The sequence below is a fragment of the Hypanus sabinus genome, unplaced genomic scaffold (genome assembly GCF_030144855.1).
Source record: "Hypanus sabinus isolate sHypSab1 unplaced genomic scaffold, sHypSab1.hap1 scaffold_162, whole genome shotgun sequence".
NCBI lineage: Eukaryota > Metazoa > Chordata > Chondrichthyes > Myliobatiformes > Dasyatidae > Hypanus > Hypanus sabinus.
In genome coordinates, this window is record NW_026779700.1 from 151,435 (window position 1) to 223,523 (window position 72,089).

Consider the following 72,089-nt stretch of genomic DNA (forward strand, 5'->3'; position numbering starts at 1 on the left):
GTAGAGGAACACTTTTCAGCTGGTGATTAGAGTACTATGCGTTTCAAGATAACTATGAAGCAGAGGTCCCTGGGGTTGCGATTTTAAATTGAAGAAATCTTGATGGTATCCGAAAAGATCGACCAAGTGTGGACGGTGACAGGCTGTTTTCCGAGCAAAGTTATGCTTGCCAAGTGCGAGGCCTTCAAAGCTGGAATTTTGAGAGTAGAATGTATGCATGTTCCTGTCAGCATAAAAGGCAAATATAACAGGTTTAGGGATCCTTGGTGTTTGAGAGATATTCAAACCCTGGGTAAAAAGAAGGGGGAGGTGTCAAAGCAAGGAGGGTCAGGAAGGAACAAATCAGGTGCTTGAGGAGTACAAGAGATGCAAGAGAACACTCAAGAAAAATATCAGGAGAGCTATAAGAAAGCCTGAGGTTGATCTAGCATAACATTGAACAGGGATAGGAGCACTCAACATAGGAAAGCGTTCATTTGGAGTAAGGGGGAAACATGCGTTTTCTTATTCCGTACATTGAGGTCGAAGTGAGAGAGAGAGAGAGTACAGTATTTCATCGGATCTTGCGGAATGCGACAGGACAGCAGATAAAAGTTTGTGTAGGGGAACACTTTGTATCTGCTGATCACAATGCCATTAGTTGCAAGATAATTTTGGAGCAGGAGAGGTCTGGTCCTCAGGTTGGGATTTTAAGCTGGAGAAATGTTGATGGTATAGAAAGGATCTGGAAAGTGCGGATTGGGACAAGTTGTTTTCTAGCAAAGGTTTGCTTGGTAAGTGGGAGGCCTTCAAAGGTGGAATTTTGAGAGTACAATGTATGTATGTTCCTGTCAGAATAAAATGCCAGGATAGCAGTTTTAGGAATCCTTGGTTTTTGAAAGATATTCAGGTCCTGGGTAAGAAGAAGGAGGAAGAGGTACATAGCAAGGGGGTGGGGGGACAGGACGGAACAAATGAGGCACTTGAGAAGTATAAGAAATGCTGGAGAACACTCAAGGAAGAAATCAGGAGAGCTGAAAGAAACCATGAGGTTCCTCTAGCACAGAAAGTGAAGGCCTATCTCAAGGGATTCTACAGATGTATTAAATGCGAAAAGATAGCAAGGGATAAAATTGGTCCTCTTGAAGATCTTCGATGCATGGAACCAAAAAGGATGCGGAAGATCTTAAATGCATAATTTGCATCTGTATTAGTTGGGAGCCGGATATAGAGTCTATAGAAGGGAAGCAAAGTGGGGAGATCAGGGACGGTATAAGGGGTACTGATTGTGGATGATCAGTCATGATCACAGTGAATGGCGGTGCTGACTACACGGGCCGAATGGCCTGCTCCTGCACCTATTGTCTATTGTCTATTACAGAGTTAAAGTGGTTACCTGACTCTAAGCAAATTAGGGTGCATAAATCCCCAGTGACTGACAAGCTGTTCCTTCGGATCTTGTGAGATGCTACGGAAGTAATTGCAGGGGCCGAACCAGAGGCATTTGAAACATACTTAGCAACAGGTCCGATGACAACAAAATGGCGGATATCAGATGCTGTTCCGTTCATTAAGAAACTTTTTAAAAATAAACCAGGAATTTATAAGCCGGTGAGCCTGACATCAGTGTCGGGTAAGTTATTGGAAGTTTCTCTAAGCAACCAGATATGAAAGTATTTGGATGGGCAGGGACTGATGGGGATAGTCAACATGGCTTGCTCTGTTCTGCAATGTCTAACAAATTATACAGAATTTCCTGGTGACAGTGCTCTATCCATCACTTTTAACAGGCTTCTCCGTTCCTGCGCACTGGTGGAGGACGGGTCAACTGAACCAGTGAGTGGCGGACCAGGTCTGAGGGTCAGTAGTCGGTCCTCTTCCTCCTATTGTGTTGTCTTACTTCATCATGGGATGCAAGGGAACTCAGGGGGTAACTCTGGAGCAGGGTTTCCTGGTTTCACTCCACACACTGACCAGTAGGTTGCATGATCAGAGAAAACTACCTCTGGGGGAATGTGGAAAGAGTAACGTGGGATTAGCGTAGGATCAGTGTCGATTGTCTTTGATGGTCAGCACGTACTCAGTGGGCCAAAGTGCCTGTTTCTGCGATGTATGACGAACACTCTTTTTCCTTTCCTCTCTCACCTCTGCTGTCTTTCAGTTTTTCACACTCCGCATTCCCGCCCCCGAGCAGCTGAATGCATTACACGGGTCTCTGATGTGAAACCCCCTGCATCCAGTAATCAACAGTAGAACAGGACAGGTTAGACGTAACCTGAGGGATGTTTGCATTGGAATTGTAATGGCAACAGAAGCACGAGTGACTATTAGACAGATTTTGTAGAGGAGCAGAATATTCAACCACACACATTGCATGGCATCTCTCTGACCCTCCCGCGCACAACCCCCTCCCTCCCCCGTTCTGTATCAGGTCACCACCCTATTCCAGGAAAGCTACTCATTTCTGTCTGTGGGTGAATTTGCATCTGTGGTTTTCATCACGTGATACCTGCGTGACTGAAATGAACAGCCCTTTGTTCTGAATATAATTTCCTGTTTTTGTCTGCATCCCTTCTTAAACAGGGAGTGACATTTGCAATGTTCCACTCTGCCGAAGCCATCCCGGAATGTTCTGATTATTGAACGATCACGACTAATGCCTCCACAATCATTTCAGCCCCTCTTTCAGAACCCTGGGGTGTCGTCCATCTGGTTCAGGTGACTTATCGACTTTCAGACCTTTCAGCCACCCAAGCACTTTCTTTTCAGTTTGCAGAAGTCATTTCGTATTCCTGACCCGGTGACTGAGTGTCTGGTTTGACTGGTTCGCTAATTTGATTGTGGTAATATTTTATGTGTTATGTGTGTGAGTTACCTGCACTGCATGGTTTTGCTTGGCGGGGTAGGTGTATACGTTTGAATGACAATTCGCAGTATTTGAATAATGTAGATCTGCATTGCTTATCGGTTCAGTGAACGAGAGATGCTCTCTGTGAAATTTATGCTGTAAAAAGGGCAAAGCAGGGAGATCTCGAGATATTCCCAGAAATGAGAAAATCTCACACAAAGATAAATAGTTACGGGGGGAGGGGGCATTATTAACACGTCAACCTCACCTCATGGCTTCTGTATTGAAACTCTGCAATTCTCTCCATCGGTAGGCGGATGGTTTGATTGAGGGATTCCCAGAGAAAGTTGACAAGTTGGTGGAAGGTGGGCGAATGAGGGAGATGTGATGAACCGTCACTGAAAACAGAATTTGTCATGGAGTAGATTGAATGGACGGACGCGTTTGAGAGGCCTGGTGGGCTCCTGCGGCTCCGATGTTGCTGGGTTCAGCGGAGCCGGCAGAAAGCTTCGCGCTTGGCTCCACGAAGTGAAGGCGGAGTCGTTCATAATGTTGGAACGGATTATCATTATGGGAAAAAGAACATCCCTGATGAACAGAAGGAGAACGCTTCACCCCTCCCGCTCCGTCAGTCAATACAACCCTGACTGACATGAGGGACAAAAGGAGAACGCTTCACCCCTCCCGTTCCGTCATTCAATACAACCCTGACTGACATGAGGGAGAAAAGGAGAACGCTTCACCCCTCCCTCTCCGTCATTCAATACACCCCTGACTGACATGAGGGACAAAAGGTGAACGCTTCACCCCTCCCGCTCCGTCATTCAATACAACCCTGACTGACATGAGGGACAAATGGAGAACGCTTCACCCCTCCCCCCCGCTCCGTCATTCAATACAACCCTGACTGACATGAGGGACAAAAGGAGAACGCTTCACCCCTCCCGCTCCGTCATTCAATACAACCCTGACTGACATGAGGAACAAAAGGAGAACGCTTCACCCCTCCCGCTCCGTCATTCAATACAACCCTGACTGACATGAGGGACAAAAGCAGAACGCTTCACCCCTCCTCCCCCCGCTCCGTCATTCAATACAACCCTGACTGACATGAGGGACAAAAGGAGAACGCTTCACCCCTCCCCCCACCCCGCTCCGTCATTCAATACAACCCTGGCTGACATGAGGGACAAAAGCAGAACGCTTCACCCCTCCCCACCCGCTCCGTCATTCAATACAACCCTGACTGACATGAGGGACAAAAGGTGAACGCTTCACCCCTCCCTCTCCGTCATTCAATACAACCCTGACTGACATGAGGGACAAAAGGTGAACGCTTCACCCCTCCCGCTCCGTCATTCAATACAACCCTGACTGACATGAGGGACAAAAGGAGAGCGCTTCACCCCTCTTGACAACAAGCAAAGACAATAGGTTAGAGTGTGATAAAGGGAAAACCTCTGACAGAATCTCCTTCAAGGCTTCAGTAACTCTTGCAAACAGTGTTCAATAGTAAACGTATAACAACGGCGATGAACACTTCTGCTGTACTCGTATTAAAGTATTCTTTTGGCATAACACTTTGCTCCGAAACGATTTAGAAAACTTACAAAGAAAATAGTCACTTTCATCGTTACACAGGAATGTCACCAAACTATTTAGACTGAGTATCTTCAGCACAATTTCATTGTATTAGTTGTTTAGATATGTAGTAAGGACTCTACCCGAAAGAATGTCACGAAAAATCTCATTTTAAAAACATCCACATCCTTGGGACAATAGATTACAGACAACACGTCTGCATGACTACCAGCACAATCAGTAAGTTACATCAGTTTGTTATTTTATTTTCCAGGGCGTTGTTGTAATCCCTGTGTCCCGGTGGGGATCGCCTCTTGTTTAAATTGAGGGCGGGACAGGTGTCGCTCTCGGAAATTTTATTCAGAGTGATTGCACGTGAGGGGCAGCGACTGAGCGTCCCTCACAGAAAGTGATCGAGGAATTTTATCCAATCAGGAGAATTCGCTCTTCTTATCATTGTTGCTATTGGCGTTCATGGTGAGCTTCTGTGAGCAAACGGAAACATACAAATGTGTGTGTGAGATCCTTTCAATCGTTATGCAGCAAAGCCACGTCGCTTGTCCAGAACGTGTTCTCAATTACTCGGTCGGTGCAATTGCCGCCACTGTCCACAAACATTCGCTCTCTGTGTGGCTGCCAGGTCATTTTTCAATTTGTTTGCTCTGGAGAAATGCGGTGCAGGTTGAAATCTATGCAAAATAATTTCCAACATATCAAGTAGTCAAATAATGTCGCTGCAGGGCAATTCTAAGAAATAGCATGAGTCTACACTGCGGTTTCATAAGATAACACGACCACAGGAGCAGAATTAGACTCTTCAGCCCATCGACTCTTTCCTATCCGGTAACTGCAGTAGATTCGTTAATGTGCGGCACTGAACTCGCCGGTGTAACACGGTAACACATGAAATCAAAATGCTTGGCACGTCTGACTTCGCTTTTTCCTGTTTGTCTGATTTCTTTAATTTGCCGATTCGTTCAATTTATTTTGCACAATATTCCAGACTGGCAATATTCCGATGACATGCACAAACATCTCAACATTTACAAACTGAAATATGCCAATGGAGTTAGTTATTAATGAAAGGCAGAGGCGATCCAATAAAATTCAGAGAGAGAAAGCAGGAATTGGAAAATGCAGAAACAGTCAACCAATTTCAATTTTGTCTGAAAGGCGTTTCAAACTGCAAATATGCAAAGTCCTTTGCATAAAAACGTAGTTGTTTCATTTCATTACTTCCGAATCGTAAATATATTTTAACTCCTGCTTCCTCTCGCTAAATTGTGTTAGAGTTATTGTAGATGAAGGTTTGCCTTTGATTTATGGCGGTTTTGTAAATAAATAGCACGGGCATGTTCGGGATATTTTTGTAATGCTTGACCATATCTGGACAGACCCGCATCCTTACAGCTCGTAGCATCCGCTTGAGGATTTTACCCGGGTTATACAGTTGACAATGGCGATAGTGTTTAGAAATACCAGAAGTCAGTGTAATTCTTATTGTCACGGACAGATACGCTTGAACATCACCGAGCAAAGTGTGCCGATTCTGGTCATAGAAGCGCGAAGGAAAGCGAGATTTCTAACAAGTTCTGGGATTTCCATGAACCTCGTTGTCTGAGAATGGAAAAGGAAATGCTGTGAACTGTCAACAGTCCGGGAAATATTTGTGGAAAGGGAAATGCATTTAATGTTCCGGGTCTGTCTGATGAAGACTCTCAGACCTCAGTCAGTAGTTCTGTGTCCCATTCTCCACTGCTGTCTGACCTATTGAGTGCATCTATCATAATCTGTTTTATTGTAAGCTCCAATTTCCCGCACCAGTACAGACATTTCTATTTCACTATTTTGTTACTCTGCCGTTGTTTAGCTAAAACATGAAAGCCTTACGTTTCCGCGGAAGTGACACAATTGGTAAGTAATTGTGTTTTGTCACTGTATTAAACCGTATTACATCTCAATCAGAGAAAGTACAGATTAATGAAGCATGTTTCAGCAATCTACATTAATTTAGGAAGTGAAGACAGACAACTCAGATTACCGAGAAAGTTTCCACCCGGACTTTGCTTCTTTTTTTCCTGATCTCACATTGGGTCTCGATATTAATCGACATTGCACCGAAACCACCGGCGAACTCCCGTGTCTAGAATTCAGCGAGATCTCAACATTTGCACCGGGCAGTTTTAAACGGGACTAAATAACCGGGAGCTGACGGTTCGTTTAAAGCGAAGAGGGGTTTGTTTTCCTTCTGTGAGAAGCAAGAGGCGCATTCTTAAACTCAAAATAATTCCGATTTTACCGTCAGCCGGCAGCAAGGATGTTGACAAAATAGTATCGGTAAGTTGTTCTCAGAGCAAATTATACAAATAATTTGCTGGAAATTGCATATCGATAGGAAGAGGAGTGTGATCAGAATTCCCGAGTTGCAGAAATGCGAGCTGACACACATTCCCCTTCTTCAGCTTGGTGCTGGTGTCTCGGCCTCCAACGTGGACTCTTCATTCGTTCCACAGACGCTGCCTCTCCTGCTGAGGATTTGTGTGTGTCTCTCCGGTACCTGTCGAACATTTTGGGAAATTGGACTAACAGTACAGATCGTCCGTATGCTTCACTACACTTTATTGTGGCTATCATCAATAATCTGGATTACTCATTTAATAGAAAACACAAGTTGGTTTGAGCAGAAGTGGCTTAATCTATGGCAGTGCATGCTGTCTACCTAAACCTTTCTCATTCTCATTGATCACGGCGAGGGAAGAGGCCACGTGAGCGGAGGGAGTTTATTTAACTTCCCAGAATTCAGAGTGGCAAGCCTTCTATTGGGAAAACAAACTCAGTGCCTCTGGTGTGTGACGTGCCATGGGGCTGAGGGGTGAGCAAGAGAAGAACATTAAATTCGCAGTGTCTCCAAGGGCAGATCAAACACTAGGAATTATTCCGTCTCCTGACAAGTGAATAGGTAAAATTGAGAGACAGGAGGCAGCAATCACGGGTAATAGTATATGGGTTGTAACTAATCGCATTCGAGCATTGACAGTCCAAGCGAGAGTGGACATGGAGAGGATGATTCCTATTGTGACGGAAATCTGGGACCAGAGGTCACTGGTGAGGAGGACGCACCTTTGGAACAGTGATGAGGAGCGACTTCTGAAGCCGGAGAGAGATGTATGTCTGGAATTCTTTGCCACACACGGTGGGGGGGGGGGGGGGGGGGTTAGGTCAATGGGTGCAATTTGAGCGGAGGTTAATAGTTTCTTGATTATTAAGGACCTGAAAGATTACAAGGATAAGACCGGAGAACGGGTTTGAGAGGGAAAATAAATCACCACGGTGGAATGGCGGAGCAGACACGGAGACTCGAATGGCCTAATTCTGCTTATCCCTCTGAAAACCTCGCTTCCCCATCCGAGAGAGGCGCCCCTTCCGCACTCACCCTGCAGCATCAAGAGCCGCCTTTGACTCCTACCCAGTTCTGACGAACTGCTCCGAATTAAAATTTTAACTGCTCTTCTCTTCCTACAGATCAGAACTGAGAGCCGAGTCTATCTAGAACTTTCGTTTTGGGTCACGAATTTCACATATATATATATTGTGTCTGACCGTAGTCCTTTCAGTCCTAATGTCTTATGTCCTAAATTTAAGTTCAAACTAAATTTATTATCAGGTATGTTTCTATCACCGTATACCACCTTGAGATTCGATTTTCTTGCAGGCTTTTACAGGAGTATTAAGAAATTAAATATAATTCATAACAGAATAAGACAAAGCTCAGATTCCATACTTGTCTTCTCTTTTCTGATGCCCAGTGAATATAGTGGCGATTGCAATCCTGTCCCGGGGGAAGTGCGGCCTCTCCACGTGCACCACACGCTACCTGGTTGCCATGGCAGCGGCGGATCTGACGGCTGTCGTCACTGCGCTCTTCACACGGGCCAAGTACTATTTCCCGAGATCCTTCCTGGAGACGTATCCCTTGTGTAGCATTATCTTTGTACTGCAATGTGCTTCCAGAGGCTGTTCGGTCTGGCTCACCGTCACCTTCACCTTCGATCGGTTTGTCGCCATTTGTTGTCAGAAGTTAAAAGCCAGCTATTGCACAGGAAGGACCTCGGCCTTGGTTCTGGTGATCACCTGCACTATTATGTGTTTAAAAAATATCCCCTTCTACTTCATTCATAACCCAAGAGAGATAATCAATGGTGTTTTATGGTTTTGTAAGCTAAACCCAGCTTATTACACTGAACACCAATGGATGAGCTTTGACCGATTCGACAAGAGTTTAACCCCACTGATTCCATTCGCACTAATTCTGATCCTCAACGCCCTGACGGTCCGGCACATTTTAGCTGCCAGTCGGATTCGTAAGGGACTAAGGGGTCAGAGAAAGGGGGAGAACTGCAGTGACCCGGAAATGGAAAGCAGGCGGCGCTCTGCCATCCTCCTCTTCACCATATCCGGCAGCTTTATCATTTTGTGGTTGGCGACTGTTGTCAACTTCTTCAAGTATAACGTCGGAGGGACAGATCCCAATAATTACACCTATTCTGAATTCATTTTACAGGCACTTGGATACATGTTGCAGAATCTGAGTCTGTGCACGAACACATTTATATATGGAGTAACACAGTCTAAGTTCAGAGAGTAGTTCATAGCCGCAGTTAAATGGCCAGTGATCACAATTGTACGCTTAATCAGGAAACAAAACAACTGACAGCAGGCACGGTTTATTCCCAATGGTTCCAGACTGCGATGTGATACTTAACCCCGTATATTGTGATCATTCGCTGAAAATAATAGCAATAGTCGGTCCGAACATAAATCCGAAAGAGGCCATAATGTTAAATCGACAATTTCCTTGTTTATTTTTTTGGAAAAATCACACCCCAAGATACACGATTCAGGTTTCAAGCCAGAGTAATGCCATTTCCTGTAGACAAGTGAAATGAGAAAAAAACTTGTTATGCTAGTTCCAATGAAGCACAGAAAAGATTAAAAAATACAAAACTACTACGACCAGTTCTACTACTACTACTACAGTAATAATGATACTAACAACAACAACAACAATATTAGTATTAATAATAATAATAATAATAATAATAATAATAATAATAATAATAATAATAATAATAATAATAATAATAATAATAATAATAATAATAATAATAATAATAATAATAATAATAATAATAATAATAATAATAATAATAATAATAATAATACTTTAGTTACTATAGTTAGAACAATCCATAATAACCTTCGGGATATAATGATACTGGATAAACAAGCAGGAACAACAGACTGAATAGATACGGCCATTTCAAACACAATGCTTGGCCAACGGGAAATGCCATTTTTGGCGATGTAGTGGAGATGCTTTCTATCCATGTGGGGTTACGTGCCAGGGAACAGCTGGTGTTAGAGTACTATGCGTTTCAAGGTAACTATGGAGCAGGAGAGGTCTGTCCCAAGGGTTGCGATTTTAAATTGAAGAAATCTTGATGGTATCCGAAAGGATCGAGCAAGTGTGGACGGTGACGGGCTGTTTTCCGAGCAAAGTTATGCTTGCCAAGTGCGAGGCCTTCAAAGCTGGAATTTTGAGAGTAGAATGTATGCATGTTCCTGTCAGCATAAAAGGCAAATATAACAGGTTTAGGGATCCTTGGTGTTTGAGAGATATTCAAGCCCTGGGTAAAAAGAAGGGGGAGGTGTCAAAGCAAGTAGGGTCAGGAAGGAACAAATCAGGTGCTTGAGGAGTACAAGAGGTGCTAGAGAACACTCAAGAAAAATATCAGGAGAGCTATAAGAAAGCCTGAGGTTTATCTAGCATAACATTGAAGAGGGATAGGAACACTCAACATAGGAAAGCGTACATTTGGAGTAAGGGGGAAACATGCGTTTTCTTATTCCGTACATTGAGGTCGAAGTGAGAGAGAGAGAGTAGAGTACTTCATCCGATCTTGCAGAATGCGACACGACAGCAGATAAAAGTTTGTGTAGGGGAACACTTTGTATCTGCTGATCACAATGCCATTAGTTTCAAGATAATTTTGGAGCAGGAGAGGTCTGGTCCTCAGGTTGGGATTTTAAGCTGGATAAATTTTGATGGTATAGAAAGGATCTGGCAAGTGCGGATTGGGACAAGTTGTTCTCTAGCAAAGGTTTGCTTGGTAAGTGGGAGGCCTTCAAAGGTGGAATTTTGAGAGTACACTGTATGTATGTATGTTCCTGTCAGAATAAAATGCCAGGATAGCAGTTATAGGGATCCTTGGTTTTTGAAAGATATTCAGGTCCTGGATAAGAAGAAGGAAGAGGAGGTACATAGCAAGGGGTTGGGGGACAGGAAGGAAAAAAAATGAGGAACTTGAGAAGTATAAGAAATGCTGGAGAACACTCAAGGAAGAAATCAGGAGAGCTGAAAGAAACCATGAGGTTCCTCTAGCACAGAAAGTGAAGGCCTATCTCAAGGGATTCTACAGATATATTAAATGCGAAAAGATAGCAAGGGATAAAATTGGTCCTCTTGAAGATCTTCGATGCATGGAACCAAAAGAGATGGGGAAGATCTTAAATGGATAATTTGCATTTGTATTAGTTGGGAGCCGGATATAAAGTCTATAGAAGTGAGGCAAAGTGGGGAGAGCAGGGACGGTATAAGGGGTACTGATTGTGGATGATCAGCCATGATCACAGTGAATGGCAGTGCTGGCTATACGGGCCGAATGGCCTGCTCCTGCACCAATTGTCTATTTCAGATTAAAGTGATTACCTGACTTTAAGCAAATGAGGGTGCATAAATCCCCAGAGCCTGACAAGCTGTTCCTTCGGATCTTGTGAGATGCTCCAGAAGTAATTGCAGGGGCTGAACCAGAGACATTTGAAACATACTTAGCAACAGGTCAGACGCCAACAAATTGGCGGATATCAAATGCTCTTCTGGTCATTAAGAAACTTTCTAAAAATAAACCAGGAATTTATAAGCCGGCGAGCCTGACATCACTGTTGGGTAAGTTATTGGAATTTTCTCTAAGCAACCAGATATGAAAGTATTTGGATGGGCAGGGACTGATAGGGATAGTCAACATGGCTTTCTCTGGAGGTAATTCAGGAGGTAACTCTAGAGCAGGGTTTCCTGGTTTCGTTGTGCACACTGACCAGCAGATCGCATGATCAGAGAAAACTGTCTCTGGGGGAATGTGGAAAGAGTAACGTGGGATTAGCGTAGGATCAGTGTCAATGGTGTTTGATGGTCAGCACGTACCCAGTGGGCCAAAGGGCCTGTTTCTGCTATGATTGACTGGAACACTCTTTTTCCTTTCCTCTCTCACCTCTGCTGTCTTTCACTTTTTCACTCCGCATTCCCTCCCCCGAACAGCTGAATGTATTATACGGGACTCTGATGTGAAACCCACTGTTCTCAGTCTGTCTGCATCCGATGATCAACAGGAGAACAGAACCGGGCAGAATTAACCAGAGGGATGTTTGAATTGGAATTGTAATGGCAACAGAAACACGAGTGAATAATTGACAGATTTTGTAGAGGAGCAGAATATTCAGCCACACACATTGCATGGCATCTCTCTGACCCTCCCGCGCACGACCCCCTCCCTCCCCCGTTCTGTATCAGGTCACCACCCTATTCCAGGAAAGCTACTCATTTCTGTCTGTAGGTGAATTTGCATCTGTGGTTTTCATCACGTGATACCTGCGTGAGTGAAATGAAACAGCCCTTTGTTCTGAATATAATTTCCTGTTTTTGTCTCCATCCCTTCTTAAAGAGGGAGTGACATTTGCAATGTTCCACTCTGCCGAAGCCATCCCGGAATGTTGTGATTATTGAACGATCACGACTGATGCCTCCACAATCATTTCAACCCCCTCTTTCAGAACACTGGGGTGTCGTCCATCTGGTTCAGGTGATTTATCGACTTTCAGACCTTTCAGCTACCCAAGCACTTTCTTTTCAGCTTGCAGAAGTCATTTCGTATTCCTGACCCGGTGTCTGAGTGTCTGGTTTGACTGGTTCGCTAAATTGATTGTGCTAATATTTTATGTGTTATGTGTGTGAGTTACCTGCACTGCATGGTTTTGCTTGGCGGGGTAGGTGTATACGTTTGAATGACAATTCGCACAATTTGAATAATGTAGATCTGCATTGCTTATCGGTTCAGTGAACGAGAGATGCTCTCTGTGAAATTTATGCTGTGAAAAGGGCAAAGCAGGGAGATCCCGAGATATTCCCAGAAATGAGAAAATCTCACACAATGATAAATAGTTACGGGGGCAGGGGGCGTTATTAACACGTCAACTTCACCTCATGGCTTCTGGATTGAAACTCTGCAATTCTCTCCATCGGTAGGCGGATGGTTTGATTGAGGGATTCCCAGAGAAAGTTGATAAGTTGGTGGAAGGTGGGCGAATGAGGCAGATGTGATGATCCGTCACTGAAAACAGAATTTGTCATGGACTAGATTGAATGGACGGACGCGTTTGAGAGGCCTGGTGGGCTCCTGCTACTCCGATGTTGCTGGGTTCAGCGGAGCCGGCAGAAAGCCTCGCGCTTGGCTGCACGAAGTGAAGGTGGAGTCGGTCATAATGTTGGAACGGATTAACATTATGGTAAAAAGAACATCCCTGATGAACAGAAGCAGAACGCTTCACCCCTCCCGCTCCGTCATTCAATACAACCCTGACTGACATGAGGGACAAAAGGAGAACGCTTCACCCCTCCCGCTCCGTCATTCAATACAACCCTGACTGACATGAGGGACAAAAGGAGAACGCTTCACCCCTCCCGCTCCGTCATTCAATACAACCCTGACTGACATGAGGGACAAAAGGAGAACGCTCCACCCCTCCCCCCCCTCTCCGTCATTCAATACAACCCTGACTGACATGAGGGACAAAAGGAGAACGCTTCACCCCTCCCCCCCCCCGCTCCGTCATTCAATACAACCCTGACTGATATGAGGACAAAAGGAGAATGCTTCACCCCTCCCGCTCCGTCATTCAATACAACCCTGACTGACATGAGGGACAAAAGGAGAACGCTTCACCCCTCCCTCTCCGTCATTCAATACAACCCTGACTGACATGAGGGACAAAAGGAGAACGCTTCACCCCTCCCTCTCCGTCATTCAATACAACCCTGACTGACATGAGGGACAAAAGGAGAACGCTTCACCCCTCCCTCTCCGTCATTCAATACACCCCTGACTGACATGAGGGACAAAAGGAGAACGCTTCACCCCTCCCGCTCCGTCATTCAATACAACCCTGACTGACATGAGGGACAAAAGGAGAACGCTTCACCCCTCCCGCTCCGTCATTCAATACAACCCTGACTGACATGAGGGACAAAAGGAGAACGCTTCACCCCTCCCGCTCCGTCATTCAATACAACCCTGACTGACATGAGGGACAAAAGGAGAACGCTTCACCCCTCCCGCTCCGTCATTCAATACAACCCTGACTGACATGAGGGACAAAAGGAGAACGCTTCACCCCTCCCGCTCCGTCATTCAATACAACCCTGACTGACATGAGGGACAAAAGGAGAACGCTTCACCCCTCCCGCTCCGTCATTCAATACAACCCTGACTGACATGAGGGACAAAAGGAGAACGCTTCACCCCTCTTGACAACAAGCAAAGACAATAGGTTAGAGTGTGATAAAGGGAAAACCTCTGACAGAATTTCCTTCAAGGCTTCAGTAACTCTTGCAAACAGTGTTCAATAGTAAACGTATAACAACGGCGATGAACACTTCTGCTGTACTCGTATTATAGTATTCTTTTGGCATAACACTTTGCTCCGAAACGATTTAGTAAACTTACAAAGAAAATAGTCACTTTCATCGTTACACAGGAATGTCACCAAACTATTTAGACTGAGTATCTTCAGCACAATTTCATTGTATTAGTTGTTTAGATATGTAGTAAGGACTCTACCCGAAAGAATGTCACGAAAAATCTCATTTTAAAAACATCCACATCCTTGGGACAATAGATTACAGACAGCAAGTCTTCATGACTACCAGCACAATCAGTAAGTTACATCAGTTTGTTATTTTATTTTCCAGGGCGTTGTTGTAATCCCTGTGTCCCGGTGGGGATCGCCTCTTGCTTAAATTGAGGGCTGGACAAGTGTCGCTCTCGGAAATTTCATTCAGAGTGATTGCACGTGAGGGGCAGCGACTGATCGTCCCTCACAGAAAGTGATCGAGGAATTTTATCCAATCAGGAGAATTCGCTCTTCTTATCATTGTTGCTATTGGCGTTCCTGGTGAGCTTCTGTGAGCAAACGGAAACATACAAACGTGTGTGTGAGTTCCTTTCAATCGTTGTGCAGCAAAGCCACGTCGCTTGATCAGAACGTGTTCTCTATTACTCGGTCGGTGCAATTGCCGCCACTGTCCACAAACATTCGCTCTCTGTGTGGCTGCCAGGTCATTTTTCAATTTGTTTGCTCTGGAGAAATGCGGTGCAGGTTGAAATCTATGCAAAATAATTTCCAACATATCAACTAGTCAAATAATGTCGCTGCAGGGCAATTCTAAGAAATAGCATGAGTCTACACTGCGGTTTCATAAGATTACACGACCACAGGAGCAGAATTAGACTCTTCAGCCCATCGACTCTTTCCTATCCGGTAACTGCAGTAGATTCGTTAATGTGCGGCACTGAACTCGCCGGTGTCACACGGTAACACATGAAATCAAAATGCTTGGCACGTCTGACTTCGCTTTTACCTGTTTGTCTGATTTCTTTATTTTGTCGATTCGTTCAATTTATTTTGCACAATATTCCAGACTGGCAATATTCCGATGACATGCACAAACATCTCAACATTTACAATCTGAAATATGCCAATGGAGTTAGTTATTAATGAAAGGCAGAGGCGATCCAATAAAATTTAGAGAGAGAAAGCAGAAATTGGAAAATGCATTAACAGTCAACCAATTTCAATTTTGTCTGAAAGGCGTTTCAAACTGCAAATATGCAAAGTCCTTTGCATAACAACGTATTTGTTTCATTTCATTACTTGCCAGTCGTTAATATATTTTAACTCCTGCTTCCTCTCGCTAAGTTTTATTGCAGAGTTATTTCAGATGAAATTTTGCCATTGATTTATGGCGGTTTTGTAAATAAATAGCACGGGCATGTTCGGGATATTTCTGGAATGCTTGACCATATCTGGACAGACCAGCATCGTTACAGCTCGTAGCATCCGCTTGAGGATTTTACCCGGGTTATACAGTTGACAATGGCGATAGTGTTTAGAAATACCAGAAGTCAGTGTAATTCTTATTGTCATGGACAGATACGCTTGAACATCACCGAGCAAAGTGTGCCGATTCTGGTCATAGAAGCGCGAAGGAAAGCTAGATTTCTGACAACTTCTGGGATTTCCATGAACCTCGTTGTCTGAGAATGGAAAAGGAAATGCTGTGAAATGTCAACAGTCCGGGAAATATTTGTGGAGAGCGAAATGCATTTAATGTTCCGGGTCTGTCTGATGAAGACTCGCAGACCTCAGTCAGTAGTTCTGTGTCCCATTCTCCACTGCTGTCTGACCTATTGAGTGCATCTATCATAATCTGTTTTATTGTAAGCTCCAATTTCCCGCACCAGTACAGACATTTCTATTTCACTATTTTGTTACTCTGCCGTTGTTTAGCTAAAACATGGAAGCCTTACGTTTCCGCGGAAGTGACACAATTGGTAAGTAATTGTGTTTTGTCACTGTATTAAACCGTATTACATCTCAATCAGAGAAAGTACAGATTAATGAAGCATGTTTCAGCAATCTACATTAATTCAGGCAGTGAAGACAGACAACTCAGATTACCGAGAAAGTTTCCACCCGGACTTTGTTTCTTTTTTTGCTGTTCTCACATTGGGTCTCGATATTAATCGACATTGCACCGAAACCACCGGCGAACTCCCGTGTCTAGAATTCAGCGAGATCTCAACATTTGCACCGGGCAGTTTTAAACGGGAGTAAATAACCGGGAGCTGACGGTTCGTTTAAAGCGAAGAGGGGTTTGTTTCCCTTCTGTGAGAAGCAAGAGGCGCATTCTTAAACTCAAAATAATTCCGATTTTACCGTCAGCCGGCAGCAAGGATGTTGACAAAATAGTATCGGTCTGTTGTTCTCAGAGCAAATTATACAAATAATTTGCTGGAAATTGCATATTGATAGGAAGAGGAGTGTGATCAGAATCACCGAGTTGCAGAAATGCGAGCTGACACACATTCCCCTTCCTCAGCTTGGTGCTGGTGTCTCGGCCTCCAACGTGGACTCTTCATTCGTTCCACAGACGCTGCCTCTCCTGCTGAGGATTTGTGTGTGTCTCTCCGGTACCTGTCGAACATTTTGGGAAATTGGACTAACAGTACAGATCGTCCGTATGCTTCACTACACTTTATAGTGGCTATCACCAATAATCTGGATTACTCATTTAATAGAAAACACACGTTGGTTTGAGCAGAAGTGGCTTAATCTATGGCAGTGCATGCTGTCTACCTAAACCTTTCTCATTCTCATTGATCACGGCGAGGGAAGAGGCCGCGTGAGCGGAGAGAGTTTATTTAACTTCCCAGAATTCAGAGTGGCAAGCCTTCCATTGGGGAAACAAAACTCAGTGCCTCTGGTGTGTGACGTGCCATGGGGCTGAGGGGTGAGCAAGAGAAGAACATTAAATTCGCAGTGTCTCCAAGGGCAGATCAAACACTAGGAATTATTCCGTCTCCTGACAAGTGAATAGGTGAAATTGAGAGACAGGAGGCAGCAATCACGGGTAATAGTATATGGGTTGTAACTAATCGCATTCGAGCATTGACAGTCCAAGCGAGAGTGGACATGGAGAGGATGTTTCCTATTGTGACGGAAATCTGGGACCAGAGGTCACTGGTGAGGAGGACGCACCTTTAGAACTGAGATGAGGAGCAACTTCTGAAGCCAGAGAGAGATGGATGTCTGGAATTCTTTGCCACACACGGCTGTGGGGGGGGGGGTCTAGGTCAATTGGCACATTTTGAGGAGAGGTCAATAGTTTCTTGGTTATTAAGGATGTCAAAGGTTAAGAGGATAAGGCCAGAGAACGGATCTGAGAGGGAAAATAAATCACCACGGTGGAATGGCGGAGCAGACACGGTTACTCGAATGGCCTAATTCTGCTTATCCCTCTGAAAACCTCGCTTCCCCTCAGAGAGGCGCCCCTTCCGCACTCACCCTGCAGCATCAAGAACCGCCTTTGACTCCTACCCAGTTCTGACGAACTACTCCGAATTAAAATTTTAACTGCTCTTCTCTTCCTACAGATCAGAACTGACAGCCTAATATATCTAGAATTTTCTAGATTTTAGACCAAAATCTAGAAATTTGGTCACGAATTTCACTTTTATATTCTTTATGACTTTAGTCCTTTCAGTCCTAATGTCTTACGTCTTAATTTTAAGTTCAAAGTCAATTTATAATCAGGTATGTTTCTATCACCGGGTACAAACTTGTGATTCGATTTTCTTGCAGGCTGTTAAAGGAATATTAAGAAATGCAGTATAATTCATAGCAGAATAAGACAAAGCTCTGATTCCATACTTGCTTTCTTTTTTCAGATGTCCAGTGAATATAGTGGCGGTTGCAATCCTGTCCCGGGGGAAGTGCGGCCTCTCCACGTGCACCACAAGCTACCTGGTTGCTATGGCAGCGACGGATCTGACGGCTGTCGTCACTGCATTCTTTACCCGGATCAAGTACTATTTCCCGGGATCCTTCCTGGAGACGTATCCCTTGTGCAGCATCATCTTTGTACTGCAATGTGCTTCCAGAGACTGTTCGGTTTGGCTCACCGTCACCTTTACCTTCGATCGGTTTGTCGGCATTTGTTGTCAGAAGTTAAAAGCCAGCTATTGCACAGGAAGGACCGCGGCCTTGGTTCTGGTGATCACCTGCTCTATTATGTGTTTAAAAAATATCCCCTTCTATTTCGTTTATAAGCCAAGAGAGATAATCGATGGAGATGTATGGCTTTGTAAGTTAAACCCAGCTTACCTCACTGAACACCAGTGGGTGAGCTTTGACCGATTCAACAGGAGTTTAACCCCACTGATTCCATTCGCACTAATTCTGATCCTCAACGCCCTGACGGTCCGGCACATTTTAGCGGCCAGTCGGGTTCGTAAGGCACCCAGGGGTCAGAGAAAGGGGGAGAACTGCAGTGACCCGGAAATGGAAAGCAGGCGGCGCTCTGCCATCCTCCTCTTCACCATATCCGGCAGCTTTATCATTTTGTGGTTGGCGACTGTTGTCAATTTCTTCAAGTATAACGTCGGAGGGACAGATCCCAATAATTACACCGATTCTGAATTTATCTTACAGTCACTTGGATACATGTTGCAGAACCTGAGTCTGTGCACGAACACGTTTATATATGGAGTAACACAGTCTTAAGTTCAGAGAGCAGTTCATAGCCGCAGTTAAATGGCCAGTGATCACAATTGTACGCTTAATCAGGAGACAAAACAACTGACGGTAGACAGTGTTTATTCCTAATGGCTCCAAACTAGACATTGTGATCTCTTGCTGATAATAATTCCGACCTCCTTCCGGCAGCCTAGCTGTGACTACCTCCCTGTAGCTCTCATCTCTGACTGCCTCATTCTCCCTTATGAGTCGAAGGTCATCCAGCTGCTGCTCCAGATTCCTCACACGGTCTTCCAGATCGCCCAGCCGCAAGCACTTCTGGCAGATGTGACTCTGTGGGAGAGGGGAGTTCCCCCAAGACTGCCACATCTCACAGGAGATGCACATCACCGTCTCAGGAGGCATTGTAAAGACTAACTGGGAACAAGATCGTCCTCCGCCTCTTCTCGTCGAAGCCTCTCGAGTCAAACCCTCAAATCTCCACTCCTTCACTGGCCCACACACTCACTGGCCGCTTTCCACAGGCCGCTCCGTTTGAGGTAAATCTCTATTTATTTGTTTGAGCTTTTCAAACTGCTTGGTCACGTGACCTCAATTGCCCAATCAGCTGCTTTCTGCTGAGTCTGATCTATTCAAATCTTGATTGTCCAATCAACGGCTTTCTGCTGAGCTATTCATATCTTGACTGACTTGATTGCACAGTCCAACTGCCAAAACTGCCAGAATCTCTCGAGTCAAAGCCTCAAATCTCTGCTCCTTCACTGGCCAACACACACTCACTGGCCGCTTTCCACAGGACGCTCCGCTTGAGGTAAATCTCTATTTATTTGTTTGAGCTTTTCAAACTGCTCCGTCACGTGACCTCAATTGCCCAATCAACTGCTTTCTGCTGAGTCTGAGCTATTCAAATCTTGATTGTCTAATCAACGGCTTTCTGCTGAGCTATTCAAATCTTGACTGACTTGATTGCACAGTCCAACTGCCAAAACTGCCAGAATCTCTCCAGGCAAAGCCTCAAATCTCCACTCCTTCACTGGCCGCTTTCGACAATACAATATAATTCATCAATATCACAGCAGAGTAAAGCGAAGTTCTGATTCCATATCTGCTTTCTCTTCTCTGCCGCCCAGTGAACAGTTTCTTCAAGTATATCGCCGGAGGAACAGATCCCAATAATTACACGGATTCTGAATTTATCTTACAGTCACTTGGATACATGTTACAGAACCTGAGTCTGTGCACGAACACTTTTATATATGAAGTAATACAGTCTAAGTTCAGAGAGCAGTTCATAGCCGCAGTTAAATGGCCAGTGATCACAATTGTACGCTTAATCAGGAGACAAAACAAATGACAGTGTTTATTTTCAACGGCCCCGGACTGTGCTGTGATACTGAAATCCAGATATTGTGATCACTCGCTGAAAATAATACCGATAGCGACCAGAATGTTAATTCAACAGATCGACAATTTCGCTGTTTGTGCTTTGGAGCAGTCACATATCAAGATTTATGATTCAGGTTTAAAGATCGAATAATGTCATTCTCTGTAGAGAAGTGTAAGGAGAACGAAGTGTTTGTGACTACAGATTTAATGCGGCACAAAAAAAGAAAACAAAATATAGAATACACATCAGGATATAAAGATTTACTTCTCAGGAATTACTTTCACCAAAGAAAACAGGAATCAGCAATCCATGCAAGCAGATACAATTCTGATAAGAAGTATACACCAGTAAACTTAAATGAGAGAGCGACCAAGAAAAACGGAGACGTCACCACTATTGAGGAAACAGTTAACCAATGGAAGAGTCTGACTCTCCATGGAAGACATCCTCACAGTCTGAGCAGACTAGACGTCAACAAGGAGGCGTCGAACGCCTCGCTCAGGGATGGAGATCTCTTCCCAGAAACAGAAGTGTTCCTTGTAGGAATACAGAGCCAGGTGGTTAACACAGAAAATATCAAAAATACATCATTAAAGTCCAACAAATTCAGAGATGATAAATGTAGAAAATGTCAAGAATACCCAGAAATAATCCAACACATTACAAAATCTTGTACTAGTTTATTTTTATCTGATTACCTCCACTGGCAAAATCAGGTGGTAAACATCAATCATGAAATCTTGCTTTAAAATGCAAACTCATAAAATAAACGACTGCTCATTATAAATACAAGCCTGATCCAGGTCTAGAGTCAGAATAACACAAATTATATGATGACGGATCAGTTATTACAGGTCAGACAGTCCGTAACAACCGTCCGGATATAATAATCCGGAGTAAACAGGAAAGCACCATTTATTGAGCAGATGCAATCATTTCAAAGATAGATAACTTACAGAAATCAATAAGCAAAAATCCTAGGAGTATTCTGAATTAAAATAAGAAATTGAAAGTCTTTGGAACATGTCCAGGGTAAAAATTGTCCCGATATTAATATCTACATCTGCTATCACGCCAAAGTCACTACACAATGGCATTAAACAATTACAGAGCCACGATACTAAGCACCACTGGAATGGCTGGAAAGTTTGCAGCAATTGGGAAATGACTGTGCTTGTCGATGTTGGCATGGTGGGCCGAATAGCCTATATACTATATAAACATCTGGATCTGTGATCATGTTCACTGCTGTCTTTGGTATCATCGCCAGGTTGATATTCAGTCAATAGGATTTTTAATCCCAGTAATATCAAATACAGTATATAGCCATCCAGAGTTACAAGCCAATCCTATAGAGTCATGTGACTAGGCACTGTACCACTGCTTCAGAGCAAAACAGCCCTTCATCAAGAAGATGCGAAATTAAAGCGGGTCTATACCCTCGGCCCTACCAACCCGTTCCGTCCTTCATCAAAACCACGACAGATCTTTCATCCCGGCAACATTTGTTCTGTACATTCACTCTCCGATCATGTACACCTTATGTAACAGGTGCGTCAAACATCCATATTCTCCCATTACTGGCAGGTGAATAAAGACATTCACCCTGTTTGCTTCACCCCTGATTTATTCAATGCGGAAGGATCTGACATTCGAGTAACACGAGATTCATGGCCTGTCAGACCCAGTACTGTGCACAGTGACATTAATTGAGTAACAAATCCCGAGGTGCGAACAAAGTCGGCGTCGCCGTTCAGGCTGAGATCAAAACATCCAGAGAAATCGAAAACCGGAATCGGGAAACAGGCAGAGTCGATATTCGGACAGACAGAGTTCAGGTGCGAATGCTGGAAAAGCTCAGGAAAGCTCACCGGCACAATCTGACAACAAACAGGTGAGAACACAGGACTGAAATACACTGAGCAATGAACAGAGAGGCAGATGATAGGTGGAACACAATGAGACAGAAGTGGCAGCAAAACAGGTAATAATGAGAAACAGGTGAGGGGCGGCGTACTCAGCAGTACAGGGGTTGGAGTAGAGCAGGAGAGGGGACAGGAGCACATGGGACATGAAAACAAACAAGAGAACATGGCAATACAAAACCACAGACTGACGGCTCGGGGTAAAACACACAAGAAGACGAAGCTCAACTGGAGGTACTGACATGGCCCTCTGTTATTCATTTCCTGACAGCCGGTTATGCCGCTCGCGTTCAGGGCGGCAATGAAAGTCCTCCATCTCGGTCTGTCCTTGGTCATCTTCTCCATTGGGCCACAGGTGTGGTTGATGGTCATCACTTCTATCCCACGGTCCGGTGCCCAGTTGTATTCGGTACCCGACATTATCATCGCCTTTCAGTAAGAGTGAAGTGCTGTCTTGATGATGGAGTTGACCGTTTTCACATCACGTGCCCAATCCATCTACAACGCTCCCTCATGAGGATTTTGGCCAAGCCCTCTTGAAGACACTGGGCGCGTTTGGAGATCTTCCCTGGCCTGGAGATATAGAGGTTCTCCCGGAAGGTTGTGTGTGGAATGATGACAGCTTAGCATTCCCCAGCACTCTGACCTATACAAGAGTGTTGACAGATCACAGCTCTGCAAAGTTTAACCTTGGGGTGGACGCTGTAGTTTGTTGATCTACATTTGTTGTGTCACTGTTCTGAAGACATTTCTCGCTGAGTTTGCACAGGATTTTGTCCCAGGTCCCCCCATCCTGCTGAATGATGCTGCGCAGGTCGGTGAATCTGCCGGTGATGGGTAAGTCGATGCTACGGGCCTTAACGAGAGGAGGAGACTCTGCATTGAGGGTCGGTCTCAGTCTTTCTCTGGCTGACTGTGAGTCCAACCAGTGTACAGTGTGTGTATCTGTGACAGTAATGTAAGGCCATCCGCAAAGTCAAGCTCTTCCAAGCCGAGAATGGAGTCCTCCTAATGTCTCTCTGTTTATCTTTCGTTGCTTCCCTCATAACACAGTCAATCACTGGGTTAAACAATATCGCTGGCATTATACAGCCTTGCCTGACTACTGTCCTGACACCAAAGATCAGGTTTCTAGCCCTAAATGTGCATAGAATCTCAAGATGAGTTGGACAATTTTGGAAAGGGTCCTGCATGATCTGAGAGTCCGCCAGAAGCTCTCCCTGTGAATTCGATCAAAAGTCTTTCCAGACTCCACAAAGTTTACATATAGTTGTCCCTGCAGCTCGGCGCACTGCTCTGTGAATTTCTGCAGCGTGAAGATCTGCCCGTCAGAGCCTCTGTTCTTCCTGAAGCGAGCTTGCTCCTTCCTCAAGCACACATCGGTAGCAAATGTCATCCACTGGACAATGGCTTTGGTGGGAGTCATGCTGGACACTGACAGCAGAGTGATGATTGGCCAGTTTTTTTTGTTGAGAATGTGACTAAACGCGTTGATGAAGGTAGAGCTGTAGTGGTCTATATGGATTTCAGCGAGAGATTTCACAAGGTACCCCATGTACGGCTTACTGAGAAAGTCAGGAGGCATAGGATCCAAGGGAACACTGTTTTGAGGATCCAGAACTAGCTTTCCAAAAAAGGCAAAGAGTGGTTGTAGACTGGTTACATTCTGCATTGAGGTCGGTGTGCCTCAGAGATCTGCTCTGGGACCCCTACTCTTTGTGATTTTTATAAATGTCCTGGATGAGGAAGTGGAGGGATGGGTTAGTAAATTTACTGATGACACAAAGGTTGGGGGAGTTGTTGATAGTATGAAGGGCTATCAGAGGTTACAGCGTGACAGTGATAGGATGCAAAACTGGGCTGAGAAGTGGCAGATGAAGTTCAACCCAGATAAGTATGAGGCGGTTCATTTTGGTAGGCCAGATATAACGGCAGAATATAGTATTCATGGTAAGAGTCTTGGCAGTGTGGAGAATCAGAGGGATCTTGGGGTCCGAGTCAGTAGGACACTCAGAGCTGTTGCGCAGGTTGACTCTGTGGTTAAGAATGTATACCGCACATTGGCCTTCATAAATCACGGGACTGTTTAGGAGCCGAGAGGTAATGCTGCAGCTATACAGTACACTGGTCAGACTCCACTTGGTGTACTGTGCTCAGTTCCGGTCGGCTTACTGCGGGAAGGATGTGGAAAACATAGAAAGGGTGCAGAGGAGATTTACAAAGATGTTGCCTGGATTGGGAAACATGCCTTATGAGAATAGGTTGAGTGAACTCGGCCTTTTCTACTTGGGGTGATGGAGGATGAGAGGTGACCTGATAGAGGTGTATAAGATAATGAGAGGCATTGATCGTGTGGATAGTCAGAGGTTCTTTCTAAGGGCTGAAGTGACTAATACGAGACGGCACAATTTTAAGGTGCTTGGAAGGAGTTTCAGAGGAGACGTCAGGGGTAAGTTTTTTACGCAAAGAGTGGTGAGTACGTAGAACGGGCTGCTGGCAACGGTGGTGGAGTCGGATATGATAGGGCCTTGTAAGAGACTCCTCGACAAGTGCATAGAGCTGAGAAAAATAGAGGGCTCTGGGTAACGACAAGTAATGACTGTAAGGTGACGACATCTTCGGCGCAGCTTTTTGAGCCAAAGCGCCTGTATTACGCTGTAGATGTTCTAAGTTTCTACTTCCGTGCTTCAATGTAATGTGGTCCGTTTGATTCCGTTTCGGATAATATTCTATATTGTACTTGTTTACTTGTTTACTGTTTGCACGGTTTGTTATTTTTCCAACTTTGTGTGCTTGATGGTTTTTGTTGTGGGGGTTTTAATGGATTCTATTGGATTTATTGGCTTTGTGGCCGACTGAGGAAGACGAATATCAAGTGTGGGTAGAGTATCCGTATTTTGATCATAAATACTCTCAACATTGAAAATATATTTTCATCGTTCAACGTTCAACATTTGAACTGATGACTGAGCGGCGAAATATAGCCACATCCCGTTTTTTTTTAATGTGATGCTGACAACACCGTTGTTGGCCGAATCAATGGTGGTGACGAATCTGCCAATTATAAAGTCATTTATTTTATCCCCACTAATGCCGACAATAAAATGAATCTCAATGTACCATTTGGTACACCTGCGCAAATACAAATACAATACAAATTATGGAGTTTGACGTTACCTTTTTTATTCATCGTCTCTTTGATATATCTAGAGAAACTTCGTATGCAGTTATAAACATTGCCAATACGCCCCGTTTCACTGGAATGTCAATGCTTTAGACGTACCTTTCTGGAATTATGGTATATCCAAAATATTCAGGTTTATTGATGGATAGATTATTTTTTGTTTATCCTACATTGCAAAAACCATACATCTAAGAAGCGTTGTTTAACAATACAGCTGAAACATTTCACAGGAGCTGGAACATTTTGAATCATAAATTGGATATTTACTTATAATAAAAGTTCGAATATTCATGGTGTGCTTACCTTGGGCTGAAAGAGGTTTCGGAAATATATAAAATAACGCCTATAAAAACGAATGGCTTACAACTATAAGTGGCTGTGGATTGTAACAGCCGGTATAATATTATTAGCCATCTTTATGAGGTAGATGTTGTCAATCTCTCCTCTAATGAGTCGGATGTGAAAGCCAATGTGGAGTTAAGATGTGGGGAATGTTACTTTTTAAAAATGGTTTGAGGGGACAGTTGTGTTTTAAACACAGAGCTGTTTTCACACCCGCAATGTGCCAGAGGGGACTGTTGAAACGACTACAGTCACTATCTGTAAAAGACTATTGTTTGAACAGTGCACCCTGCAGCACCTCTTCCTCCATGAATGGGTGAATAACAGTGGCTGGAAGATGGATTCTGTGGTCATTTCTGCCTGAGCTCATGGCAGGTTAGTTGGCCGCGTTCTTCACCCTCTTCCAGAACTTGAACTAGGTGGCTGCGTAAACAAATGTCTCTGTGCAGAGGTAGTACTTTTACAGCAAAATCCACCTTGTGAGACATATTCAGACTCGTTCCACTATGCTCCTGCTAAGTGGTTTCAAGATTTTAATAATCTGCTAATTATTACAAAAAAACAGATAATGGAATTAATTGACTGTGTGTGATCGCCGGCTTCAGAACTACAGCTGATTTTTCGAGGCCCAATGTCATGGCATGCTGGCTTTTATAACAAGAGGAATTGAGTATAGGAGTAAAGAGGTCCTTCTGCAGCTGTACAGGGCCCTGGTGAGACCACACCTGGAGTATTGTGTGCAGTTTTAGTCTCCAAATTTGAGGAAGGACATTTTTGCTATTGAGGGAGTGCAGCATAGGTTCACGAGGTTAATTCCCGGAATGGCGGGACTGTCATATGTTGAAAGGTTGGAGCAACTGGGCTTTTATACACTGGAATTTAGAAGGATGAGAGGGGATCTAATTGAAACATATAAGATTATTAAGGAATTGGACATGCTGGAGACAGGAAGCATGTTCCCGCTGATGGGTGAGTCCAGAACTAGAGGCCACAGTTTAAGAATAAGGGGTAGGCCATTTAGAACAGAGATGCAGAAAAACTTTTTCACCCAGAGAGTAGTGGATATGTGGAATGCTCTGCCCCAGAAGGTAGTGGAGGCCAAGTCTCTGGATGCATTCAAGAGAAAGTTAGATAGAGCTCTTATAGATAGCGGGGTCAAGGGATATGGGGAGAGGGCAGAAACGGGTTACTGATTGTGTATGATCAGCCATGATCACAGGGAATGGCGGTGCTGGCTAGAAGGGCCGAATGGCCTACTCCTGCACCTACTGTCTATTGTCTATTGTCTGTGAGCCAATTCCGTACCCGGGTCCACTGCAGATGGAGGCTGAACAAGTGGGATTTTGTTTCTGGAGTTGGAGACCCGTGTATGTGCTTGCCTTGGAGGGAGAAACGGAGCTTGTTTTGTTGCTGGTCTTTTGTTTCTTGTTGTCTCCCATTCTGTTCTATTCCAAGCATCTCATAGCTGCTCATTTTGTGGAAAAACCGTATTTCAAAGACATTTTAAGTTGTATATTATTTCTTGACCACTCATGAGGAAAATAAGACAGCAGGACCAAATAATCAAAGGAAAACATGATTAATTAGCTGTGTTGTTTACTGGATTGTAAATACATTCGTAATTCGCATCCCTGCTGTGACTCTCCCCCCGGAGTATACTGTGGACTATAATAACGACCACATTCAGCAACCTGATTCATTGGGATGATCAGGTCTGATTCGCGAGAAGATGGGGTACCCGCTAATTTTCCGGATAGACCGGATCTATTACCCGGTTCTTGCTGCAGTCGGTGTCCCAGGTGAGATGAAGACGATTGCGGTTAAATATTATTGTCCAGCTACGGTCAGTCTTTATCCGTGCGGAGCGTTTAAAGTCATTAAGATCAGTTTGTTTTAATTTTCTTCAATGGAATATTAACGGAGACAGGGAAATGTCCTGTTTCCATAAATTTCAATAAATGATGCCAATGTGAAAAGGCTCTATTTGATGTCCAGGGAGCAGATCAGAGATAATTCATGTTTCTTTTTTAAAGTCAGTTGTTCCGAACATCATACATGTTAATATTAAATATAAACATATTAAATCAGTACTTTTTACCCATTATCTGGTTTTCGCATCTGCTATTGATGTGAGGTCTCTGCTGCTTATTTGGTTCAGTTTGTGGTTCACCAGCGGACTAGAATAAGTGATTTGTCACGTTATCAGTCAGTGATGCCCATCGCCAGTAGTTCCCATTCTCCTGGAGACTCAGGAGATGCAGATTCTGATACTTGCGGGTCTGAACGGAATGTTTCGACCCGAAACGTCGACAGATACACACCTCTGAGTTCGGACAACAGATTGTTTTCCATTCTCTTCAAGACTCTGCCGTAGAAACAATGGAAGGGACGTTCCTCTGGACCAAGATGGACTCACAAATCATGTATTCCGCAGTGCATAAAACTAAACTCTAAAAATCTGTCCTCCTGAACCTTAACTAAAATCAATGTCTGGTCATCTACATCTCCCAGCTGAAAGGACTCCTGAGATCCACCGCTCTCTGTGTGAAACGTGTCTCCTCATTTCAGTCCTCAGCACAACAAGGGGATAGTCAGAGTATTGTCAGGGTTTTTTTTTTCCTCACCAGCCACTAAAAAATTACTAAATACCGCATGTTCCTTCAAAAAGAGGTAAATAAATTAAATATGCTGGAATTTTCAGCGGGTGACACAGTGGATTTGGACAGAGAAAGATATCGAAACTTCAGGGTCGATCGTGAGTCATCCGGACAGTTGTGATTGTTATTAACATCACATTTCACTTGTCAACACATCGAGTAACTTCAACAATCAGTTACTTCCTCTATTCGTTCATGCAGGAGGTAATGTGTAATCATAAAATGAAATGTATTCAATACAGAATTGGGGGAATTTATACTTGACCCTTTCTATATTTAAATTTCTTTATATACGCCGTAATTATGTCAATATAATTGAACATTTCCTGTCTCTTGCAGTGAACTTGGTGGCAATTGTGATCCTGTCACGAGGAAGGTGCGGTTTGTCCAAATGCATCACTCGCTACCTGATGGCCATGTCAACGGCGGATCTGCTGGTGGTTATTGTCGAAGTGATAATACGTCGGGTTAATTTCATGTATTTCTCATTGAACTTTCTGTTTCTCACGCCGGTGTGTAGCATCAATTTTGTCGCGTACATTATAGCTGTGGACTGTTCTGTCTGGTTCACCGTCGCTTTTACCTTCGATCGCTTTGTGGCAATTTGCTGTCAGAAGCTTCAGTTAAAATATTGCACAGAGAAAACAGCTTCGGTGATTATCGCTGTTGTGATTGTATCAAGCTGCCTGAGGACAATCCCTTTCCATTTTTTGCATGACCCTGTAGTTATTATTAACAAAGTCGGTTGGGGCTGCATTGTAACATCTCAATATTTAACCTCACCACTCTGGACAGTTTACGAGTGGGTCGACAGCATCATAACCCCCTTATCACCAATCCTGTTCATTTCACTCTGCAATGCTCTGACCGTCAGACATATTATCGCGGCCAATAAAGTTCGCAAGCAATTCCGAAACAATGGAGAGAATTCAAAGGATGATGCAGAGGAGAAGAATCGGAAGAAGTCCATGATTTTACTTTTCACTATTTCGGCTAATTTCATGTTACTATGGATGATATATGTCGTGCATTCTTTGAACTGGCCGGTGAGGAACTTCTTTTACCCTGATCGGTTCTTGAGTGACCCAGTGTACATCGCCCAGGAGGTTGGGTTTATGTTGCAGATTCTCAGTACCTGCACAAACACGTGTATCTATGGATTAACGCAGCGGAAATTCAGAGAGGAACTGAGAAATGGCGTGAAATACATATTTACATTGAACGGGAAAATTTGCAGACTATAGTTAAACAGAGAAACATACTCGATGTGGATGAGGAGGATTCTGTCATATTGTTAAACCGTGTGTAGGCTGGGGTAAAGTGGATTGTAGACCATATGAATTTTAGATTAACCTTAAATTTACTAAATGTAAACGATAAAGCTGTGATTTATCAGTATCCTGCAACAGGTTGCATCATTAGCCTTATCGGTTTAGGTCGATGATATTGCCTTGGAAAGGGAGCAAGTAAAAACGTGAAACAAGTTTCTGGACTTGAGATTTTGTAGTGGGGAGCAGAGATCAAAATGGCGAATCTGTAGAAAGCCGGATGGAGGATGAGATTCATTGGAAAATGTTGTGGGGATCGAGTGAAATCATGAGCAATAGGCAGCAGTGAGTAGAGCAAGTGCAGGAATTCTATTGGCTGGCATAAACGATGACAATGGAGAGAGAGAGAGAGAGAGAGAGAGAGAGAGAGAGAGAGAGAGAGAGAGAGAGAGAGAGAGAGAGAGAGAGAGAGAGAGAGAGAGAGAGAGTGAGAGAGAGAGAGAGAGAGAGAGAATTGTTGGGAATCGGCCGCACGCCTTATACTTGTGTTTTACCAGCTCTACATAGCTCTCATTTTCACAATCCTTCAATTACTTCGCTCCACAAATCTCCAGAGTATTTTAGCCTTGACTTTCACTAATGTTTGTGGAAATTTCTTCAATGTATCTCAGTTAATAGTGACTTTTGAAGAACATCCAATTGTTCGGGATTCTCCCTCATCGTAATATTTCTTTCATTATATTGTCTCTTTGGCATTTCTCGCAAGTTCAAATCTCAAAGTTCACGGTGATTATCAAAGTACATGTGTGTTACCATATTCAACCTTGAGATTCATTTCCATACGGACACACACAGTAAATCCAAGAAATAGAGTCAATGAACGGCCCGGCCCAACATGATGGCCAATAACCAGCCTGAAAATACAGCAGAGATAAGTTATAATTAAGCAGGAAATATAAACCAAAATGTACTGAAGAATCTTTCAAATTGAGTCGATAGGCTCTGGAAAGAGTTCAGTGATGGGGGCAAGTGGAATTTTAAGCCTGGTTGCACAACAAACTTCGGAATTTACCCCAGCCTACCCCCGAGACAATTTACAGTGACCAACTAACACACCAACCGGTACGTCTCTGGACTTTGGGAGGAAACACACAGTGCAAAGACTCACTGGTTCATTGTGAACTGTACCATGATTACGTTAGGATTAAATGAAGCGATTACTGGGCGGCGTGGCTTACTGCTCCTTGTATCTTATAAATAAATAAAACTCCTGATCGATCGCCCATCGAGGAGTTCCACTGCCCGCATCGGGATCGAGCTGAACAGTCGGGAGTCTCCATAAAAGTGTCAGTGATCCTGTCAGGCAACACAGCGAGGCACCGCCCAGTCTCCACCCAGATAGCAGGAGTCAACTGCCACTCGATTCCAATTCATCACCTGCAGCCTATTTAAACCCAGCTCAGTTAGTTTTCTGAGAAAACTCAGAAGTTGGAAAGATGTTGTAATTTTTTCTCAGTTGAGATGAACTCTTGTCAAAGGGGTAAAATTTTCATTTTTTTATTACATTGTGACATCATGTGGCTGATTGATATTTCCTGCGAGTAAAATGAGAGGTTAGTAACACTTAGCCAAAAGAGGACAGCAACTAAATTGCACGACTCTATATTATCTGTATAACCATATAACAATTACAGCACGGAAACCGGCCATCTCGGACTTTCTAGTCCAGGCCAAACGCTTACTCTTACCTAGTCCCACCTACCTGCACTCAGCCCATAACCTTCCATCCCTTTCCTGTTCATATACCTATCCAATTTTACTTTAAATGACAATATCGAACCCGCCTCTACCACTTGTACTGGAAGCTCGTTCCCCACAGCTACCACTCTCTGAGTAAAGAAGTTCCCCCTCGTGTTACCCCTAAACCTTTGCCCCCAACTCTCAACGTGACCTCTTGTTTGAATCTCCCCTACTCTCAATGGAAAAAGCCTATCCGCGTAATCTCTATCTATCCCCTCATAATTTTAAATACCTTTATCACGTCCCCCTTCAACCTTCTACGCTCCAAAGAATAAAGACCTAATTTGTTTAACCTTTCTCTGTAACTTAGGTGCTGAAACCCAGGTATCATTCTAGTAAATCTCCTCTGTACTCTCTCTAATTTGTTGACAACTTACCTATAATTCGGTAATCAGAACTGTACACAATACTCCAAAATTGGCCTCACCAACGCCTTGTACAATTTTAACATTACATCCCAACTCGTACACTCAATGCTCTGATTTATAAATGCCAGCATACGTATCGATTCTGTCTTCTTCCGTGTAAAACCCGGCTCTGCTTTTCCCTCCTTCTCTCAGCGTTTGCGCCCAATCATTTCTTTCCTCTCTGTCCCAATACAGTTTATTTGTAGTGTTACTAAGCTGTAACCAAATGTCTTTTTGCGTCCCACATCTCTCTTGTTCCCTGCGTTCTATCTAGCATCCCTTCAGACTTTAGTGTTTTGCCTTTTAGGAGTTGATCCTTCCACCTGTCGTGTTTTAACGGACAAATAAAGCGAATCACCAACCCCGTGAGTGAGTGAATGTGAGAGGGGGTGGGGGGAGCCGAAGGGGGAAGATGGATAATTCAAGGTCACATCGGAAAGAGGTGAAAAGGATGAGACTCAGCAAAATGTGTCTAAGATGAAAAGAATATGAGGAAAGAGGGGGTATTATAGGAATCGAGCCTATTGTGGTAATTATTCCAATATGCGTTTATTGATTATGCCCACAAGGAAATGCGTCTCAGTCGTCTGCATGCTGATATGTTTGTACTGCATAATAAATTTACTTCGAAACCTGAACTTCTGAACGTTGAACTTCTGCCCCTCCTCGATATGAACATTTCAGCCGTCATTCTCTCTCTCTCTCTCTCTCTCTCTCTCTCTCTCTCTCTCTCTCTCTCTCTCTCTCTCTCTCTCTCGCCCTCAGTTGACTCTCCCTCGCCCTCAGTTGACTCTCCCTCGCCCTGAAACGGAATACAAATAGTGGTAAAAGTCTGTGAAGAATGCTGACAGCTTTGTGTATGTTAGTCAATGGAACCGTTGCATGATTATTCGTTATTCAGAACTAGGGATAAAAGATGCTAGTTTTGAGAGCGACAATATAATAATAAATCTTTAACCACTGAACAGGAGAACTTCGAAACTTCCTCTCTTTGGTTTAAATTTATGTAAATCAATGCCCCCGTTTCTATCTCCACAGATGCAGACCGACCTACCCAGTGTTTGCAGCAGGTTCTATCTTCCCATCCATCCCTGCATCTACTTCTCCTTCTTCCTTCCTTCGTCTGTTTCCCTTCCCCTTATTCTTTCACTTTACTTCTCCGTCCCTTATTCTCTCTCCCCTCATCCCCTCCCTCCTCCTCTCTATCTGTCTGATTCCGTTGCTATCGTTTCTGTCGCTCTGTGTTTCCACACCTCCGCGCCCTACCACTGTCAAGGAGGGAGCAAAGGGTAGTGACGATGTTGTTTCCATGGTCACCAGTAAGAACCTGATCTCGACGAGGTCCGGAAATGGAGACTTGTCCAGATGGTTAGGTCCATGGGATTCACAGCAATTAGCAAACGATCCATTATTACCTGAGGAACGGGAGTCGGAGGATTATGAAGGAGAGTTATTTTGGTGATCGCCTGCCTGTGGTGTTCCGCAGGTATGGGTATTGGAACCCTTGATGTTTGAAATGGATGACTGATCAATAGAGGGCGCCGTGGGATGGAAATGTTCGATCCGGGATTCCCAACTTCAGGCTATCAGATCCCTCGTTAATGGCAGTCCATGGCATAAAAACGTTTGTGAACCCCTGGGTTAGATTGATTTTGCAGTGGGTTAGAATGTCGGCAGATCATCCTGGGCCGATGGGCCTGTATTGGTCTCTATTCCATGTTCCCAGTTCTAATTCGGAGCAACAGATAACCTGCCGGAAGAACTCCTCGTGTCCAGCTGCATCAGGGGGAGGAAAGGAATGAACGACTTTCCGGTGGAAATCCTGCATCGCCAGTCCGACAGATTCCGGTTCTGTGATGTTCTCTTCGCTTTACTGTTTATCTGTGACTAAATATCTGAACTCCGTGCCAGCTGAGCTCCACCCGTCTTAAACTGGGAATGATGTTTCCATTGTTATCCTGTAAATTTCCATCAATTCTCCCTCAGTTATCTCCACCCCGCTGAACCTGCTCGTTCCACCATCAACCCACAAGGTTCTGCACATGCTGGTAATCCAGAGTAACACACACAAAATGCTGGAGCAACTCAGCAGGTCAGACAGCAATGGTGGGATCTGACGTCATTCCTGATGGAGGGTCACGGCCCGAAACGTCGGCTCCTTGTTCCTCTCCATAGATGCTGCCTGACCCGCTGAGTTCCACCTGAATTTTGTGCGTGTACCTCCAGCTCACTCTGTCGGACATTTTCAAACGTACTTATCAGTGCGAATTAAATCGTCGGGCCGGTTCAATTCCAATGAGAGCTCCCCCTTGGTTTTGGGTAATTACACTGACACGGACTTTGAGTGAGAAGATGAAAGTTCTGTAACTGGGACACTCCAACAATAGCTCTCACAGAGTGGATAGCCAGAAACGTTTATCCAGGGGTGGAAATGGCCAATATTAAAGTCGATCATTAAAGGGTATTGGAGGAAGTCATTGCGGGGGAGCCTGGGATGAGTTTTATTACACAGAGAGTGACGGATGCGTGGAAAATCCTGCCAGGAGTGGTGGTAGAGGCTGATACATTACAGAGACTCTGAGATATGTACATGGGAGATAGGAAAATACAGCGTTATGTTGGAAAGGAGGGTGAGATTGATCTTAGAGTAGGTTGAAAGATCGCACAACATCGGGGGTGAAGAGCGTGTACTGCGGTGTAGTGTCTGATGTTCTTTGTTCCAAATGTTCACACGCCCATCGAGTCCAAGTGATGTTTTTTCAAAACAGTATGCAAAACACTGAAGATATGAGTCATGTTGTCAGTTTGCAGAAATGATCTGTGTGAAGCGCTCAGTTAGTTAGGCGGCTTCATGTCATTCTCAGCCACACGAGTTTGGCGTGGAACAGCAACACAGTGTCAGCTGTATTTAAACCCCGCGTTGTTTGAGGAGAGTTTTCATTGACCAGTCCACCTTTACACCAGGGAAGATGTCATTTATAACAGGAGATCAGTTCGAATGTGAGATCATCGGGCTTTATCCTTTTCCGATATCGGGAAGCTGTCGAGTTTATGCCGGGGAATGAATCTGCGGTACAAGAACTCACTTCATTTTACCAGGTCTGCCTCCAGTAAAGAGAAAATCCACTACCCTCTGTGCCCTCAGAGGCCGGTAGCAAGGAGGTAAACACTTCACAGGGAAAGGGATGGGCATGCCCACCTCCCTTTGGACAATTACCTCACCGCAGAGAGGAAGTTTCATTTCGACACAAAATATTTTAATTTATTCTGTCGGTACTCTGGGGATTTCCAATTAACAATTGCAAACTATTTATTTGACAGCTGATATTTCACCCACTGATGCAGTCACGATATTCTATATTCTTAATTATTTTGATGAACGATCTGAAGCGTCGGTGTCCCATGGAGATTGGCAGGTGTATAAATTCAGGGTTGAGAGAGATTTCTTCCCCTGATTTACATTTGGAGCGATTGTCGGCTGCTGAAATCGTTGGATCAACTCACTGAGGAAATGTTGGAAACTTTTTATCGCGTCAGGGATACCTACTATCTGGTCATTCTGGTTATTGCTGTGCCCGGTAAGCAATATTAAATGGTGTGTCATGTGCTTACTAAAGTCAAGAACGCTGTGCTCAACGCTATCATTGATGATACTGAAGTGAGATTTGATGAAAGACGGAAGCTGTTTTTCTGAAATTTCCCGTAGATGGCACAGAATGAATGAACAAAACATGTACCGGGTGAAATGCCGTACCGCGCGATGATAAAAACCGGCCGGCCTCTGCCAGGAAGCTTAAACTGGGTAGGAAGTTCCTCTTTCAGCAGGACAACATCGCCAAACACATCTCCAGAGCAATAGTGGAGTGGTTTCAAATGCTCAAAATTGATATCCTTGAGGGGTCCAATCACAGTTCCGACCTTAACCCGATTCAACATCTTTGTCACGGCCTCAGGATTCCTGTCCAGCACCGCTCCTGAACTATCCCGGCACGGCTTGAGAGGTTTGCAAGGAGGAGTGGGTAAAACTTGCTCCGTCACGTTGTGCAAAGCCAATGGAGACTTATCCAAAAGTAATATTGGTTGTACTAGCTGTGAGGGGTTATTCATGAGCTTAGGAAGGTTTATATTGTCTAGAATGTTCCAAGCTGCGAATGGATGTTCATTGTGATGGGAAATACATTGCAGGGCATTTCCAAATGAAATTCTGAACCCGAATCAGTTGATACAGAACCTTGTAAAAGTGCCCAGAGCTCAACACTTTGTTCACGTAAATGAGTATTACAACCAGAGATTGTGATCAATTTAACTGTGAATGTTTATTTCCGAATCGCATGCTCCTGCTTTCACAGTAGAAAGCAGAAAGCAAGGAATAATATAAAGCGTGAAAATCTAAAAGTATCTGAAACCGAAATGTCAGCAGTTCAAATTTATTCGTGTCCCTTCGCTCAGTACTTAGTTGAACCACCTTTTGGAGCAATTACGGCCAGTAGACTTTTTTGATAAGCCTCTGTTAGTTTTGTACAATGCAGTGGAGCAAGATTTCCCATTTATCCTTGCAAATTACTCAGGCTGTGCCAGGTCAGATGCGCAGCCGCAGTGGACAGCCATCTAGAGGTCCTGCCAGGGATTTCCGATCGGTTTATGGTCAGGACTCTGACTGGGTCACTCAAATACAGAAGTTTTCTTCATTTCAAGGCACTCTATTGACGTGCAGTTTTTCATTCAGTATCTCTCTATATTTAGCTCATTCATCAATCCTGATCATATTTCCAGTCTCTGTTGCTGAAAAGGTTCCAGCTGGCAAGATGGGGACGCAACACGCATCACTAAAAACATATATTTTGCCTGTAGAGTCTTTGCAGAGCCTTACGTACGACATACTGTGTGGATGTGGAAGGTGAAAAAGGAGCACGTGATGCACAAATGAAAAGTCTCCGTTAAATTGATAAAAAGTCCCTGGTGGTAACGCTCATTTATATGATGATAGCGTAAATATTATTGGGAAGTAACCATTCCAAGATAGATCCGGCATGGAACGTCTTGTACAATCGATTAGTCTCTGGTTAATATCAGCTGTTAACGTCGGCTGAACACACTGGTCACTTCGGTACAACTGACACGTTGATATTGTCACCTGATGGCACATGAAAACAAAATGCTCGTCATGTCAGACTTCGCACTTACTGTTTGTTTGGTTGTTTTCTTTCTATTTTGCGGAGAAGTTCATTTTCTTTTTCTTAACATTCCAGATTCCGGATATTCATTAGCGAGGTGACATGTAATAGTATCCTGACATTTACTGACTGAAATATGTAAATTAAGGCAAACCTTGTAAAGAAAAGCAGGAATTTGAAACACATTATAAATCAACAAATTTATGTCTTGCCTGAAAGGCACTTGCATGCTGCCAATGTGCAGAGAATCTCTCGCACAATAACGTAGTCATCTCATTGATTAATGCTGATTGCTGATGTGTTTTTAAACTCCTGCTTCTCCTCGTTATATTCGAACACAGTGACTGCAGATGAATATTTTGCCCTTTCATTTATTACGGTTCTCCTGATAAATTGAACCGAGCAAGTTCCGGATATTTTTAAAATGCTTGTCCATACGTGGACGGACCTGTATAATCACGGGTCATAACATCGCGTTGACCATTATGAGCGGGTTATCTTGTTGACATATTTATTGCACCAGCTTGTTACTCTGCAATTGTTTAGCGAAAACACCCATGCCTTACATTTCCCGGAAATGACACAATTGGTGAGTAATTGTATTTTATCACTGAATCAACTGTATTACTTTTCAATCAAGAGGAATACAGTCCAATGAAAGAAGTTTCAACATGATATATTAACTTACGCCGAGAAGACATAATAACTCGGCTTACTGTGAAAATGTCCATCTTTCTTTTGTTTCTTTTTTGCCATTCTGGAGTGGGTCTCGGATTGACGAATAGGAGTTAGAATCACTATCAGGTTCAATATCACCGGCACATGTAGTTCCGATTTTATCGTCAGGCAACTGCACGGATGTTGGAAAAATAGACTCAGTCTGCAATACCGAGAGAAAATTGAAACTTTTTTTAAAATCAAAGCAGCAATTTTACTGTCAATCAACAAAATAACTCGAATTGTTCTTGATAGCCACTGCCGCGAACCGTTTAAACGATCTGTACTGTTATTCCAATTTCTCAAAATGTTCTATCAAGCACTAGCGCGACATTCACAAAAGTTCCTGTCGAGCAGAGCCGGTGAGGCAGCATCTGTTTAACAAATAAAGATTCGTCGTTTCGGGCCGGGACTCCAACAACAAACCGAGGAAGCGGAATTTATGTTAGCCTGCATTTCTGCAACTTAGCGATCAATATGCATTTCCAGCTAGTTATTTATACAATTTGCTCTATTGCAATGTATCCTGGCTTCTTAAGTCGTTTGATGCTAGTTTATCACCTAGTTGAAGGGAGGCATATACCCGGGGAGAGTTTATTTCCCTTCACATTCATACGGTGCAGTTAATTCTATCCTCACTACCTGCATTTCAGTGCGTTCTCTACCACCGGGACTCTCAGATTTATTGATCAAACGGGAAGATTATTTCCTGAAACTCAGAGATGATACCTGCCCCACTGAACATCTCCAGCGATCCTGCTCGTCACCATTCGATGCTTCAACAGAGATTATTAGCTCCGAAGCGGGATTCCAGATAGGATAGTGTTGTCAAGCCCGTTGTCGTTAGAACAATGGGAAAAAAAACGGAAAATCCGGGAGGTAATCAGCAGATTTGTCCGCAACCATGGGAAAAGTAAGAAAAGAAAGAGCGTTGCAGGCGGAAGAGCCTTTTTCAGAACTGGGAAGGAGACAACGTTCGGTCTCTTGTTGCCCCTTTCTGACCAGGTTTCCCGTTTCTGATGTTCCCTCAGCCTCTTTCATTCAATTTCATCGTTTCCAGGTACATCTGAGAGTGAAGGAGAGCCTAGGGGATGTCTCCTGTATCCATCCATTTGCCCATTTGACTCATCCATTGACCGGTAACATTCCCTGGAGCTTATCCCTCTGACTAGCCCGCTTCCGCTCAGAGAGAGGCGCCCCCTTCCACACTCACCTACAGCATCAAGCTGCCAATACCTCCAAATCCAGTTCTGATGGGCTGCTTCGAATTAAAGGACTTCTCTTCCCTCACATGAGATGTGAGAGCCGAGTACCTGAAGAACTATACTTTCTGACTCTCGGATTTCAGCATCTATATTGTTTATAACTTTTAGTCATTTCAATCCTTAAGTGATACATTCTAATGTTCTAAGTTTACGGTAGACCACTTTGAGATAAGTGTTCCTGCACGCATTTACAGGAATATCTAGAAATGTTACAGAGTTTATCAATATCACAGCAGAATAAGACAAAGTTCTGATTCCATATCTGTTTTCTCTTCTCTGACGCCCAGTGAATATAGTAGCGATTGCAATCCTGTCCCGGGGGAAGTGCGGCCTCTCCCCGTGCACCACGCGCTACCTGGTTGCCATGGCAGCGGCGGATCTGACGGCTGTCGTCACTGCATTCTTTACCAGGATCAAGTACTATTTCCCGGGATCCTTCCTGGAGACGTATCCCTTGTGTAGCATTATCTTTGTACTGCAATGTGCTTCCAGAGACTGTTCGGTCTGGTTCACGGTCACCTTCACCTTCGATCGGTTTGTCGCCATTTGTTGTCAGAAGTTAAAAGCCAGCTATTGCACAGGAAAGACTGCGGCCTTGGTTCTTGTGACCATCTCTACTGTTATGTGTTTAAAAAATATCCCCTTCTATTTCATTCATAACCCAAGTGAGATAATCGATGGAGTTTTATGGCTTTGTAAGTTAAACCTAGCTTACTTCACTGAACACCAGTGGGTGAGATTTGACCTATTCGACAGGAGTTTAACCCCACTGATTCCATTCGCACTAATTCTGGTCCTCAACGCCCTGACGGTCCGGCACATTTTAGCGGCCAGTCGGGTTCGTAAGGGACTGAGGGGTCAGAGAAACGGGGAGAACTGCAGTGACCCGGAAATGGAAAGCAGGCGGCGCTCTGCCATCCTCCTCTTCACCATATCCGGCAGCTTTATCATTTTGTGGTTGGCGACTGTTGTCAATTTCTTCAAGTATAACGTCGGAGGGACAGATCCCAATAATTACACGGATTCTGAATTTATCTTACAGGCACTTGGATTCATGTAACAGAACCTGAGTCTGTGCACGAACACATTTATATATGGAGTAACGCAGTCTAAGTTCAGAGAGCAGTTCATAGCCACAGTTAAATGGCCAGTGATCACAATTGTACGCTTAATCAGGAGACAAAACAACTGACGGCAGCCAGGGTTTATTCCCAATGGCTCCAAACTATGATGTGATTCTTAACCCCAGATATTGTGATCACTCGCTGAAAATAATACCGATAGCAACCAGAATGTTAATTCAGCAGAGGCCTTAATGTTAGATCGACAATTTCGCTGTTTATGCTTTGGAGCAGTCACATTTCAAGATTCATGATTCAGGTTTAACGATTGAATAATGTCATTCTCTGTAGAGAAGTGGAAGGAGAACAAAGTGTTTGTTGCTTCAGATCTGATGCAGCATAAAAGCAATAAAATATAAAATACACATCAGGATATCAGGATTGACCTCTCAGGAATTACTTTCACCAAAGAAAACAGTAATCGGCAATCCGTGCAAGCAGATACAATTCTGATAAGGAGTATACACCAGTAAACTTCAATGAGAGAGCGACCCAGAAAAACGGAGACGTCACCGCTATTGAGGAAAACGTTAACCAAAGGAAGAGTCTGACACTCCATGGAAGACATCCCCATAGTCTGAGCAGACTAGATGTCGACAAGGAGGCGTCGAACGCCTCGCTCAGGGATGGAGATCTCTTCCCAGAAACAGAATCGTTCCTTGTAGCAGAACGGAACCGGGTGGTTAACACAAAAATATCAAAAATACATAATAAAAGACCAACAAATTCAGAGATGATAAACGTAGAAAATGTCAAAAATACCCAACAACAATCCAACAGGTTACAGGATCCTGTAGCAGATTGATTTTCTCTGATTACTTACACAGGCACAATCAAGTGGTAAACATCATTCATGAAATCTCGCTTTAAAATGCAAACTCATAAAATAAATCACTCCTGATTATAAATACAAGCCTGATCCCGGTCTGGAGTCAGAATAACACAAACGATATGATGACAGATCAGTTATTACAGATAGGAAAATACATAAAACTGCCCGGATGTATTAATACGGGAATAACAGGTAAGAACCATTTGATTAAAAGATGTAGTCATTACAAACACTTGTAACTTACAGAAATCAATAAGCAAAAAACACGAGAAATATGCTGAATTAAAACGGGAAACTGAAAGACTTTGGAACATGACCAAGGTATACATTGTCCCAATGTTAATATCTACAACTGGTATCACGCCAAAGTCACTACACATTGGCATTAAACAATTAGGGAGCCACGATACTGAGCACCACTGGAATGGCCGGAGATGTAGCAACTGGGAAATGAGTGTGCTTGTCTCTGACTGTACCTTAGGTTATACCAGCTTGAGCTGAGAGAAAAGAAAACAAATAATATAAATGACTAAAAAAACAATACATATAAATAATTAAGATCTCATATAGAAAGATTGTTTATGACCATAACATGACGCCGTGCTGTGAATGACGGGAAATGATACAGCAGTGGTGGCGTTAGTGAGTGGAGGTGTTGATCACTCACACTGTTCGGGAAAAGTAACTGTCCTTGTGTCTGATGGACCTGCCGTGGATATCACGTTGCATCCTCCCTGATGGGATGGGATATACAGACTACGTACAGGGTGTGTAGGGCCCTTCATTATGTTACTGGCCATTTACTGCACCTATCTCTATATATGTCATTAATGGGGGTAGTCTGGTTGACTACACGTTGGGTAGTTTTGACTACCCGTTACAGACCCTTCTTGTCCGCTGTCGGACAGTTTCTAGATCGTACAGTGACGCAGCTTGTTCGGATTCTCTCTACTGCGCAGCTGCGGAATGACGTCAGCATGGATGTGCGAAGCCCAGCTCGCTTCATCCTCCTCAGAAGGTGGGGGTGTCGGTGAGATTCCCTGACTGTGTCGGATGTGTTCCGGGACCATAAGAGCAGACAGGCTTTCTCCAGACTGTTTCTGTAATGAGTTTTATACTTCCTTTACTGCTGCTTAAGGATGGACTGGGAGGGGCTTACAGCGATAATACGTACAAAGGCCCCAATTTGTCCCACTCAAAGCCCCTCCCAAAGATTGCATTCGTTTCAGACTTTTACAATATCTGAAGACTTAACTACTCCTCTGTGAAATGTTGATTGTTTCCTTTCGAGTGTATCTAATTTTTCACATATCAAAATAGAGACAAATTACGGAAGGTGACAACATTTTCCTCTCTGCAGAAACTTTTCCTCGTTATAATCTGTGTAACTTCTAAATCCCTGAGTGCCACCATAGTAATTTCTTTATCCTATTTATTATAACTGATAGTTAATTATACTGAGACACCAACTGGGTCATCCATGAAGGAGACTAATTGTCCTTTTTATTATAACTGATAGTTAATGACACTGAGAAACCAGCTGGATCATCCACGGAGGAGACTGTTTTATCCTGTACACATCAGGTTGTCATATTTGCTCCAGACCATTTCTGGATTGTTTCCGTGATCGAATACATCACTTTTCGCCTGTACAGCATCAAAATAGACTTCGGGGCGCCACCACTGGTTCGTTAACTCACACCAAGGTCTCACACCCGGACAAAATAAACGTTGGTTCCCTGACCCGAGTTTTATTATTCTGGGTGTACTTTACATTCTGAAAGCCCAGGCACATAAACGCACTCACGAACAGTCAGACACAAAGCTACGTACAATGATATAACAAAGAAAAAATACAAAGTTACACACACAGAAACGCAAGCAGACTCATGTACACACGTACACAAAATCGCAGATACTTACAATGTCATGCACATAATCAAATACATACAAATATGTGCAGATTTCCAAAAGACAGTCGGGCACTGAGACACTGAGACACTTACGCATACAAACAGCCACCCACGCATATGCAGACCCAGACACTCACGGTCAAGGAGCTGTAGGAACAGGAGTAGTACAGAGGGAGTCACGCCGACTCACACAAATCCACACTCACACAATGGCTTGAAATCCTTTATCGAATTCACCATTGGTATAAATTGCCCGCTGAAATATTGCGCCCAATTTAATAGACACGTTAATAAAAACCCTGGAAAGAGCTTATGTGTTCCAAAGATTCCGTAAAATATACTTGTGGTTTATAAATCTGATAGAAAACTGCATTCACCTGTAAGGAACAAAGGCATACATTGTACAGAAATATCTCCACTAAACGACGCTGGCCTTAAACAGTAAAATATCTGATGCGCCTGATCAATAAAGTATCAGAATCAGGTTTCACATCACTGGCAACGTGTCCTGAAATGTGTTGTTTTACCGCAGCAGGGCATTGCGATCCGTAATAATAATAAACTTCATATTGCAATGAGAAATACATTTATAATCAAATTAAATAAATAATGGAAAACGAGAAAAGCAGAGTGAGCAGGTGTAACACTGGTTTATTGGTCATTCGGAAACTTAATGGCGGAGGGGAAGAATCTGTTCTGGAACCCTAGACTGTGTGTCTTCAGACTCCTGTACCTCCCCCTTGATGGTAACAATGGGAACACGGCCTGTCCCGAGTGATCGGGGTCCGTCATGATAGATGCCGCCTGTTTGAGGCATCGCCTTTGGAAAATGTTCTCGATGCCGGGGAGACCAGTCCCCATTATGGAGCTGTCTGAGTTTACTACTTTCTGAAGCTTTTTCCGAACCTGTGCAGTCTCCCGCCCGCACTAGACGCTGATGCAGTTAGAATGCTCTCCCTGACACATCTGTAGAAATTTACTGGAGTCTTTGCTGACACACCAAGACTCCTCACACTCCGAATGAAGTCCAGCCGCTGCTGTGCCCTCTTTGTAATTGCGTTTATATGTTGGGCCCAGGACAGACCTTCAGAGATGCTGCCGGGCGGGATCTGGAAACTGCTCAGGCTTTCCACTGCTGATCCCCGATGAGGACTCGTGTGTGTTCCCTCCACTTCCCGAGATCCACAGACAATTCCCTGCTCTTCCTGACGCTGAGTGCAAGGCTGCTGTTGCAACACCGCTCAACCAGCTGATCTCTCTCTCTCCTGTCCCCTCCCCTTCACCATCGGAAATTCTCCCAACAACAACTGAGATATCCTCAAATGCATACATGGTGTCTGAGCTGCGTCAATCCACACCGTCGAGGGTTTGGAGAGAGAGGAGCGGTGAGCTAAGTGCGCATGCTCAAGGTGCCCCAGTGTGGATTGTCAGCGATGAGGAGACAGAAACATAGAAAACCTACAGCACAATACAGGCCTTTCGGCCACAAAGTTGTGCCGAGCATGTCCCTACCTTAGAAATGACTAAGCGTACCCAAAGTCCTCTATTTATCTAAACTCCATCTACCTATCTAAAAGTCTCTTAAAGTACCCTATCGTATCCGCCTCCACCACCGTTGCCAGCAGCCCATTCCACACACTCACCACTCCGAGTAAAAGTCTTACCTCTGACATCTCCTCTGTACCTACTCCCCAGTACCTTAGACCTGTGCCCTCTTGTGGCAACTATTTCAGGCCTGGGAAAAAAGCCTCTGACTATCCACACGACCAATGCCTCTCATAATGTTATATACTATCAGGTCTCCTCTGATCCTCCGTCGCACCGAGGAGAAAAGGCCGAGTTCACTCAACCTATTCTCATAAAACGTGCTCCCCAATCCAGGAAACATCCTTGTAAATCTTCACTGCACCATTTCTATGGCTTCCACATCGTTTCTGTAGTGAAGCGACCAGAACTGAGCACAGTACTCCGTGGATCTGATCAGGGTCCTATATAGCTGCAACATTACCTCTCGGCTACTAAATTCAATTCCACGATTGATGATGGCCAATACACCGTGCGCTCTTAACCAGAGTCAACCTGCGCAGCTGCTTTGAGCGTCCAATCGACTCGGACCCGAAGATCCATCCGATGCTCCACACTGCCAAGAGTCTCACCGTTAATACTATATTCTGTCATCATATTTGACCAACCGAAATGAGCCACTTCACACTTATCTGGGCTGAGCTCCATCTGCTACTTCTCAGCTCAGTTTTGCATCCTATCAATGTCCCGCTGTAAACTCCGACAGCCCTCCACACTATCCACAACACCTCCAACCTTTGTGTCATCAGCAAACTTACTAACCCATCCTCCCACTTCCTCAACCACGTCACTTATAAAAAATCATGAAGGGTAAGGGTCCCAGAACAGCTCCCTGAGGCACTCCACCAGTGACAGACCTCCATGCAGAATATGACCCATCTACAACCACTCTTTGCCTTCTTGTGGGCAAGCCAGTTCTGGATCATCAAAGCAATGTTCCCTTGGATCTCATGCCTTCTTATTTTCTCAAAAACCTTGCACAGGGTACCTCTCAAATGCTTTGCTGAAATACATTTACATTACACCTGTCTTTATGGGGGCATTGAGACTGGATCCAAATGCAAGACACAGACACTGACCTACCAGGAACAGGACCAGATGTGAGAAGGAAGCAAGGAAAATGGGGAAGAAAGAACACTGGACATGACACAGGCCACGGACGAGACAAGGATACCGGGCCCGGGCTAGGACTTGAGCTAGAGTCTAGACAAGGACCCAGAACCTGGGATTTTGACTCGGGCTCGGACCCCAGAACTAGGCGAGGACATGACCAGGTTACAGGACTGAACATGAGACTCATGGACAGGACAAGGAAACCCTAGCACAGGACGAGGGAACCCCAGCATCGGGCTGGGCAAGGTACTCCTGGGCTGGGTGAGGGACATGGACAAGAGGAGAACACAAAGCCGTGACTTGGAAAGGACAAGGAAACCCCAGCACAGGACGAGGGAACCCCAGCATCGGGCTGGGCAAGGTACTCCTGGGCTGGGCGAGGCACATGGACAAGAGGAGAACACAAAGCCGTGACTTGGACAGGACAAGGAAACCCCAGCACAGGACGAGGGAACCCCAGCATCGGGCTGGGCAAGGTACTCCTGGGCTGGGCGAGGCACATGACAAGACGAGAACACAAAGCCGTGACTTGGACAGGACAAGGTTTTTGGACGTGATTAGGACTGGACGAGATCCCGAAGTCTTGACTTGGTCGAGGAAGAGACAGGAAAGCAAAACCTTGGTCGAGGGAGTACGGGAACGCAGAACACAAAGCCGGGACCCCTCCTTGGTTACAGACACAGGGCCGGGACTCATCACACAGAACACAAAGCCGGGACCCCTCCTTGGGTACAGGACACAGGGCCGGGACTCATCACACAGAACACAAAGCCGGGACCCCTCCTTGGATACGGGACACAGGGCCGGGACTCTTCACACAGAACACAAAGCCGGGACCCCTCCTTGGGTACGGGACACAGGGCCGGGACTCATCACACAGAACACAGAGCTTAGAATCCTCCTTGGGTACACGACGTAGGGCCGGGACTCATCACACAGAACACAGAGCCGGGACCCCTCCTTGGGTACGGGACACAGGGCCGGGACTCATCGCACAGAACACAAAGCCGGGACCCCTCCTTGGATACGGGACACAGGGCCGGGACTCATCACACAGAACACAAAGCCGGGACCCCTCCTTGGATACGGGACACAGGGCCGGGACTCTTCACACAGAACACAAAGCCGGGACCCCTCCTTGGGTACGGGACACAGGGCCGGGACTCATCACACAGAACACAGAGCTTAGAATCCTCCTTGGGTACACGACGTAGGGCCGGGACTCATCACACAGAACACAGAGCCGGGACCCCTCCTTGGGTACGGGACACAGGGCCGGGACTCATCGCACAGAACACAAAGCCGGGACCCCTCCTTGGATACGGGACACAGGGCCGGGACTCTTCACACAGAACACAAAGCCGGGACCCCTCCTTGGGTACGGGACACAGGGCCGGGACTCATCACACAGAACACAGAGCTTAGAATCCTCCTTGGGTACACGACGTAGGGCCGGGACTCATCACACAGAACACAAAGCCGGGACCCCTCCTTGGGTACGGGACACAGGGCCGGGACTCATCACACAGAACACAAAGCCGGGACCCCTCCTTGGGTACGGGACACAGGGCCGGGACTCATCACACAGAATACAAAGCCGGGACCCCTCCTTGGTTACAGAACACAGAGCCGGGACTCATCACACAGAACACAAAGCCGGGACCCCTCCTTGGGTACAGAACACAGGGCCGGGACTCATCACACAGAACACAAAGCCGGGATCCCTCCTTGGGTACAGGACGTAGGGCCGGGACTCTTTACACAGAACGCTGAACACGGCAAGACAGTTCCCAACGCTAGGTAGCGGCAAAATGGCCGAACCTTCCTAGCGAAGGCGTGGACACAGACAGACAGGTTCAAACAGGGCAAGGCTCCAGGCAGAGACGAGGAGAGTCAAGTCTCTAGGCCGAGGCAGAGGTGTGAGAAGGAAGCAAGGGAAAAAAGGGAAGAAAGAACACTGGACATGTCACCGGTTCCGGACGAGACAAGGATTCCGGGAGACAAGGAATCCGGAAAAGGATTCTACGTCCTGAGCCAGAGACTGGACAAGGACCCAGAACCTGGGCCTTGACTCGGACTCGGACCCCAGAAATAGGATTCTGGCAGGGCTCCAGAGGCAGAGGCGAGGCGAAGCAGGGCTCCAGAGGCAGAGGCGAGGCGAAGCAGGGCTCTAGGCAGAGGCAAGGCGAGGCGAAAAAGACGAATTTATTTTGTAGATACGTGGATGCAGGAGCGAAGGATTACGTTGACGTTAGATTACTCTAGACCGTCGGCACAATATCCTGGATTGAAGGGCGTGTGCTGTGCTGTAATGTTCTATGGGCAGCAATTATTCTGAATGGCACCCGAGAGAATGGGCAGAAGAGGTCCACGTGATTTCCGTATCAAGCGTTGGCAGGCGAACGGGAAGTTCAAAACAGTAAACAAATGAAATTTACTTCAATGTAAAAGCGATACGGAGGGAATTAACAGCCATTGCTTCCTGTCGTGGGGGAAAGGAGAATTATCCTGGAGAAAATAAGGATAATGTATCTTTCCTTTATCTCCCAAGTTGGCAGGATTTTGTGATTCCACGTGGGCTGAAAGTGAAACACAACTTGTTACGTCAGAACCGAGAGATAGGGATACGTTTTACACCGGTAACAGTGAATATGCGGGGAAATCAAGTTGCAAACACACCTCGGACGAGGAGCGAATCAGGTAAGCAGTGTCCAGTTTATTCCGAAGGTTCAGTTACAGCGCGGAGTCGATATCAGCGCAAGAGCTCAATTGTAATATCTGAGAGCAGTTTGGGTGGGTGTGGAAGCGATAGGGATGGGTTTGGAAGAATATGTTTCGTTGCAGGTCGATGAGTCTGGGTTTAAGATCATGTCAGCATAGACGAAATGGAGAGAAAACCTGCAGATAATTCTGGAAGACACCGAAATACCACAAGTGGAAATGTGCATTTCTGTTCCGACATAAAACCCATAAAATTGTCAGGAAAGACCGAGAAAACAGTTAAAAAGCAATATCAACACTGACTAAATCATAACAACAATGGAAGTGACGGGGAAATTTTGGTACGGTCCCTGACAGGGCCAGAGAACTAGTTTTAGTCCTAATCTCGGTGACTTTCTCTCCGGAGTTTACGCGTTAACACTCAGACTACAAGGGTTCATCCTGGATTCCAGGGTTTAATCAGACAACAGAAAGTCATTCGTGGTGCTGCTTGGTCAATTGGCCGCTGCACATTACTTCTATTGTACGTGTGAATGGTGGAATCTGCACGGAACGGAACAAATGTGGACAGAACAAGAGATCGATATTATGTTAGTATAAATGGGTGTCTGATAGTCGGTGGAGCCTCGATAGTGTGATAGTGCCTGCTGTAATGCCGCAAATTTCGATGATTCAGTGGCTCTGAGAGACAGAGTGTTATGGCGAAACATTTTGACTGATAGATCTACAATGTCTGATGCATCTGATGTCAGGTTTCAGGCTCCACTCTCTAAATAAAAACCGTGAATATCTTGGAAATGTGCGAAAGATGTCGACTGGAATAATCCCCGAGAAGGAGATGAGATGCGTGGAGAGCCTGGAGTGGCGGGCGTCACCTGTGCAATAGAGCCGGTCTGAGGGAATCCAATGATCAAACAAAATATACACAGAGGAAGTTTACCAATGGCAGGAAGGTCACGAACCGGGACCCAGAATACTAACATGACCAGCAAAGCAAAGACTGAAGTTACAAAAGGGAAATAAGTTACTCTGGTATGATTGGCTGAATGGTCCCATTCTGCTCCCCTGTCAAATGCATTTATAGTCACGTGGTTCTGCCGTTCTCTGCATGAGATCTCTCACTTTACAATCATCCTGTTAAAATCCATGTTCTCTCACATTAAACCTCTTTTGAATAGTTCAGAACTCGCCTGTATCGGGAGAAAAAATGGTTCTGTCTACATACCATCTCCATGAAGGTCGTAATCTTATAAAACTCAATAGACAATAGAACACAGATCAATACACCAGAGCGACAGGCTCCTCGACTCCCGATGATTCGCCAAGCAAATATAAACAATTAGTCTCCGCTAGGTCTCCCGTGCTCTGGTGTGAATAAAACCAGCTTCTTCAATTCCTATCGTTTTTCCGACAGAATAACTTCTGAAGTAATATTTAATTCGATGTTTACATCAGAATTTCTTCACTCACGGTCACACCGTTGAGTCGCGTGCACAGTGGTATTTACCAGGACCGCAAGTAACAGTTAAGGAATATCTGGCAGAAATGTGAATTAATTGACTATTGACACAATAAAGATCAATTTCCCTGTTGTACACATGAGCAGCTGATCACTCTCAGTAACTCCAGAGCGATCGATTCGGTGGATTTCACACAGAAGAGAGTAAACTCTTTATCTGTGTTTCGACAGCTAAAAAGCTGTTTTAACTGACAGCAGCGGCGGGAAAAGAGCGACCTGGTATCACCAAAAGCCAAATAAAATAGGAATTGCTTGGATCATCCGCTTAACGCAACTATTTTAAAGTATTTGTTTGCATCCTGCAATATAGTGGCTAAAATTCAACAACACAGATTACACCTGCGAATTTTGTTATTTATTATCGGGCAGTAACAGGAATATTTGCGGACTTCTTCGCCGGATGCCTCTCTGTGGTTGTACAATCTGACTTTTCACTAATGACTTCAAACGCTGAGAAAGACAACTAATGTCATACATTGATGACATTACATCATGCAAACGGTACCACTATTTCACGCTTGCTTCAAGGAAAACCATTGGATTAGAAGTCAAACATTTTCAACTACAGATCAAAGCGGGAGACAAGCTCGAGCGTAAAGTCACAAACAACAAAATAAAATCATAGTTGCTTACCAGGGACACCAATAATTGCAATTACGATATAATATATTTTCCTGATCCGTTGAACGTTTCCAGCATTTTCTGTGTGAAGGATTCGATCCGTTGATTTACAAACAACCACACTGATGCATTTCTTCCGGCTGTCTTTAGTATAAATCCCTCCACGTCCCCACAGGGACAGTGAGGTGTCTCATCATTCAGATTCATAATTGTTTTATTAAATCAAGCGTCAGTGTTGTTCAGAACAGTTTGGATGAACTTACTGATGAATACCATACCCCGGAGTACCGACCGTTCTAAATAAGTTAATCAATGAAAAGGCGAAGTTGTTTTTAATCATATCTGATGTTCCTTATTAAAGAAGGCTGGTTGGTGTTAGTCAACATAGCCCGTATTATTTAACTGCGGGCATTTGCTCAACTGAGGCCGATAGTCAATACTCTTTGCTACATTCACGCGTCATTGCAGTAATACCGAATGTGGCGATTGACTCACTTTAACTGAGACATTTCCAATTAAAAATGTCATGTGATCTCTCACATGAATAACCTATATTGCCCATAGTTTGACAGATTAATAGATATCATTAAATTTCAGAAATGTTACACATTTAAAAATGTTCCGATGGAAAACTGGCAAAAAATATGTATAATTTCCTCCAATATCGATAGTACAGTGATCAATCCAATATTACTGATTAATCTCTAAAACTGTCTCAAAACAGTACATTCCTCCAACTTCCAGATCAAAATTCACAACAACGCATCCTGTAAACTGGAAAGTAAAAGATAATGAAGTTGTGGCTGTCCTTCAAAAAAAAACCGAGGTGACTTTCCTCAACAACATTTCCTCTATTTTTTACGTATCTACGGACCGACCGTTTCTCTGAGCAGCAAATTTCACACGGCCTGAAAACTGTGCGGCAGTTCCAGCTGTGTGGCAGCAAAGTCTATGCGCGCTGGGGCATTTCAGTGACTGAGCGGCCGAGCACCCGGGCAGCTGAGACAGAACAGAGTTGCTAAATGTGACTACGATCTGAATCTGCACTTTTTCATGACGAAGTTAACACGAACATTGAGAAGGTCGAGAAGTCAAACTGTCCTTTGAGATTTGGACTTCAACAACCCATCAAACCAATGACAGAATGTATCTCTACTGTCCATGGTCCTGAAGCTGCTCACTCTGCACTGTCCATACCTCCCCAAATCTAGAGTCGGCTGCTGTGGCAAATATCCCTGTGCACAGCGCTGTCACTCTTCCTCTCTTGTGAACTTCCATCCAGACTGCCAGTTCTAGCTTCGAATTCATATTGACCAACAATAACTCCCTCGGCCCTGCACGATATTTTCAGCGTTATCTGAGAAGAATTATAAGAGCGCACGTGGAAACAGACCGACATGTTGGATTGAGATTGGTTAAGTGTTTATCTAAAATGACTATTCGGTTCCCTGTGATATTATATTCATATCGGAGCCCAATCAGAGTCTTTGGGTGGAGAAGTAGTTGCTCAAATCTAATTCATCCTTGCCATTTGCATGTCAAATTCAGGAATTTTGGGTAAGTAATCTTCTGAATTAGAAAGAACCAGTTCTCTCTCACTCTCTCTCCCTCTCTCACTCTCTCTCTCTCCCAACCCCCTCTCTCTTCCCTCTCCCCAATGTGCACCTTTCGCCAGCAATTGCATTGACGAAGCAATAACCCGGTAGCCCCGGTTTCACAATATGAGGATCGGGTTATCTCATTGAGTTATCGGATTACCCCACCCTCCCTACAGCTTAACTTTAACATATACTTATGCAGAACCGAAACAGGCCCATCAACCCATCACGTCCTTGCCAGTCATCAGACATGTCGTTACACTAATCATGCACAGATCACGGTCTTACTTTTCCGCTCATCCCACATCCATTTGCCCGAAATAAAGAAGCAAGATATTGATCCGAAAAAATAGCGACTATGCTGTTGCCAACAATCTGCTTAAACAGACTTCCCTTCTACTTTACTTGTGAGCTTGAAGCAGCGGTTCTTCATCTGCTCGGGGGGTAAACTCTGGCGATTAGTTTTGAGTGTTTTCTGGTTTTCAATTACGTCTTTTCTGCAACGAGGTTTTCAGTTGTCGATCCGTGAATCTAAAGATTGTCATGTCATTGTCGTAAAACGACACTTCACAGCTATTTCAGCCATTCTGTCTGTCAGTCGTTTTGGAGGAATTCTGCGCCCATCGTGTTTTAATTTTCTTTCTTTAAAACAACATTGGTTTAATTTCTATTGAAACACCGAGGCGCGCATTAGGAATATGACAGGAAAGAGGAATATCCAGGGATCCAACTTCACCTCCGTTCACATGGGGAGTTTTGGAATCCCACACACAAACACCACCAGAGATCAGAATTCAACAGGGGTCTCAGGCGCAGTAAGATAGGGGCTCTTTTACCACGCGGTTACTTCTCCCACTTTGATATTGAACGTGCGTTAATATACTTTATTAAAAATTTGCTTCGTTTGCTTCAAAATACATGTTTGTAACCGAACGCTGTATAAAGTACAGATCTTAAAACCGGTGGGTCTTCTGGTGCTCGGCGATTTCAGGATCATCTTTGCTGACTTATAGGAACCGGATGACTGGGCTGTTGGGTTACCGAAGTGGCTTTCCTATTGAAGACGGAGTGCAGTGGTCGTTCGATCTTATTCGGACTCGATCTTTAACTCTTTGCGTTCGGCAGGGACCTGGGTTGGTCCCTCTGCGACCTGGACGAAAACTTGGCAGAGCGTCTTTGTGTCTTTGATGATGGTGCCCAGGTTGGTGGCTTCATGAACCGCGTAGTGCTTTGGCAAGTAATTCAAGGCATTCGATACATACAAGATGCAATAAGGACAACGTGATGCTTTCTGAGAGGTTATGACCTCTCAGGGATAAAGAGGGGAACCTTTGCTTGGATGAGGAGTATATGTGTGAGGTTTTTCATGAGTACTTTACATCGGAATTTAGGAAAGGGAAGAACGTGCAGGATAGCGAGATCAGTTCTCAGCAGATTGATATGCCGGCGCATTTCCAGGTAAAGGAGTTGTATGTATTGGAACTCTTAAATAACATTACGGTGGTTGTTAGCCTGGGGCCCGACAGGATATGCCCAAGGTTACGGAGAGAGATAGGAAAAGAGATTTGATGGGTTCTTTATCGAGAACTACCTGCCCTCTCTAGTCACAGGCGATGTCCCGGAGGACTGGCTAGTATCTATTGTTCTTCCATTAGTCAAGTAGGGAACTATGGTTAAACCTGGAAATATAGACCAGCGAGTCTCTCGTCAATTTACTGGGAGAATTCCCTGGGATATGGTTCATAAGCACTCCAGTTAATTAGAGAGAGCCAACATGGCTTTATGCGGGGCAAGTCGTATCTTATCAAATTAATTGTATTTCTCACGTGGTGACAAGTGTGGTTGATGAAGGTAGAGCTGTCGATGTTGTGTACATGGATCTAGTGAGGAGTTTGACAAAGTCCCTCAAGGGAGGCTCATCCAGAAGATTGAGATGAACGATGGGGATCTCCTGGGGATTAGTCACTGGGATCCGGAATGAGCTTCCCAGGGAAGACAGAGTACATATTCATGCCGGAGCTCTGTGCTGAGCGGTGTTCTGCAGGGATTTGTACCGGGACCTCTGCAGTCCTTGATGTATATAAATGATATTGATGAAAATGTAGATAGGTGAGTTTGTAAATTTGTGGATCACATGAAAATGGCCGCTGTGGACAGAGTAGACGACTGGCAAAGAATGCACCAGGATATCCGTCAGTTAGAGATATGAGCGGAAAGATGGACGATGGCGTTTAACTCAGTCAAATATGCTGTGTTGCACCTTGGTAGGTCAAATGGAAATTTGCCATACACTGTCAAGTCGATGGCTTTTATCAGAGTTGATGAGCAGTGGGGACACGAGGACCCAGCCGCTGGAATTTGTCGCAGACAGCAGAGAAGTCTGCCGCCTCACAATAGCTTCCCGTAATATCCATCAGCAGCAGTTATATCCGCTGCGATGAGGCACTTTGAGAGGTTGGTCATGAAGCACATCAATTCCAACTGAGGAGTTGCTCCCTTCCGATCCCATCTGCATTACGTCACACGACGTCAACAGCAGATGCCATTTCATTGGCTCTTCACTCAGCGCTGGAACATCCGGACAGGAAGCTACTGACGACCGGATGCTCTTCATAGACTCCAGATCAGCATTGAACACCGTCACCCCCTCAGAACCTGTCACCCAGTACATGACCTGAGCTTTAGCATCTCCCGGGAAACTGGATGCTCGATTTCCTCATCGGCAGAGCCCGGTCAGTTCGGATTGTCATTAATATCTCCTCCACATTCACCGCCAGTAGACGTGACAAATGATCAGCGACCAAGGGCGACGTGTTCACAACAGATCACAAAACTACCCGATACTGCAAGGGTGAAAAGACCCCGATGGGAGTTGTATACAGACCCCCGAACAGTGGTAAGGATTTGGCCTACAAATTACACCGGGAGATAGAAAGTGCATGCCGAAAGGGCAATGTTCCCTTCAGCTCACAAAATTACTCCATACTCTTCCTCTTCTAAATACACTTCCTCTTCTGAACGGCGATTCGTTGTAGTGTGTGATATTCCTTTTCAGGATTTACTTTGAGCAGACTAAATGATTCGGGGATTTTGTGATCACCTTGAGGATACGGTGAAGATGAGGGCGGAGACTGCCATCGCTGCGGGGGGCCGCGTTGCTTCCTGATGGCGGGACACGAACACGCGGTCGGCTCCATCACTCCGTGCAGATTAAAGCGTCCAGCGAAATTGAAATGATCGATGATGAGAGCTGAAACCGACCTGGTGATCAGCCAGTCTGTTTGTGTCGGACTGGTCTCCATCTCTTGTCGCTGCTGCCGGCGGGCGGGAGGTGCGGGACTCTCCGGTCTCAATCCGTCAGGTTCATCAGCGGCCATCGGGCTCCTGGATGGGATTCACTGACCAGTGTTGGCCGAATCGATGGTGGTGACGAATCAGCCAATTCGAAATCACTCTCTGCTTGATATATTTTCAGAAACTTCATGTGCTGTTATAGACAAATCCAATACGTCCTGTGTCATTTGAATATCAATGCTTGAGACGTACGCTTCCAGAATTATGGTACTGCTGGCAAGATTACGTTTTGTTTTCCGACATTACAAATATTATATAGAGTTGTTTAACAATACAGCTGAAACGTCTGTCTTCACAGGATTTTGAACATTTTGGATCATAAATGGGATATTCATTCATAATAAAAGATCGAGTATTCACAGTGTGTTTACTCTAAACTGAAAGAGATTACAGGTTTATATAAAATAACGACTATAGAAGCGTCCAGATTGCAACTATAATTAGCCGTGGATTATAACAGGTGATATAATATTACTTGACATCTTGATGAGGCAGATTTTGAGAATCTTACCTCTCATGAGTTGGATACGGAAACCAATGAGAATGAAGTTAAGGTGTGGAGAATGTTACTTTTCAAAATAGTTTGTGGAGACAGTTTTGTTTTAAACACAGAGATCAGTTGGCGCCCGCAATGTGCCGGAGGGGACTGTTAAAACGACTACAGTTACTATCAGAAAAAAGACAATGAGACAGGCTGCTGGTTGGATAGCAAGCCCGGCAGCACCTCTTCTTTCATGGTGGTGAATAACAGTGGCTGGAATATGGATTTTGTGGCATTTCTGCCTGAGCTCATGGGCGGTTTTTCAAATGCATTAACACTCTGAGGTGAGCGGATAGTTCACCACGTTCTTCACCCTCTCCCAGAACCTGGACTAGATGGCCGCGTAAATAAATGTCTTCGTGTAGAGGTAGTACTTAAACAGCAAAGTCCGACTTGTGAGACATATTCATACTCGTTCCACTCTGCTCCGGCTAAGTGAATTCAAAATGATAATAATCGGCTAATAATTAACAAAAAACAGATGATAGAATTAAGTGAGTATGTGTGGTCGCCGGCTTGAGTACTGCACATGACTTTTCCAGGCCCAATGTCTATGAGCCCATTCCGTGCCGGAGTCCGCTGCAGGATGGAGGCTGAACAAGAGGGTATTCTTCTGGGGTTGCAGACCCGTGTATGTGCTTGCCTTGGAGGGAGAAACGGAGCTTGTTTTACCGTTGGTCTTTTGTTTCTTGTTGTCTCCCATTCTGTTCTATTCTGTGTGGATTTGCCAAGCATGTAGAGTCTCATGTTCTGGGGAAAAATACCATTCTACTCATGGAGGCATTTCAAAGAGATTTAAAAGTGGTTTATTTTTTCTTGACTACTCATGAAGAATAATGACGGCAGGACAAAATAATAAAAGAAAAACATGATTCATTAGCTGTGTTGCTTACTATATTGTAATTACAATTGTGATTTGCATCCCTGCTGTGACTCTCCCCACGGAGTATACTCTGGACTATAATAACGACGACATTCAGCAAATTGATTCATTGGGATGATCAGGTCTGATTCGCGAGAAGATGGGGTACCCGCTAATTTTCCGGATAGACCGGATCTATTACACGGTTCTTGCTGCCGTCGGTGTCCCAGGTGAGATAAAGACGACTGAAATTAAATATTATTGTACTACTGTGGTCTGTCGTGTGGAGTGTTTAGTGTGGATAAAAAGCAGCTGGTTTTAATATTTTAATGAAATATTAACGACGTGGAAATGTTCTGCTTCTGTAAAGTTCAATAAATAATCCATATACATAAGTGAAAAAGGCTCTATTTGAAGTACAGGGATCAGATCAGAGATAATTAAGGTCCCTTCTTTAAATGTCGGTTGTTCTGAACATCATGCAGACATATTAAAGCAGTAATGTTTACCCATTATCTTGTTTTCACATCTGCTATTGATGGTGGGTCTCTACTGCTTATTTGGTTCAGTTTGTGGTTCACCAGCGGACTAGAATAAGTGATTTGTCGCGTTATTAGTCAGTGATGCCCATCGCCAGTGGTTCCCATTCTCCTGGAGACTCAGGAGATGCAGATTCTGGAAACTTGCTGGTCTGAACGCAATGCTTCGACCCGAAACGTCGGTAGATACACACTTCTAAGTTTTTTTTTCATTCAAGGCTCTGCCAGACAAAAGTGGACGACTGAGATCCACCGCTTTCTGAGTGAAACATGTCTCCTCATTTAAATCCTAATGCGTGACTATTATCATTACCCAGTGTAATGTGAGAAGCCCTGCCTGTGGCAGAGAGCACAGAGCAATGGGTCAATTGGATTATTGTCAAGGTTAACCGTACATTAGAGAGACAAAAGGAAATGTGTTTCCCATTCCTTTCTCACCAGTCACTACGTAATTCCAAAATATCACTTGTTCCTTCAAGAAGAGGTAAATACATTAAAAATGCTGGAACTTTTCGGCGGGTGACGGACGCAGCAGATTTGCACAGAGAAAGATATCGAAACATTAGGATCGATCGTGAGTCATCCAGACAGTTGTGATTGTTACTAACATCGCATTTCACTTGTCAACACATCGAGTAACTTCAACAATTAGAGTTAGTTCTTCTATCCTTTCATGCAGGGGTAATGTGTAATCATAAAATAAAACAAATTCAAGGCAGAATTCGGAGAAATTGTATTTGACTCTTTATATATTTAAAGGGCTTTATCTACGCCGCAATTGTGTCAACATAATTGTAGATTCCCTGTCTCTTGTTTTATATATGCACCGGATTCATTTCAATATCATTCCCTGTCTCTTGCAGTGAACTTGGTGGCAATTGTGATCCTGTCACGAGGAAGGTGCGGTTTGTCCAAATGCATCACTCGCTACCTGATGGCCATGTCAGCGGCGGATCTGCTGGTGGTTATTGTAGAAGTGATAATACGTCGAGTTAATTTCATGTATTTCTCATTGAATTTTCTGTTTCTCACGCCAGTGTGTAGCACCAATTTTGTCGCGTACATTATAGCTGTGGACTGTTCTGTCTGGTTTACCGTCGGTTTTACCTTCGATCGCTTTGTGGCAATTTGCTGCCAGAAGCTTCAGTTAAAATACTGCACCGAGAAAACAGCTTCGGTGATTATCGCTGTTGTGATTGTATCAAGCTGCCTGAGGACAATCCCTTTCCATTTTTTGCATGTACCTTTAGTCATCATTAACAACGTTGGATGGGGTTGCGTTGGAACACCTGATTATGTAACATCACCGCTGTGGAGAGCTTACGAGTGGATCGACAGCATCATAACCCCCTTATCACCAATCCTGTTCATTTCACTCTGTAATGCTCTGACCGTCAGACATATTATCGCGGCCAATAAAGTTCGCAAGCAATTCCGAAACAATGGAGAGAATTCAAAGGATGATGCAGAGGAGAAGAATCGGAAGAAGTCCATGATTTTACTTTTCACCATTTCGGCCAATTTCATGTTACTATGGATGATATATGTCGTGCATTCTTTGAACTGGCCGGTGAGGAATTTCTTTTATCATGATCGGTTCTTTAGTGACCCAGTGTATATCGTCCAGGAGGTTGGGGTTATGTTACAGATTCTCAGTTCGTGTACAAACACGTGTATCTATGGATTAACTCAGCGGAAATTCAGAGAGGAACTGAGTAATGGCGCGAAATACATATTTACATTGAACGGGAAAATGCGCAAACTATAGTTAAACAGGGAAATGTACAGTATATAGATGAGTAGGATTCTGTGATATTGTTAAAAATTATGTGTAGGTTAGGGGGAAATTGGAAATTGAAAATATAGTAATAAATAGAGTTTCATTGTAAAATGTTGTGGAGACCGGGTGAGAGAGAGAGAGAGAGAGAGAGAGAGAGAGAGAGAGAGAGAGAGAGAGAGAGAGAGAGAGAGAGAGAGAGAGAGAGAGAGAGAGAGAGAGAGAGAGAGAGAGAGAGAGAGAGAGAGAGAATGAGAATGAGAATGAATTGATGAATTGTGGTGAATCAGCCACGGTCCCCTATATTTGTGTTGTGCCAAATCTAGATAGTTCACATTGTCATTGTCCTTCTATTTAAATGCTTTCAATTATCTAACTCCACAACCCTTAAAGGATTAGTATCGTACACTTTCAGTAATGTTTATGGAAATAATCTCCAGTGTATCTCAGTTAACAATGAGTTCCGAAAAACGTCCGCTTGATCGGGACTCTCCCACATGTGGAGGCATCTCACTTGGCTGCTGTCTGTGATGCTTTTTCATTTTCTGCCTTTGATGACGTGGATTGCCCGAAAGTGGTCGAGTTCACTCTTGTATTATATAATCATATAACCATATAACAATCACAGCACGGAAACAGGCCATCTCGGCCCTCCTAGTCCATGCCGAACTCTTAATCTCACCTAGTCCCACCTACCCGCACTCAGCCCATAACCCTCCACTCCTTTCCTGTCCGTATACCTATCCAAATTTACCTTAAATGACACAACTGAATTGGCCCCTACTACTTCTACAGGAAGCTCATTCCACACAGCTATCACTCTCTGAGTAAAGAAATACCCCCTCGTGTTTCCCTTAAACTTCTGCCCCCTAACTCTCAGATCATGTCCTCTCGTTTGAATCTCCCCTACTCTCAATGGAAACAGCCTATTCACGTCAACTCTATCTATCCCTCTCAAAATTTTAAATACCTCGATCAAATCCCCCCTCAACCTTCTACGCTCCAATGATTATAGACCTAACTTGTTCAACCTTTCTTTGTAACTTAATTGCTGAAACCCAGGTAACATCCTAGTAAATCGTCTCTGCACTCTCTCTAATTTATTGATATCTTTCCTATAATTCGGTGACCAGAACTGTACACAATATTCCAAATTTGGCCTTACCAATGCCTTGTACAATTCCGGATACATTCGCTCTTTTGAATGCCTTCCATGTTCAAAGCTCAAAGTTCACGGTAACTTTCCGATCGAAGTACATGTGTGTTACCATATACAACCCTGAGAATTGTTTTCATACGGGCAGACATAGTAAATCCAAGAAATACAACAGAGTCAATGAACAGGCGGACCCAACCTGATGGCCAATAACCAATCTGAAAATACAACTGGAAAAAGTAATAATTAAGCCGGAAATATTCAGCAAATGCGATCAAGAATGTTTGAAAATGAGTCGATAGGCTGTGGGAACAGTTGAGTAATGGGCAAGTGGAGTTTTAAAACTGTGCTTGATTGCTGGCATGAAGTTCGTCAAACATAGAAAAGCTCCAGCAATATGCAGGCCCTTCGGCCCACAAAGCTGTACTGAGCATGTCCTTACCTTAGAACTACCTCGGCTTGCCCATAGTCCTCTATTTTTCTGAGCTCCATGTACCCATTCCGGAGTCTCTTTAAAGACCCTGTCGTTTCCGCCTCCACCACCATCGCCGGCAGCCCATTCCATACACTCACCACTCTCTGCGTAAAAAAAAACTTACCCCTGACGTCTCCTCTGTCCCTGATTCCAGGCACCTTAAAACTGAGTACGCTCATGTTAGCCATATCCCTCCTGGGAAAAAGCCGCTGACTACTCAGACGATCAATCCCTCTCATCAGCTTATACACCTCTATCCGGTCACCTGTAATTATTCAGCAGGAAATATTCAGCAAATCTGATGAAGGCTATCTTACCTTTATAAATATTATTCCCCTTTAAATAAATAAATCAGGATTTACTTTCCTTACATTTTCCAATGCAGTAGAATTATAGCTACAGCCATCGTTTGCTCTCTGTTTTTATTCTTTTTTACTTTCTCCAGTACTACATTCGCTAACAATTAGCTATTGTCTTTGGCCCGTCTAAACTCTTCTGAAAAATACAGTTGAGGTTGATCATTCTACACTGAAGTGAACCGAACCTTACACCGTAAGCCAGCAATTGGGACAACAGTCTTTGGTCTGGTGAAAATGCCACACCACATTACAATTCCCCATTCTATTCCCGCCCCTAACCCCACTACAGCAGTGACCACGTGACCTCCCGCTAAATCCCTTTCATTCTTCACGTCCATTAAACTTTCAAATGATGATCTCATCCGATCGCCTCTCACCGTTACGCATCGTGCCGGGTTTTACTGATTCAGTAAAAAGCTGAAGGCATAGTTTGGTAACTGAAGCGTTGCCACTCCACTCGCTCAAGCCTCTCTCCCGGGGACCAATTTTAACCTGAGACACACCTTATTACTGGGAGTCTTTGGAAAAGCGGCTCCTCTGCCCGGCGCTATCAGCCACTGGACTCCGCGGCGAGAAACTGACCTGTCACAAACTCCGTACGTCTCGGGTGTTCACGACTCCGGTCCGGCCAAACCCGTGAGGTTCGGATGTCTCTCCCACCCAGACCCCGGTTTGAGTGAATGCTGTGTGATTTACTGTCCCCCTGCAATCGCCCGTCGGCAAGAAATAACAGATCGTGAACTGTGTACAGTTATAAAGAAAGTATATTCACGAACCTTAACTTAGCGAAATAGTTATTAAAGAAAACAAAAGGTCTCATTACAATTAAACAATGAAATGTAGACGTGGAGCTCATCTTGAAGTTGTCTGTCACTCACGCTCTCCGCCCTCGGTCTGTGTGGAAACACACTCCACCTTCCGAATGTCTCTCGGTATCCATCCCGAACAAACGGGCTCTTCCCCGGGAGTGTCGGCCTTCCTCCTTGAAGCCATTCACCTGCACCAAACACCCTGTGCCGCAGGGACAGCATCCTCAGCCATCTTCCCCCGTCTTCTCCCAGCTCCCCCAAAAGGACATCGCCCCACCCTAGTGTCCCCCACAAAACCCTCTCGGTCCAGAATTCCCTCGACTGTCTGACACCAGATTCCTCAGCTGATCAACAAAGCCCCTTATCTCAGCTCAAACCCAAACAGTCTGAGAGCAGAACAGACTGTCCTTACAGATCCGCTGAAATGAAATACCTACAGCCTGGCAGAGAATAAATAATCTGAACCAGGGCGTTACACCTGCAATCCTAAATCGCTGTGTCTAACTTTATCTATTGGCGTCCGCTGTCTGATAGTAGGACAGGATTGCGTGCTTAATGTCACAGCGTTTGAATGCTTTAGAAAATTCATAGAGGGAGATAAACGATAAGAGGGAGTTGGACAACTCATCACAGAAATACCACAACTGCACTCAGAGGGGGTCTATGGGTGGAACTCAGAACAGGAAGGGTGCAATCACTCTGACGGCATTGTACTACAGAGCCCCCAATAGTCACCGGGACATTGAGCAACAGATATGCGGTCAGATCCAGGAAAGGTGTAAAAACAATAGCGTTGTTGTCATGGGGGATTTCAACCTCCTGACTATAAGCTGGGATCTCTGAGTACAAGAGGTTTCGACGTGGCAGAATTCGCCAGGTGCATCCGGGAGGGTTTGTTAAACCAATGTGTTGATAGAGCATAAGGAGGAGGGGCTGAAGTGGATCCTGTGTTGGGTAATGAACCCGGCGAGGTGACCAACCCATCAGCAGGTCAATAGACAGGAAACAGTGACCACAACTCCTGATAACACCAGAGCCCATGGAATTCAGGAAAGTGGGGTAAATATAAAGAAGATGTGACGAGAAGTATTTTTTACACAGACGGTGATGGGTGCCTGGACTGGGCTGCCTGGTGTGGTTGTTTTACCTGTCATTTTGATAGACATACAGATGTGATTAAAATGGAAGGAGATGGACATTTTGTAGGCAGAAACGGTTGGTTCACTGAGCCGCAATGAGTTCGGCACAATATTGTGGCCCAAGATCCTGTTTCCTTGCAGAACTGTTCTATGTTCTATGTTTTCTCTCTCTCTCTCTCTCTCTCTCTCTCTCTCTATCTCTCTCACACACACACACACACACGCGCGCACACACACACACACACACACGCGCACACACACACACACACACGCGCACACACACACACACACACACACACACACACTCACACACACACACACACACACACACACACACACACACACACACACACACACACACACACACACACACACACACACACACACACACACACGATGTGTGCGGCTTCTCTCTTTGGAACGACGGAGGATGAGAGGTGGCGTTTTAGAGTTGTACGATATGACAAACGGCATAGATGGAACGGATAGCCAGAGTCGTTTATCCAGGTGAGAAATGGCCAACATGAAGATCCATCATTTAAGAGGATTGGAGGAAGTTATTGCGGGGAAGCTAGAGATGAGTTTTATTAGACAGAGAATAACGGGTGCGTCTAAAATCCTGCCAGAAGTGGTGGTAGAGGCTGAAACATCACCCAGACTCTAGGATAGGTACATGGATGACAGAAAAATGCAGTGATATGTTGGAAAGGAGGGTTGGATTGATCTTGGTGGAAAGATCGCACAACATCGGGGACCGAAGGGTGTGTACTGCATTTTAATGTTTGATGTTCTTTGTTCGAAATGTTCAGACGCCCATCGAGTCCAAGTGATTTTTATTTTAAAGAATATGTGAAACATGGAATATGTGAATCATGATGTTAGTTAGCAGATTAACTAACTAAGCGCTCAGTGAGTTGGGCGGCCTCCTGTCATTCTCAGCCCCACGAGTTTAGCGTGGAACAACAACACAGTGTCAACTGGATTTAAACCCCGCGTTGTTTGAGGAGCGTTTTCATTGACCAGTCCACCTTTACACCAGGGAAGATGTCATTTATAACAGGAGGTCAGTTCGAATATGAGATCATCGGGCTTTATCCTTTTCCGATATCGGGGAGCTGTCGGGTTTATGCCGGGGAATGAACTCCAATCTGCAGTAAAAGTGCTCATTTTACCAGGTCTGCCTCCAATAAAGAGAAAATCCACTACCCTCTGTGCCCTCAGAGGCCGGTAGCAAGGAGAAAATATTTCACATGGAAAGAGATGGACATGCCCACTTCCATTTGGACAATTACGTCACTGTACAGAGAGAAAGTTTTATTACAACACCAAAGAGTTTAATCTGTTTTGTCGGTACTCTGGGGATTTCCAATTAAATATTACAAACTATTTATATGACATATATGACACCGACTGACATAGTCACTATATTCCATCTTCTTAAATCTGTTATTTATTTTCATGATCGATCTGAAGCGTCGCTATCCCGTGGAGATTAGCAGCTGTATAAATTCAGGGTTGAGGAAGATTTCTCCCATTTATTTACATTCGGAACGACTGTCGGCTGCTGAAATCCTCTGTTCAGCTCACTCAGAAAATGCTGGAAACATTTTTCCGCATCAGGAATACATACTATCTTTTCATTGTGGCTATCGGTGTACCTGGTAAGCAATGTTGAGTGTTGTGTCATGTTTCAACAAAAGTCATGAACACTATCATTGATGATAATGATATGCGACTTGATGAAAGACGGAAGCTGTGTGAATAGAATATCATGTCAATGACAGAAAAGTCAGATATGGTCTCATAAAATCTCATAATATCTTGTAACGTTACAGTGAACAGCGAGACAATCAGCATAGTGATTTCTGTCTGTCTTATGGGACCGTGTGTTATGTCAGTCTCTGGAATCACTTGTCATGAATGTCAGAGGCTTTAGACTGAAATGTTCCGTTTGCATTTTCTCTCTGATTCTCATGCCTCACATTCCTTCTCCATTCAGCCACACTGTGATCTGAGGATTTGACACAATTTCAGTGTGACCGGTGTCGTGTTGTTGTGAAAAATACCGGAGTTCACACACATTCATTCCAGGTGAAGACGAGCAATGGGATGGGAATCATGGAAAACCAAGTTTAACAAAAGCCTGTTTATTCCCCTCCATCGCTGCAGCCCGACTTGCTGACTTCCTCCAGCGTTTTGTCTGTGTTCCTCATCACCAGTCATTGTTTCTCCATCCTGATCGAAAATATCACTTTCAGATTTCCATCCTTTTTAACTGTACCGGGAAGTCACGTCTTCTGGTGAATGTCCTTTAATCGGAGGATTTCATATCAACAGTTTAATTACTTTGCTGTTGTTTTGACCTTTCTCCGGTTCAGCTTGATGGTTGAAATTGGGTTACCTTTATTTCTGCAAACTGCAGCCGACCCGGTCGGTACTAGAAGTAAGTAATCGCCCGTTCCACAACGAGTGGAAGGAAAGAAAGAGATGGACCCGATTCTAGATGTTTTCCCTCTCTGACGTCATGTCCACACGGTATCAGATTATATAATATTTACGACATTCTGTCCATTTTATTAGTTAACGATAATACCGTTTACATTTGTATACGATACTTGCCGATACGTGACATGGAAAGTATCTGAGCATTAGTTAGTATGTTTCTGCTTGTCCACCCTGCAGTTAATTTGGTGGCGATTGTGATCCTGTCTGGAGGAAAGTGCGGCCTCTCCAAATGCACCAGTCGGTATCTCGTAGCCATGGCAGTGGCGGATCTACTCACCGTCCTCACTGCGGTTATGAAAAAGATGCGATTTTACGTACCGGGTTCATTTCTCGACATCTACCCTTTGTGCAGTATAATCTTTGTTCTGCAATGTGCTTCCAGAGACTGTTCGGTTTGGTTCACCGTCACTTTCACCTTCGATCGATTTGTAGCTATTTGCTGCCGGAAACTGAAAGCACATTTTTGCACCGGCAAAATGGCGGCCTTGGTCTTGTCGTCAACTTTCATCGTTGTCTGTTTGAAAAACATCCCGTTCTACTTCATACCCAAACCGAGTAAGGTAGTTAATGGGGTTCTCTGGTTTTGTAAACTGAACCCCAGTTATTACACTGAGCCCGGCTGGGTCGCATTTGACAGGTTGGACAAGAGTTTAACCCCGTTGATCCCGGTCGCCATCATTTTGCTCCTCAACACCCTGACGGTCAGACACATTATAGTGGCCAGTCGAATACGCGAAGGACTGAGAGGGAAGAGGAAGGGGGAAAATCAGACTGACCCGGAGATGGAGAGCAGGAGGAAGTCTATCATCTTACTCTTCGCCATATCCGGCAGCTTTATCCTTCTATGGCTGGTCACTGTTATAAATTTCTTTAAGTAAAATGTTGGGGCAACAGATGCCAATAATTATACGGATTCTGATGTTATCCTTGAGGCAACCGGGTACATGTTGCAGAATTTGAGTTGCTGCACGAATACGTTTATTTACGGGGTGACCCAGTCCAGGTTCAGGGAGCAGTTCATAAACGCAGGGTAATTCCCGGTGACCTCGGTCAAGCGCTTCATCAATACACGAAGAAATTGAGGACAGCCAGAGACAGCTCAGTGTTTCCGGACCAACCCCCTCATGTTACCCCACCCCCCGCTAGTACAGTGATTAAAGGAGTCACACAAAATAATGGCTGGCTGTACATCGTACTGGAGACGAGATGGGAACATCATCACAATTCTGGTTTTAAGTTTGGGTGCGTAGCCTGTGATTTGCATTTTTTGATCCTGTGACTGCTCCTCCGTCAGGAGTTTTTATTCTCTCTCGATACCCACTCTGCCGTTTCCGGGTCACACTCTGTTCATACCTGGGCAAATCTTGCCGCTGCCGGAATTCGACCTGGTACAGAGCAAGCGAATGGATCTTCACAGACAGTCACATTCATTGTGTTCCTTGCAGATCTCCACCGATTGCCTGTTTCCCAGCTCAAGCCTTAAAGCACAATTACATTTACCTTACCTTGATTAATATTTTTCCCCTATAAATGAACCAGAATTTATTTTTCTTACTTCCGCGGTAGGAATACAGCTACAGACGTAGTTTACTGATATAGTTGCTTTCCATTCTCCTGTACTAAATTCGCCACCAATAAGCTCTACACTCTGGTCCGTCCAAGCTGTTCTGAAAACTGCAGTTCACGTTGATCTCCCTGCCTCCATTGTACGCTGAAGTGAGCGGAACCTCACAATGCGAACCAGCTATTGGGACAACAGTCTTCGGTCTGGTGAAAATGCCTCAACATGTTACAATGCCCCATTCTATGCCTGCCCCTCCCCCAGTGACCCACCACGTGACCTATTGGGACAACATTCTTCAGTCTGGTGAAAATGCCTCACCATGTTACAATGTCCCATTCCATTCCCCCCTCCCCCCACTACAGCAGTGACCCACCGCGTGACCGATTGGGACAACACTCTTCAGTCTGGTGAAAATGCCCCACCATGTTACAATGCGCCATTCTATTCCCCCCCCTCCCCCCACTACAGCAGTGACCCACCGCGTGACCGATTGGGACAACACTCTTCAGTCTGGTGAAAATGCCTCAGCATGTTACAATGCGCCATTCTATTCCCGACCCTCCCCCAGTGACCCACCACGTGACCTATTGGGACAACAGTCTTCGGTCTGGTGAAAATGCCTCACCATGTTACAATGCGCCATTCTATTCCCGCCCCTCCCCCCCACTACAGCAGTGATCCACCGCGTGACCTCCAGCTAAATCCTTCTCATTCTTCACGTCCATTAAACTTTCAAATGATGATCTCATCAGATCGCCTCTCACCGTTACGCATCATGCAGGGTTTTATCGATTCAGTAAAAAGCTGAAGGCATAGTTTGGTAACTAAAGCGTTGCCACTCTACTCGCTCAAGCCTCTCTCCCGGGGACCAATTTTAACCTGAGACACACCTTATTACTGGGCGTCTTTGGAAAAGCGGCTCCACTGCCCCGCGCTGTCAGCCACTGGACTCCGCGGCGAGAAACTGACCTGTCGCAGGCTCCGTACGTCTCGGGTGTTCACGACTCCGGTCCGGCCAAACCCGTGAGGTTGGGATGTCACTCTCACCCAGACCCCGGTTTGAGTGAATGCTGTGTGATTTACTGTCCCCCTGCAATCGCCCGTCGGCAAGAAATAACAGATCGTGAACTGTGTACAGTTATAAAGAAAGTATATTCACGAACCTTAACTTAGCGAAATAGTTATTAAAGAAAACAAAAGGTCTCATTATAATTAAACAATGAAATGTAGACGTGGAGCTCATCTTGAAGTTGTCTGTCACTCACGCTCTGCACACTCGGTCTGTGTGGAATCACACTCCACCTTCCGAATGTCTCTCGGTATTCATCCCGAAGAAACGGGCTCTCCCCCGGGAGTGTCGGCCTTCCTCCTTGAAGCCATTCACCTGCACCAAACACCCTGTGCCACAGGGACAGCATCCTCAGCCATCTTCCCCCCGTCTTCTCCCAGCTCCCCCAACAGGACATCGCCCCACCCTAGTGTCCCCCACAAAACCCTCTCGGTCCAGAATTCCCTCGACTGTCTGACACCAGATTCATCCGCTGAACAACAAAGCCCCTTATCTCAGCTCAAACCCAAACAGTCTGAGAGCAGAACAGACTGTCCTTACAGATCCGCTGAAATGAAATACCTACAGCCTGGCAGAGAATAAATTATCTGAACCAGGGCGTTATACCTGCAATCCTGAATCGCTGTGTCTAACTTTATCTATTGGCATCCGCTGTCTGATAGTAGGAGAGGATTGCGTGCTTAATGTCACAGCGTTTGAATGTTTAGAAAATTCATAGAGGGAGATAAACGATAAGAGCGAGTTGGACAACTAATCACAGAAATACCACAACTGCACTCAGAGGGGATCTATGGGTGGAACTCAGAACAGGAAGGGTGCAATCACTCTGACGGCATTGTACTACAGAGCCCCCAATAGTCACCGGGACATTGAGCAACAGATATGCGGTCAGATTCAGGAAAGGTGTAAAATCTATTGTTGTCATGGGGGACATCAACATCCTGACTATAAGCTGGGAACACTTGAATGGAAGAGGTTTCGACGGGGCAGAATTTGCTAGGTGCATCCGGGAGGGTTTGTTAAACCAATGTGTTGATAGAGCATCAGGAGGAGGGGCTGCAGTGGATCCTGTGTTGGATAATGAACCCGGAGAGGTGACCAACCCATCAGCAGGTCAATAGACAGGAAACAGTGACCACAACTCCTGATAACACCAGAGCCCATGGAATTCAGGAAAGTGGGGTAAATATAAAGAAGATGTGACGAGAGTTATTTTTTGCACAGATGGTGATGGGTGCCTGGACTGGGCTGCCTGGTGTGGTGGTTTTAGCTGTCATTTTGATAGACATACGGATGTGATTAAAATGGAAGGAGCTGGACATTTTGTAGGCAGAAACGGTTGGTTCACCGAGCCGCAATGAGTTCGGCACAATATTGTGGCCCAAGATCCTGTTTCCTTGCAGAACTGTTCTATGTTCTATGTTTTCTCTCTCTCTCTCTCTCTCTCTCTATCTATCTCACACACACACACACACACACACACACACACACACACACACACACACACACACACGATGTGTGCGGCTTCTCTCTTTGGAACGACGGAGGATGAGTGGTGGCGTTTTAGAGTTGTACGATATGACAAACGGCATAGATGGAACGGATAGCCAGAGTCGTTTATCCAGGTGGGAAATGGCCAACATGAAGATCCATCATTTAAGGGGATTGGAGGAAGTTATTGCGGGGAAGCTAGAGATGAGTTTTATTAGACAGAGAATAACGGGTGAGTGGAAAATCCTGCCAGAAGTGGTGGTAGAGGCTGAAAAATCACCCAGACTCTAGGATAGGTACATGGATGACAGAAAAATGCAGTGATATGTTGGAAAGGAGGGTTGGATTGATCTTGGAGTAGGTGGAAAGATCGCACAACATCGGGGACCGAAGGGTGTGTACTGCATTTTAATGTTTGATGTTCTTTGTTCGAAATGTTCAGACGCCCATCGAGTCCAAGTGATTTTTATTTTAAAGAATATGTGAAACATTGAATATGTGAATCATGATGTTAGTTAGCAGATTAACTAACTAAGCGCTCAGTGAGTTGGGCGGCCTCCTGTCATTCTCAGCCCCACGAGTTTAGCGTGGAACAACAACACAGTGTCAACTGTATTTAAACCCTGCGTTGTTTGAGGAGCGTTTTCATTGACCAGTCCACCTTTACACCAGGGAAGACGTCATTTATAACAGGAGTTCAGTTCGAATGTGAGATCATCGGGCTTTATCATTTTCCGATATCGGGGAGCTGTCGGGTTTATGCCGGGGAATGAACTCCAATCTGCAGTAAAAGTGCTCACTTCATTTTACCAGGTCTGCCTCCAATAAAGAGAAAATCCACTACCCTCTGTGCCCTCAGAGGCCGGTAGCAAGGAGAAAATATTTCACATGGAAAGAGATGGACATGCCCACTTCCATTTGGACAATTACGTCACTGTACAGAGAGAAAGTTTTATTACAACACCAAAGAGTTTAATCTGTTTTGTCGGTACTCTGGGGATTTCCAATTAAATATTACAAACTATTTATATGACATATATGACACCGACTGACATAGTCACTATATTCCATCTTCTTAAATCTGTTATTTATTTTCATGATCGATCTGAAGCGTCGCTATCCCGTGGAGATTAGCAGCTGTATAAATTCAGGGTTGAGGAAGATTTCTCCCATTTATTTACATTCGGAACGACTGTCGGCTGCTGAAATCCTCTGTTCAACACACTCAGAAAATGCTGGAAACATTTTTCCGCATCAGGAATACATACTATCTTGTCATTGTGGCTATCGGTGTACCTGGTAAGCAATGTTGAGTGTTGTGTCATGTTTTAACAAAAGTCATGAACACTATCATTGATGATAATGATATGCGACTTGATGAAAGACGGAAGCTGTGTGAATAGAATATCATGTCAATGACAGAAAAGTCAGATATGGTCTCATAAAATCTCATAATATCTTGTAACGTTACAGTGAACAGCGAGACAATCAGCATAGTGATTTCTGTCTGTCTTATGGGACCGTGTGTTATTTCATTCTCTGGAATCACTTGTCATGAATGTCAGAGGCTTTAGACTGAATTGTTCCGTTTGCATTTTCTCTCTGATTCTCATGCCTCACATTCCTTCTCCATTCAGCCAAACTGTGATCTGAGGATTTGACACAATTTCAGTGTGACCGGTGTCGCGTTGCTGTGAAAAATGCCGGAGTTCACACACATTCATTCCAGGTGAAGACGATCAATGGGATGGGAATCATGGAACCCCAAGTTTAACAAAAGTCTGTTTATTCCCCTCCATCGCTGCAGCCCGACTTGCTGACTTCCTCCAGCGTTTTGTGTGTGTTCTTCATCACCAGTCATTGTTTCTCCATCATGATCGAAAATATCACTTTCAGATTTCCATCCTGTTTAACTGTACCGGGAAGTCAAGTATTCTGGTGAATGTCCTTTAATCGGAATCGGAGGATTTCATATCAACAGTTTAATTACTTTGCTGTTGTTTTGACCTTTCTCCGGTTCAGTTTGATGGTTGAAATTGGGTTACCTTTATTTCTGCAAACTGCAGCCGACCCGGTCGGTACTAGAAGTAAGTAATCGCCGGTTCCACAACGAGTGGAAGGAAAGAAAGAGATGGACTCGATTCTAGATGTTTTCCCTCTCTGACGTCATGTCCACACGGTATCAGATTATATAATATTTACGACATTCTGTCCATTTTATTAGTTAACGATAATACCGTTTACATTTGTATACGATACTTGCCGATACATGACATGGAAAGTATCTGAGCATTAGTTCGTATGTTTCTGCTTGTCCACCCTGCAGTTAATTTGGTGGCGATTGTGATCCTGTCTGGAGGAAAGTGCGGCCTCTCCAGATGCACCAGTCGGTATCTCGTAGCCATGGCAGTGGCGGATCTACTCACCGTCCTCACTGCGGTTATGAAAAAGATGCGATTTTACGTA